The 60,948-nt window shown below is 42.3% G+C and overlaps 1 protein-coding gene across 1 annotated transcript; it reads right to left on the minus strand.

The window, feature by feature from the left end:
- Nucleotides 1–19,198: 19,198 nt before the first annotated feature.
- SEPSECS (Sep (O-phosphoserine) tRNA:Sec (selenocysteine) tRNA synthase) lies at nucleotides 19,199–55,974 on the minus strand. Its single transcript, XM_055326628.1, has 11 exons — nucleotides 55,797–55,974; nucleotides 54,579–54,733; nucleotides 52,161–52,279; nucleotides 51,682–51,840; nucleotides 49,011–49,164; nucleotides 45,177–45,279; nucleotides 38,404–38,533; nucleotides 38,182–38,273; nucleotides 26,963–27,056; nucleotides 25,052–25,142; nucleotides 19,199–23,422 (listed from the first exon to the last, which is right to left on the minus strand). The coding sequence occupies exons 1-11, from the start codon at nucleotides 55,908–55,910 to the stop codon at nucleotides 23,119–23,121; spliced, it is 1,515 nt and encodes a 504-aa protein (XP_055182603.1). The 5' UTR covers nucleotides 55,911–55,974; the 3' UTR covers nucleotides 19,199–23,118.
- Nucleotides 55,975–60,948: the final 4,974 nt, after the last annotated feature.

The raw sequence follows: 60,948 nt of genomic DNA on the forward strand, positions 1-60,948 counted from the left end.
CAGGAATGGATTACAGGTGTGTAGAGAAGTAACATGCAATATTGCAATCCACAGAGCAGACCAAGGCGTTGCACCCGGCTTGAAAGTGTTCTTTCTTGTCCCTTTCCAGCTCCCTGATCCCTGTGCTCTAACCTCTCTCTCTGCCCCATTACAGTTAACAGCCCAGGTTCCAGGGAGGCTGAGCCTGAAGGCCGCGCCCTGCTGGGCAGCACAGGGAAGGGCGGGAAGATGGATCCTGGTGCCTCGGAACACGGCCTCAGGGCATGGAGGAGGCTTCCGTGGGACAGATGCTGGAGGTCTACAAGCCTCTGGCGATGCCTGAAAACCCTGATGGGAATATGAGCAATGGGGATGCCTGGGGGGCTCAGCAGTTGAGCATCTGCCTTGGGCTCAGGGCGTGACCCCGGGGTCCTGAGATCAGTCCCTCATCAGGCTCTCTGCAGGGATCCTGCTTCTCCCTCTGCCTGTGTCTCTGCCTCTCTTTCTGTGTCTCTCGTGGATAAGTTTAAAAAGAGAAGAAGAAGAAGAAGAAGAAGAAGAAGAAGAAGAAGAAGAAGAAGAAGAAGAAGAAGAAGAAGAAGAAGAAGAAGGAGAAAGAGAAGAAGAAAGAAGAACGAGCAACAACTGTGTATTGAACACTTGGTGCCCGCCAAACATGGACAGATTCCGCCGTATGGTCGTTGCTGTCACCCCCCATTTTATCCCTGAGGAAACAGCCTCCAGAATTTAAGGAACCTCCTCAAGGATCCCCCCATCAAAACAGAACAGGAACATCCAGTCTCAAACCCAGATCTCCCTGGTGTAAACCCCAAGCTCTTGCCACCTCAGTGGTTCAGAAACACCTGGGGAGAGTCTGAGAAAGTGGGGGAATCCAGGCCCCCGACCCCCCAGACATATGCATCACTTGGCCTGGGGTGGGGGGGGTCCTGGCATCCTTCACTGGCAGCCACTGCCCCAGATCGTGGGGGAAGGAGCGACTCCTGCTGGCCGCTTGCGCAGAAGCATGTGACCCCCTCAGCCCCCCAAACTCCCAGCAGCCCAGGGCGACCCTAACTTAGACAAAACACTGCCGTTTGGATTATGTGACTCCTGCACTACCCCCCCCCACCCCGACTCAGAGAAGTGCCCTGTCATCTAGAGGGTGCAAGTGAGGGGTGGGGGGTGGCCTAGGCCAAAACAGGAGACTGCTCCTTCTCTTTTTACATTTGTCCTGTCGTTTGTAGAAAACACGCTGTACAGTCAAAAGCAGCTGCAGCGGGAAACTCAGGGGTGTGGGCTCCTGGCTTGTCGCAGCTATGATCCACGTTCTGTTCCACTCCACTTACGAGCACAAATGTCCCTGCAATATTCCGGGAACGGTGTACACAGCTGGTCCCACCACACACACACCACCTCCAGGGCCAGGAAAGGGGCTGTTCGAGGCAGGGCATGGGCCTGACTCCACGTCTGGGGTCAATTTGGATTTTTAATTGTTGGGCTGTAGGGATGGGGTGGGGGGTGGTCATATGCGGGAAAGGTTGGGTTATTTGCTTGTTTTCTGGAGTTGGCCAAATGTAATCATTCAGTATTTCTTTTCTGAACATTCTTCTTGCTTTAAAAAAAAAAAATGCCTGGGCTGCATTTTTGCTTTTATGGCCTCTCCCACGAGATCAGCTTTTATTTCAAAAGTAAAACCCCAGCACAAAGGGTAAGGAAGCTTGCAAACCTTTTGAGGATGGCTGTATAGCATGAGCTCTCATTAAAATGCTTCCGTAACTTCTGTGTTATCAGGAAAAGACCTTTGTATTTAGTCTAGAAACTCAGGTTCCTTCTGATTTTTTGACCCTGTGATTCTCTTGTACCCAGCACAGTGCCTGCCACATGGTACTAAGCAATTTTTTTTTTCAAAGAACAACGGCAGAAAAGAAGCCTTATTGACCAACTAGCTTTGGTCTTCATCAGCAAGTTGCCTCAGGGACTTCAGTATTATATGAAATGTGAAATTATTACCAAACTGAATTTTAATGAAACATTTCACCATTGGGGGAAATTTTAAGAAGAAAAAAAACCAAAATTTATCCTATGTTTGTGGTTACCATTTTAACATGATTCTATGAACAAACAAAACTTTAAAACGATGTTCAGGGGCCATGGAGCCTGCCGCTCCCTCTGCCTGTGTCTCTGCCTCTCTTTCTCTCTGGGTCTCTCATGAATAAACAAATAAAATCTTAAAATAAAAAAATAAAATCTTAAAAAAATAATAATAAATAAATGAATAAAATAATGTTCAGAGGGGGAAAAAAGAAACAGAAAATAGGAGTAGAGCTGGAGAACATGGTATCTATTTCTAAAATGCAATAAAAAGATGTTTGGATCTAAGACTTAAGACCTTCCTCTCAAACTGGTCATTATTCAACATTCTTTGTCTACAACCGAAGATGAATCAACCCAGCTGGGCTATACAGTCAGACCACATTTCTCCTCTTGCCCAAAAGGCCGTTGTTAGGGTCTCTGATAAACATCTCACAAGATCAAGGCTTACCAAGTCTTCAGCATTTCCCAGATCCACATTAACCCCATCCCCAAAAGACATACAGTGGGTTTGGCATGACTTGTTTATAGTGAACCCACAGGAGTACCAGGTGATCACTTCTTTCTTCCAACCCACGTAAGCCCAAGCTATCTAATATTTTACAGGGGATTGTTATCACCCCAGTCTGGAGTCTCTACAATTTTTCCTTTTCTCCTTAAAAAAAAAAAAAAAGACTAGGAGAACCCTTTCCATCCCTGGCTCTCTCCCACCACTCCCCTACCTCTTGACTCCTCACTGGACGCAGGCAGCAGCTGTATGGCCACTTCAGCAAGTTTTCCAGTGTTCCTGGGGTGTAGTTGAGCTGAGCCTTGGGAGTGGCCCTAAAGTAGCTCCGTATGCTTTCACTCTCTTCCTGGTCTTAAGAATCCGTTCACTCGTTCCCTGAACGATCATTTAAAGGTCAGCCTCTGAGGAAGCTAGGAGCAAACTAAGTGCCATCATGGTCTGTTCTGGGCTTCCACACACGCTCACATTCTGTGTCATGACACCGACATCTGCTGAGGAACATACAGTGTGTTGGACAGTGTCCCCGGGACTTTACTGACGGGCTCCCAAGTGATTCTTCTAACAACTCGGTGAAGAAGGTACAGCTATTAACCTGGTCATGCAGATGAAGGAACTGAAGCCCAGAGCCGGTGAGTAATTTCGCCAAGGTCACACAGCTCAGTGGCAGAGCTGGTGTCCAAACCCATGTCCTGACCACTACGCTACACTGATCTGTCCCTTCTATGTCACCTTTTCTGAACTTAGCTTTATGGTAGGATGGGATCGTGGGAGATGATTCTCTGTTTTCTGTTAAATTTTTTTTCTTTTTAATCTGGTGAGTAGTTTACAAAGCCTGTTCAGGTGGCCCTAGGAGCCCTGAATGGACCCACCTTTGTGGAAGCCTCACCAATGAGGCTCCTCTTCTGCCTCCTGCCTCATTCCCCATCAGTCTCTTCAGGAGCCACAGCCCCAGGCGAAGATGGTGGCAGGACTGAAGTGTCCTCTCTGGAAACATTGGCCACAAGGAAAGACTTGATGTTACAGGTTGAATTGCGTCCCTCTACAATGCATACGTTGAAGTCCCAACCCCAGTGTTGCACAAGGTGACCCACCTTGTTTGGAAACAGGGTCATCGCAGAGGTGATTAGTTAAGACAAGGCCATGCTGGAGGGGGGCAGACGTTCATCCAACATGACCGGTGTGCTTCTAAGGAGAGGAAGTTTGGACACAGACATACACAGGACAAACACCATGAGGGGGCATAAAGGTGAAGACAGGGGTCAGGGTGACATGTCGGAGGCCAAGGAGTGTGAAGGGTTGCCAGCAAAGCACCGGAAGCTGGGAGTGGGGCACGGAACAGGTTCTCCCTCACGGCCTCAGAAGGAACCCACCCAGCCGACACCTGGTCTTGGACTTCCAGCCTCCAGTTGGGAGACGGCACGTTTCTGTTGTGTAAAGGGCCCCCTTTGTGGCACCTGGTTACAGGAGCCCTAGCAAAGTACTACACTGAATGTCAAACAGTAAAGACGGACGATGGCCATCCCAGCCAACAGGATCCTCTGACCCCCCCACTTAGGTACCCCCCTTCTCAGGAAGCCTTCCCCAAGGCCCCGACGATGGTCTACAGAAGAGTCGGGCTGGGGGGTGGGGAGCTTCCTGGCAGAAGAGGAGGCCAGGGGCTGGTGCGGAGTCGGGGCTGCAAAGAGTATCACGCTAGCGTGCGTATTCGTGGTGAGCTCGGGTGCAAGGTGGGGGTGAGTCGGGTAGTGGTAGCTGAATAAAGAGCCAGTCCTCTTATTGCACGGATACTCTCTCTCTTTTATTTAAATTATTTTTTTTTAGGGCTGCCAAGTGATTTTTTTTTCTGAGAATTTTTTTTTTCTGTGAAGATAGGGGTGGGGAATGAAGCACCTACGAGCCTCCCACGTGGGCTCCATCCCCCGCCCCCCAGACTGGGGGAGGTACTCCTCCCCCACGCTCCCATGCACCCCCATACTTGCCTCCTGGCCGAAGTCAGCCCACGCCCGCTCAGTCAGCGGGACCTGCATGACCATGCCTGGCCCAGTGCGGGCCTCTTGGGTGGGTGGGTGTGTGGGTGCTGGTGTGCATGGGAGGGGAGGGGAGGGCCAAAGAACCAGGAAGATGGAAAAGTAGAAAGGGGAGGGAAAGAAGCGACAGGATATTTTGTAAAGGTGGAGGGGAGGGTGGTAAAAAGGAAGGACAAAGAGGGAAGGAGAGAAGGGTCAGAAGAGCGGTGGTCAGCCACTTTTCTGATGGGGATCCACAATTCCATTTCTGATCCTCTTGGGACCAGATGTTTTCCATACTCAGAATTTCGGGGTTTTGAGGAAGATACAATGGCCCTCTCTGCCTTTGGGCCATCTTCTCGGAAACCATGCGAGCCCAGGGGAGGAAGGAGTGGATGCCCAGGCTTGGCGGGGAAGAAGCAAGGGGACGCAGAGTTCCAAGTAAGTCGCTGGCCTGTGTGGCCGTGGAAGCCACAGGCGCGGAAATAAGGAAGGCCAGAGGCCAGGGGCTGCGCGCCTACTTTCTAGAACGTTGATGCAATGGATTGAGGACATCCATCACCATCCGACCGCAATGACCACCTTGGAGAAACCCACCTTGCACGTACCAGAGCAATAGGTCCCTTTGGGTCCTTTTCCCTGGACCTGTGACTTTCAGGAGTAGTTCTGTTTTCATTTGCGGCGACCTGTCACGCCTGTATAATAAATCATGATTCTGCTGTCTTAGCTGAAGAAAAAAAAAAATAAAACAAGATACCAGGGGGCATAGTTCATATGGGGTAGCAGCATCCTGTATGCAAACACATGGATTTCTCCGGAGCGAAAATGGATGAATATTCACATAAAGTGGAATAAATGAAGGCTAAAAAGAGCCCTACATTCAAGTCAGCTTTAAAATATATATAATTTTTTATTTATTTGAGAGAAAGAGAGAGCACAAACAAGGGGAGGGGCAGAGGGAGAGGGAGAAGCAGGCTCCCCGCTGAGCAGGGAACCCCGATGTGGGGCCAATCCCAAGACCCAGGGATCATGACCTGAGCCAAAGGCACACGCGTAACCCACCGAGCCACCCAGGTGCCCCAAGTCAGATTTTCTTAAACTTCAGATTTTCTTAAATTTCAGATTTTCACAGGATTCGGCCCTGGGATGATGTTCACAGAGTGTGGCTCTGTAAAAGAACAAAAGCCAAGCCGAGATACAAATCTCTGCTCACACTTCTCATTTCCAAGAAGCGGGGAGTCCTCGGGCAGAGAGAGCGCTCCCCTGTCTCTGTGTTCTAAGGTCACGGGCTACGTGTGCTTGGGGCGGGCTTTCCGGGGAACCTATCGAACAAACCATTTGTTCAAAGTATATAAAAAGGCAGAGCTTTGTTCTCAATCCAAAGAAAAGAGGCAGGGACAGAAGTCTTCTCAATGAAACTCAAATCTTTCCTTTAGTTCCAGACTCCTCCCCCGTCCTCCCCTCCCTAATAAACCATATTTCCCTGGGAAAACATCCTACAGACGTCTTCCCAGGGCCCAGCTGTCCCAAGCTGGATGGTCTACAGCGTCTGAGCCCCCAGGGCAACTCCGAGGACCTACTAAGCGTGGAGAAGGCCCCCTTCCTACAGGATTTGCCCTTGAGCCTGGCTGGGCTCATTCTCGCCCCGTTGAGGCAGCTGCCCACATAGCTCTGCTGTCGCTCAAGGCTCGCAAAGCCGATCCAGGCTCATCCCTCCACCTCTTCAAGGGGTGAGGGTTAGGATGGGGCAAGAGGGAGGAGAATAAAGTTCAGGGCCAGGCAGGTTTGGCTTTCAGTCTTGTCCTTGCCACCTGCTTTGCGACCTTAGGCTTTGTGACTTAATCTTTCTGGATTTCAGTATCCCCCTGCGTAGAAAAGGGAATAAGGATTTCTCTTGTAGGATTGCGGCAGAGATGAAGCCAGATGGCGCATGATCATACATGAAAAGCCGAGGTCCTCAGTATAGAGCAACCACTCCTGCGTCTGCTGCTCCGTGAACCACCCAGTGATATTCTTGGAGCCGGGGGCCCACTGTTGCCTAGGCGGTAGGTCGGAGGTGGGGTGATGGGGGGTGGCGGGCTTGGAAGACGTCTGGAGCAAGGCCCCAAGCTTCTCCCGCATGGGTCCACACTCCCCACACCTCGGGCAATTCCACAGTTTCGGGGGGACCCTCCAGGGACTGTCCTTAGAAGGTTATCCTGGGTCTAGGGCTGGTCCCTGTAGAGGTAGGTTGATCTCAGAACCACTTCCTCCAAGCGTCCTCGGCCTTCCCACCAGCCTATCCATGAGTGATCTCGCCTCCCTGGGGCTGGTAGACCGCGACAACTGGCCCTGCCTGGGGCGGACAACCCGCGACCGGGGCACATCTGTGCAGGCTGCAGCCCGTCTATTCTTATCAAGCTAGCCGGTGTGATGATTGGCAGTTCACAGGTCCTTCAGGGAGGGGACCCAGCCAACACGGGGTGCGGGGATTGATGCCCAGGGTGGCACCAAGGCCTTCTCAGCTTCTAGTCCATGTCAGGTCAGGTTCTGGAAAGACTGGCTACACACATCCCTATAGTCTGTGCCGTGATCTTCGCTCCTGGTGTCTCCCTGCGGAGCCCTCATGGTCCAAGTTGGTTGCGTGAGCTCCAGCCGTCACATCTGTGCTCTGCTCACTTCCCAGGGCTCTGCCCCCCCAACCCCACCCCCGCCCCCACCAGCCGGTGTGACCATTCCTGGTGCTCACCTTACTGACCCATGGGGTGGTTTCAAGCACGTCTACATGTTCCCTGACACTCCCACGGGGAAAGGCGGAGGTCCGTGCCCCCTCCCTGCATCTGGGCCAGCATCTGTGACTCACTTGCCACCTCTAGAGTGCAATGGGAGACAGACAGGTAGTGCAGATTAGAAAGGACGTGCCGACTCCACCTGGGGCTCTGGGGGTGCTGGCCCGGGGTTGGGGGAACCTCCTCTTCAGAAGTCTCATGCCCCAGAACCAGCAGGCTGAAAAGGCTGCACCTGACGAGGGACGACATTGGTATCAGGACCAGCTGAGCGGCAGTTCCCAAGCCACACGTTCTCCCAAGAGCCTGTTAGGGGACAGCAGGGTGCAGCGTTGGGGTGCGGGCTCGGAGGCCGATCGCCAGGGTCCGCGTGCCACTTCATCCACTCGCTGGCCGTGTGTCTTATGCAGGCAATTTTATCTTCTTATCATGCCTCTGATTCCCGCACCTCTTAGATGGGGATTATAATGGTCCCTTCTTCACAGAATTGACACGAAAATTAAATCGGTGACCACATGGGACCAGCTTAGAACTGGGCCACACTCAATATTACCTTGTCCTCTTTGCTTCGTGGCACCCATTATTTCCTGGGATTATTGTGTTTCCTCATTTACAGGCCTCTCTCTGCTAGGATGTGAGGGCACAGGGCGTGTGCCACGTGTACGATCCTCGCTGCTGGGTCACCCCCACCCACCCAGAAAAGGGTCTGGCATTGGGGGAGCACTCGTGTCCGTTTAGATCGGGTTTGGCTAGGTAGCAAGTGATCATGACAGTAGTCGTTTCCGAAGGGAGCCGTTTATCCGCCTCTTACAAAAAATGCCTGGAAGGGTGTGGCCCAGGGAGAGTTTTGTGACGCTGTCGTCGTCGTCACAGGCCCAGACTCCTACCCAGCTACTCCACCAGGCTTGGCCACTTCGTGGCTCAGGATGGTTGCTTGAGCTCCAGCCGTCACATCTGAATTCTGTGTTAGGAATAAGGAAGCACAAAAACGGGAATTGCTTCCCTTTTGTGGAAACAGTCCCACGCGATAACTGCGCTGACTGCTCACTGGCCTGACCTTTCTGTGTGTGGTTACACCTCCTGACACCAAAGCAGGCTGGGAGCTCAATTCATTGGAAGGGTGCCACTCTTCCCAGGTAAAGCTGAGGTTCTAAGGGAGAGGGGGAAAGAAGCTAGCAGTCCCCAGCCAGTGCTCAATCTTAGACAGATAGATACGGGGGTGGGGGCTCTTGCATCCATGCCCGGCGGAACCCCTGGGGCTGGAGGCCAGTGGACCTATAATTTGTGAAGACCGGGCTATGAGCAGTGACTGAGTCAGAGTCAGAAGGGAGGACGCAGGCTCGGGGAGAGGGCTGAGCAGGGCAGAGGCAGCCAGCATTCGGGCTGTGGCATCCCCCCTCCTTCCCATAAGTGAGGTCCCCCCAAATCACTGCCAGGGCAATCCCTGGGCGCAGGAGAGGTGACACTGAGGCTGTGGGGTGGTGTGGGCATGGCCGCGAGCCGACCTTCCCCATTGGCCCTTCAGCCCAGCCCTCATCTACTTGGTGACCGAGGGCTCTCCCCAACTGCTGGCACGGAGGCAAAGCTGGCATCTGCAGCGTGGTTGGCGGGAGCGCCAGGGGGCCTGTGGGCACGGGCGGGTGGACATCCTGCTGACGAACGGGGAGCCCCGGGGCCAGGAGTGCACACACTCCACTTGGTCTCCTGGGTCCCCAGAGCTCTGCTCTCACCTCTGGGCCTTGCGTCATCCCTGGGTCACCTGACAAGGCTGGTCTCTAGAGGATTCCAGAAACAGGTGCTGAGCCACAAGCATCTGCTTCTGAAAGGGGAGGGCCGGGAGCCACACTAGGGCCATCCCAGGCCATCTTGGGCCATCCTGGACCATCCCAGACTTATCTCGGGCCATCCCAGGCCATCCTGAGCCATCCTAGGCCATCCCAGACTCATCCTGGGCCATCCCAACTCATCCCGGGCCATCCCAGACTCATCCCGGGCTGTCTCCGGCCATCCTTTGTCAACCCAGACAAACTCAGACTCATCTCAGTCCATCCCCGGCCATCCTGGGCCATCCCAGGCTCATCCCAGCCCACTCTGGGCCATCCCAGGATCATCCCAGGCCATCCCAGTCTCATTCCAGGCCATCCCAGACTCATCCTGGGCAGCCTGGGCCATCCCAGGCCATTCTGGGCTCATCCCAGCTCATCCTGGGCTATCCTGGGCCATCCCAGGCTTATTATATAGGACCATCCCAGGCCATCACAGGCTCATCCTAGCCCCTGGGCCATCCTGGGCTCATCCCGGATCATCCTGGGCCATCCCAGGCCATCTTGGGCCATCCCAGGCTCATCTTGGGCTATCCGGGGGGTATCCTGGACCATCCCAGACTCATTCTGGGCCATCCCCAGCCATCCTGGGCCATCCCGGCTCATCCCGGTCCATCTTAGACTCATCTCGGGCCAACCCCGGCCATCCCAATCTCATTCTGGGCCATCCCAGGCTCATCCTAGGCCATCCCAAGCCATCCCAGACTCATCCCAGGCCATCCCGGGCCATCCTAGGCTGAGCACACAGGCCCAGGGCCTTTTCCCGGACTCAGCCTCTCAGTAGCTCACTGAGCTCCCAGGCGCCTTCTGGCCTCCACCCCCAGTCTCATCGGTGACACCAGAGCCCTAGGGACGTGCCCCCTGGCCTGGGTCTGAATTCTCCGGGTGACAGGCTCAGAGGGCTGTTTCCAAAGTTCTGGCCATCTCTGTCCTCAGGGACCAGGGGTGCATATTTGGCTAACAGACAACCCCCCCCCACCACCACCCAACCACCGTCCACACCAACACTGGCCTCTTCAGAGCCTGGCTTGGAGGTGGGCACTGACGAGGGACGGGGCAGGGAGTTCATCTGCTCTGGAAGAGCGCTCACCCCAAGCAGAGCACCAGCCTGTGCCCCGCACACCTATTATCCTACTTGATCTCCATCCTACGAGGTGGAGACTATTGCTATTACCCCATTTTACAGATGAGGAAATTAAGGCCAGAACACAGAAACTGCTTATCCTGATTTCGGGGCGGGACACCCAATGGGCAGCCTGTACTCATTTCGTTTGAGCCTTTTTTTTTTTTCCATCAGTGATGAGATTATTTTTAAGGGCATATCTGTGGTTTTAAAAAAAAAAGTATTTCTGCCCTGTGGGCATGTCTGGATTTGTCTTCAATGCACAATTTTTCATCAGCACCAGGTGCAGAAAAGGCTGAGGTGGTTTGAAAGAGCCCAGAACATTCAGGCAGGATGAACTACTCCCCAGAACGTAGCAGCACCGTGGAGGGCACCCACCTCCCGTCTACCAAGGGCGGACTCCTAGCAAGCGTGACCCCGAATGCTTCACAGTCCTTAGATCTCGTCACTCCGTCCCTGCGGGGAGGTGTCGTCACCTTCCCCACCTTGTAGTTGATGCTGAGGCTTGTCGAGATCGCCTGCCCCAAATGACACGCGTCTCGCGAACCGGCTCTCGACGCGCATCGGCCCACCACGGCCCAGAGCGAGATCCGAGCGGCCCCCTTGGGTTTTGTACAGCTCACAAGCTAAGAATAGGTCTTACACTTTTAAGTGACTGGTGGGGGGGGAATCCAAAGAAGACCGATATTTCACAACTCGTGAAAATTATCTGAAATTCAAATTTCAGTGTCCATAAATAAAGTGTTATTGGAACACAGCCAGGCCCGTCATTTACATATTGTCTGTGGCTGCTTTCGAGTAATTACGGCAGGGGCCGTATGGCCTGCAAAGCCTAAAATATTTACTACCCGGTTCTTGACAGGAGAAGAGCGCCGGCCCCTGTCGCGTGATTCTGTCTGAAACCCTTATTGCCAAGTTTCCAGGAAAGCTCTGAGGCCGGGCCCACAGCCCTGGGTTTCGAAGGCCCTACCCTCGGAATGAGGCCAGACGAGACACCTGAGTCGTCAAACTTCTCTTGGGCTTCACGGCAAAATAAGGGTCATCCCGGGGCGCCGGGGTGGGTGGCTCAGTCGGTTAGGCGTGCGCCTCTCGATTTCGGCTCAGGTCATGATCTCAGGGTGGTGAGAGCGAATCCTGGTCGGGCTCTGAGCTGGGCGAGGAGTCTGCTCGACTCTTTTCCCTCTCCCTCTGCCCCTCTTCTCACCCTCTCTCTCTCAAAAAATAAAAATAAAAAATAAATAAGGATCATCACGACGCCCTGCCTGGCTCTGAAGACCGTCAGAAGATGAAAATACAATAATGGATGTGAACGCATTCCTGTAATCTGGAAAGCACTCTGTAGAAATGAGAGGGATCACTGCAGCATTTGATTCAGAGGAAGGAGGTTGGTAGGAGGGAAATAAGCCGGTGGGGCGGAGGGGCAGGGGCTGGAGGGAAATTCGACTTTGCTTCTGCACACGATTCATCAATAATTAAATCCAAGCCTGCACGAAATGGCCTTTGTCATCAACCCCGTGCCCCTGGCTCACGCCCTGGTTTGTGTGGCCTGGCACTCGAATCCACCCGGCAGCGTTCACGTCGGAGGCCGGTGCCCCTGCCCCGGCCTGGCCGTCGTCCCAAGATGTGGGCTTCCTGCCCAGGGCATCTCCACCCCAAACTCGCCCTGGTCTTTCTGCTCCCTGGGTCGCCACGCGGGGCAGGAATCCACGTGGGTCTTCATTCCAAACTCGTTAAAACGAGTATCCCTAGAGGAGCCCAACAGTAAACCGTGTTGCCTATTTCTACAGCGCGAGCAAGTTCGTGGGTCATTGGTTCACCCCGTACCTGCCGAGGCCCCCCCACGTGCCGAGGGCATGGAGGGAAGTTTGATGCATCAAGGCCCCCCCTCCTCCGGCAGAAAGGAGGCGATCCGAGGGGCCCGCAGGGAGAAGTGGGATCTGATGCCACCAGCCCTGGGCCGAATCGACCCCATTTTTCCAAGGTGTCTAAGCGAGTGAAAGGTGGGGAAGAAAGTGCAGCAGGAGTCTCAGCACGTCTCTTGGGTTCGGGTGGTTCCGCGGTACAGAAGGCGAGGCCCTGAGTCACACGTTGAAGGGGTATTCGGAGCCGCTGCCGGCTAACTCCGGGGTCGGGTCCAGGGAGGCCCCGGGGTGGGGTCCACGGCTGCCGTGAGCCCCCCCTTTACAGGAACCCTGCTGTCCTGCAGCCTCTCAACACAAAGGCCAGGCTGGAGCCCAACAGCAGCCCTGCTCGGCCGGCCTCCCCCGCGCCCCCCGGCCCCATGCCCAGCCCCCAGGTCCCCCAGCCGCTGGCACTGTGCACGCCTGACACTCGGCCGATCTTTTAAAACCGAGAGGCAGACAAAACCGTGCGTAGAATTGGAGGTTTATTTCCACCATCTGCGTGGCAATCCAAGTTCAAGTTATAAAGGCGTCCGCTCTCCATCAGTATTAGGGGCCGTTCAAACAGCCACAGCCATTTACTGATTATAAACACACGCTGGGGAAAAAAAAAAAGGGCGGCAAGTGGCATGTGGCCCCGCACCTGCTGCCTTTCCGTGCGTCAGTCAATTTCACGCCTAGGAAGCGCCGGGCTCCGTGGGGACGGCTATAGAAGCAGTCTGGTGGGTTGTCAGTTTTCCTTTTTTTCCCCCCTCTCCTTTTTTTTTTTCCTGGGGAACAGCATAAACCAAGTATCGGCCCCGATATACTCTTATGTCAAATAGATGGGAATAAATGGGAAATAGCGAACATAAATGCAACCCCCCCCAAAAAAAATCCCACCAAAACCCAAAATGCTGAATTTCCTAATGTTGAAAGGTCTGTGTGCTTATAATTGGTAGATTGAAATCAGAGAGTATTTTTACTGGTCTTCGGAAAGTTCCGGGGTCGCTGTGCCAAAGGTTCCTGCCCCCCCCCCACCCCCCTGTCCCCCCACACCCGGGAAGGTTGGAGTCACTGGCGAACGGGACATACAGTGGACATGGTGGGAGCAGCCAGGGGAAGCTGAAGAAACAGACCTCCGTGCATTTTACAGGGAAATGAAGGTTTACCCGAAAGCTGCGAAAATGTTCTCCGAATCCACTTTTTACCTTGCAAAGGGTTTGCTCTCCACGCGCTGCAGCCCTGGCCCTGCCCCGGGGGCGGCTGTCCGCGGGCGATCCGCGGGCCAGTGCGACTCTCTGCTCAGTGGGGGGCGGCGGGGCTGGGGGGCTCCGTCACGTCTCCAGGTTAACCTCTCCAAGCAGAGGGGGGCTCGGGGGCTTGGTTCCGCTGTTTGGGGCCCCCCGCCCGGCTTCCTAGCTGAAAGTCCTCTCTGCCTGTGTGGTGTGAGGGACCCGTTTGGGGTCGGGGAGAGCAGAAGCGCCCCTCTCAGCGTCTCGTCCGCTCCAGCCCTCCAAGGCCCCCCAAGGCCCGTGTGTGTCTCTCAGGAAGGAATAAATAAAATCTTTTTAAGAAAAGAAAAGCTGTTAGAAAACACCGTCTCGAGCGTTTCGCATCTCCTCTCTGCACTGACTGCACTTTCACTGGCATCTCGAGCTGCTTCTCACCTCTTTGCCTTTTTCCACTAAAATCTATCCTTAGGAAATCTCTTTTTTTTTTTAGATTTTTATTTATTCAGAGAGAGAGAGAGAGGCAGAGACACAAGCAGAAGGAGGAGCAGGCCCCCTGCAGGGAGCCCAATGTGGGACTCGATCCCAGGACCCCGGGATCACACCCTGAGCCAAAGGCAGATGCTCAACCGCTGAGCCACCCAGGCGTCCCTACCCCTAGGAAACCTTATTTGGATCCTGACTCAAGTGTAAAAAGAAAGGTAATTAGAAAAATGGGCACCGACAGCATATTTGATGATATCAAGATATTACAAGTTTTTAAAAACTGTGATAATGGTGTATCGTGACTTCTTTTTTTAAAGAGTCCTTTACTTTGGAGATACATATCGAAATGAGATGTCCATGAAGTGATGCCTGAGATTTGATTAAAATAAGGTGGTGTTGGGGACACAAAATGAGACGCAAGTTGTTAAGTGTCAAAGCTGAGTGATAGATACAGGCTTCATTCTCTCTGCTCTTATACATACTTAAAATTTTCTATAATAAAACTTTTTTTTTTGTCTTTGTTTTAAATAACCTGCTCCGGGGGCTTCTGGGTGGCTCAGTCAATCAAGAGTCTGTCTTCAGCTCAGGCATGATCTCAGGGTCCTGGGATCGAGCCCCACATGGGCCTCCCTGCTCAGCGGGGAGCCTGCTTCTCCCTTTCCCTCTGCCTGCCGCTCCCTCTGCTTGTGCTCTCTCTCTCTCCCAAGTAAATAAATAAAGTCTTTAAAAAATAAATTAACCCACTCCTAGGGAAACAAGTGATAAACTCATCTACACCAAGATGATGCTAACTGACAAGAATAAATAGCAGCTGTCAACTTCTTGATGTATCTGTATTTTACTTTCCGTTTAAGATTTTATTTATTTTGAGAGCGCGCGTGCACATGCAGTGGGAGGAGCAGAGGGAGAGGGAGAGAGAATCTCAAGCAGGCTCCATGCTTAGTGCAGAGCTGATGTGGGGCTCCTTCCCCCCGCCCCCGCCCAAGATCAGGACCTGAGCAGAATCAAGAGTCAGACGCCTAACTGACGGAGCCACCCGGGCGCCCCGATGTATCTGCATTTTATTTTAAGATTTTTATTTATTTATTCATGAGAGACAGAGAGAGAGAGAGAGAGAGAGGCAGAGACACAGGCAGAGGGAGAAGCAGGCTCCATGCAGGGAGCCCGGTGCGGGACTCGATCCTGGGTCCCCAGGATCAGGCCCTGGGCTGAAGGCGGCACTAAACCGCTGAGCCCCCCACGGGCTGCCCTGTATCTGCATTTTAACAGGAGAAAACAGACAAGAGCCACGACTCCAACAGCGGCAAGTTGGGCGGAAGCAAAAAGCAAGGAAGGAAGTGGGCAAAGCACAACAAAGAGGCCGCTTGAACCGAGACTCTGAGCGCAGTTCTGGTCTCAGTGTTCTTTTTCTTCATCTGACCTAATAGGGCTTCATAAAGATTGGGCCGATTGACACAGCTGTATTTTACGATGACTGGTTTTGGTGCTACTTTATGGAAGATACTTCGCATTTTTTTTGAGAACCACCATGTAAAAATAGCTACTATCAGAGCACTTGCTGTTCGTCATTCTCTTGGCTAGGTGATTCATATCCATGATTTAATGCGATCTTTATTAACCCCTTTCGATATTTTTGTCCCCATTTCACAGAGGAGTCAAAAGTGACTTGTGCGAGGCCGCGAGGCCCAGGTGAAGTCTGCCTTTTACTTACTTCAGAGCCACGACACGCCTCAAAGAAACTCTTCCTGAAAGTTGGCTGGTGGGTGATTTAGGTCTCTCGCAGAATACGGACCACTCATGGAAGCTGTGCCAAATTATGACGTCTTGCCACACCCTCAGAAACATTAAATCAGTATTTTAAGTCATGACACAGCTAACAGACGATGCCAGACTAAGACAACGTAAGAATCTGTGACGGCCAACAAAAGAAAGAGCAATTAGCCTAACGAACTATACTATGCATCGGTATTATTTAAATAGTAGTAAGTAGATGCCTTTGGGATTCGGCCGGTCTCTTTAGAGCAAGGGAGAAGGCGCGCGGGAGAGGCAGCAGGTGGGAAAGGTAGGCAGGCGAGTAGGGCCCACCCTGGAGGCCACAGGTGGCCACAGGTGGCGTAAGCTGGATTCTCTGGGAAGCAGCCACGTGCCTCCCTCTGTACCTAAGAGTACCGGAGGCTTACGGGGAGGAACGCCTGTAAAGACGTGCGGGGAGGCAGGCTGGGGCAGGGGGAGCCGTCGGACTGCGATGCCGACCCCAAGTCGAGCCAGCCCCGTGAGGGGCTCTGAAGCAGAGACAGCCCGTTCGAGGGATCCTTCAGGCCCTGGTACCAGGCCTGGCACCACGCTGCCTTGCTCGGAAATTGACCAAGGGGGTGACTTTGGCTCAAAAACTGAGGTTTGAGCTAAACTTGAAGGAGCTCAGGGCAGGGAGGCGGTCAGCGAAGCACATGCTCCCTGCAGCTGGGTAGCAAGTCCTCTCTGGAAGGGGGGTCCGAGCGGTACCTCTGTGTCTGCCATAACTAATAGGAATTTGGGAGCTCTGTTCTAAAACTGGTGGAAAACTGCAGAATAGCTCCAATCAGACATGATGGGATTTCATATATATAAATATTTAGCAGTGCCCACGGAATCATTCCTACAACAAATATTTGAGCGTCTGTCACGTGCCAGGGGCTCTCGAGGTGCTTGGGATACATGAGTGGACAAAACAAAGATCCTGCTCTAGTGGAGCCCACGCTCTAGCCAGAGGGAGAGAGACAAACAGGAGGACACAATAAATATGTGAACTTCGTAGTGTGCCGGACCTCTGCTCCTTGTGTGTGGCCCGAGGGATCAGTATCACGTCGGGGTTTGCTAGAAATGCTGGCTTCACCCCAGACCTACTGATTTCAAATCTGCATTTTAACAAGAACCTCAGGAGATTAAGTACGGTAAAACTGAGGCTTTGTTCTTGGTTTTAAGACGATATTTAGATGCTGTTACAGTGGCGGAGATAACCAGGATATTAAAAAGGAATAGTGTAGGGGCATCTGCCTTTGGCTTAGGTCATGATCTCAGGGTCCTGCGATCCAGCCCCAGGTTGGGCTCCCTGCTCAGGGAGGAGTCTGCTTCTCCCTCTCCCTCCGCCCCACCCCCTGCTGCTCATGTGTGTGCTCTCTACTCAAAGTCTTTTTTAAAAATAAATAAAAATTTTAAAGAATTAAAAGGATAATCTAGGTAGACATCACTGAAAAGGAAAATTTTGATTAAAAACACGAAGCCGGGGAGGCATTTAGCCAAGGATCTGGGCTGGGGTGTTCCCGGGCGGGTGGACGGGGCATAGATGTCTGGAACCAAGGCTCTGAGGCAACGCGCACCCATAGCGTTTGAGGAACAGCAAGACGGCCAGTTAGGCCGGAGCAGAGGGTGGAGACAAAGGTAAAGAGTAAGAAGAAGGGCCAGAAAAGTAAGGGAGGCAGGGGTCGGTTGGCCACATGCTGTTGAACTTTGGAGACAGCAAGGACTTTGGCTTATGCCCACTAGCATGAGTATACTGGGTGTACTCACACTGCAAGAGTCTGAGCAGACAGCTGATAGGATCCATGCCTTAAAAGGATCCCCCTGGATATTATATTCCCAATAGATTACAAAGGGGCATGGATAGAAGACAGGTGGCGTACTGCCCCCCTCTTTGATGGCAGGAGGACACAGAGAGGGGGCGTACTGCAATAATCCAGACGGGAAACACTGACAGTTCAGGTGGGGCTGCTAGCAGAGGAGAAGGTGAGTAGTGGTTTGATTCTGGATAATTTTTTAAAGGTAGATCCGATATGATTTTTTGATGGGTAAGACACAGAATGTTAGAAAGAGAGGAACAGAAGATAACTCCACGGTTTTTGAACTAAGTAATTGAAAGAAACAGTAATTGAAAGAAACATATTCAACTGAGTAGGGGAAGGCTGCGGGTAGCCTCAGACCTGTGCATAGTCACAGGTTTTCTGGGGAAAAGACATATTCACAGGTTTTCTGGGGAAAAGATCAAGGGATCGCCCTCGGCATGAGGAAGATCAATGTTCAACAGACGGACACCCAAGAAGTGATCGACGGTTTCTTACAATTGCGGAGTTGAGGGAAGAGGTCTACTAAAAGATGTAAATTTGGGAGTCATTAGTCATTCTACTGAATGTGTAGAGTCATCTAAGAATAGGGCTGAATATGATCAACTGCTCTGCTCACTGGTCTGCTGGCTACACCAAAAACTTTGGTCCGATAATACAACCAATGTGAAGTCACTGTGCCAGGAACTATTTCTGTACGACTCTCCTGAGCTGTGATCTGAGTTCGGGTGCATAAAATAGTAAATCATCTTTACTGTTTCTTAAAAACAATTCTCAAGTGTAAAGGCAAAACAAAAAGGAACTCATAGAAACCAAAATAGAAAAATTCTGAAAGTAAAAAAAAAGATCTAAAATCAACTACACACTCGACGGGATGAGCACTGGGTGTTATTCTGTATGTTGGCAAATTGAACACCAATAAAAAATAAATTTATTATTAAAAAAAAGATTTAAAAAACAAAAAAATAAATAAATAAAAAATACATAAATAAAATTAAATCAACTACATACTTTTTAATTTCCACTGGAGAATGGACAAAATTCATTGACGATTCCCCCTCAAAAAAGTTCTACTAAACTAACTAGAAAATGAGTATCTTTCCATTTAAATCTAGTACAAATGAGCTTCATGTACAGCATCATAGCAGTTATTAACAGGAAGTTCTATACCAGGCACTGATTAAATCTTTACATATATTATCATCTCATTCAATCCTCAATCCTGTAAGATTGTACCCATTTCACATATGACGGGGCCGATACTCAGAGGTTAAATATGTGAGCTCACACGGTTATTAATAAGTTCCCGTGCAGAGATCCAGTTCCAAATCAAATGAGAACTACCTGCAAAATTCAAACAGCACAATTTAAAAATAAAATCTGAAGAAGGCAGTAATACTATTTTATTTTCAAATAAACAATAAAGTGTTTTAGAAAAGATTAAATAATTCTATGCATCCAACTTTCTATAGTCAATAGATCCCTTGCAAAAGGTTGTTGGAATGTCATCTCCTTCCTTTTTAAAAAAAACAGCAACAAACTAGCCCCCAACCCCATGACTCATGATTTCCATGGTAAATAGGACTTCTCTTGCTGATTGGTACTGATGACTGAATCAAAAAATGAGCAATAATTTGACGTTCATTATCTGTACTTTCAGATTTTTATCTGCAGCAATGATTAGGTAAAATAATGTAATGCACTGTCAATGATTTATTAAAAATTTATTTCATGTAATAAATTATATAATTCACTTTTATTTTTAAACAGTCTACACCAAAAAATATTTTTTTGAAACATCTTTTTCTTTTGGTAAACGTACAGGGTAGCAGGCTGACATGAGCTTCAATTCTAGTAGGTAAAGTCCCCTCACAATTGTTACAGTGAAATATAGCTTGTCTTCACATTTCTCTAAAAGTTCCAAGTTGACATCACTTGATAAAAACAAGACCGTATAAACACTTTGAGATTTTGCCTCAGGCCTTAGATTGAACTGAGTATTAGGTGGGATGTTATAAAGATCTATTCATTAGCCCTGAACTCATCACCTGACATGTGTACACACCATATGGCTGAAAGGAGAAGGAAAGCAAGAAGAAAGGTACAAGACTCAGTGGGGAGGTCTCAGACCTGTACATTAAGAGTGGCCATAAGGAATATATAATCAACACAATGTCACAGAAAGGCAAAGCTGCTTACAGGAATTTCTTTCTTAAGTGCTAATAGCATATTCACAGTTTTTACCAAATTATTCAGAGGGCACCACACTTCTGAAATGACCAAGCTTCTATGTACACAAGCTGGATTATTTCCTAGTTCCAAAATAAAGTCAACTTCATGAATGCAAGACATAACACAACCATCTAAGGGCTTGGGAGAAATTAGCACATCTTAGGAAATGGGAAGAAAAAACTCAAGTTTTAGGTGTACCAAACGTACATGCGTGCAAAATCTTTCTCTGAGTGCTACACGAATGAGACTCACCAGTTTGCTGCTATTACTGTCAACTGTCGGCTGTTCTCCTCTTTGAAGGGACACAAGAATTTTACTCTCGCAATGAGCTATTTCAAGATTTTTTTTTTTGAGCTATTTCAAGATTGAAGTAATCTCACCGGTTTAAAAAAAAAAAAAACAAACTGTCTTTATTTCATTTAAATTTTCCTAAAGCCTCTCCTAAGCACATAGTCTACAAATGAAAACACAGCCTATAGCTTCGGCCTCGACAGAGTCATGATTTGGTGCTTACAGAAACAGAACCACAGGAAAGTTATGTGCTGGGGAGAAATATCAGTAGAAACTTAATTTATATTTAAATTTACCATCCTGTGTATCAAGTGCCTATTGGATGAACAGAACTGTATTCAACAATTCACATTCTATAACTTCATTCAACTAATACTTAAAGCTAAATAGAAAGATTTATAGTTGAACACTGGGCTCTTAAGGCTGGTATCACATATCATTCCCTGATAGAGAATTCATCAGCAGAGGACATAAGAGCCACATTGAGAGCTGGATTTTAAAACACCTTTCCCTGCTGAGCGAATAAGTGACACATTGTGTAGTGACCTAAAGAATATTTTGTGTTATTCAATTTTCTTTTCTGGGAAGACTACCACAGTCCAATGACTTTAAAAACCAAACTCCAAAACTCTGCCTGAGAACTTTAATAAGGGCAGTCAGATCATAAAGATAGGTCATCTTAGTCCTGATCAGAAAAGGCATCAGGCCGTTGCTCCCCAGCCACTGTCGAAGAGTAACGAAGGCCAATTATGAGGTTTACTGGTTGGTACTAACAATTTAAAATAAATAATTGTACATACTTATTTATAGTTACATGTGGAAATGGGTAAGAGTGAGCAAAAAAGAGACTGGGGTAGGAGCGAAGGCAAGCCTGAATATACAGGACCTATGGCACCTCTTCAAAAGCTCTTGTGAATTCTAGGACCTCAAGGTCAAATATAAACCAGCAGGAATAGAGCTGTTATTCCAAAACCTCTGAAAAGAAAGAACTAATAATAAAAACTGCAGCTGATTTTATGCACCAGGAATGAAATGTTACAACACATCTATCATTCACATGTGGGTTCATGTAATTTATCTTCAATTAGAATTATTATCTATTCAGCAGCTGAAGCCCAAGAACTGCTGATACACTGCAGATGAGAAAACATTTGCTGGTCTCTCGGCTCCGGCCTTCTCAAGCTAAATGATGATCACACAGTATAGATCACTTGTTCTAGAAAACCATCTTGGCTCATGTGTACAGTAAGCTGTGCCACCAGCACTTAACATTTCCAACATCGCTTCATTTCCTCTCGTAGACTCCAGAGGTATGGCTGGGACTCTTCGGCTTTATTGGTTCTACAACTCAGTCCCAAATTCATATAAAAAAACCTCACATAACCTTTTAATCCAGGATTTACACCTCTGAAATGTGTTACTATAGCTATTAAAAAAAGATATCTAAAATATCGGAGCCCCAAAGATTTAATAATTTCAGAGTAACCTTTACAATATTTATAATTAAGTACTTTATCCGAACAGTCTTGACTTCCAAAGTTGTCAGGTTAGTGTCAGTATTTTAACTTACACACTGATAGGAGTGGTATCTGTCGGAGCTCATGTTTAAGATGGTTTACATTACTAAATCAACAAAGAAAAACACAACCCAGAAACTGAGGTGGCATTCTCAACTGCAGCGTTTTCAAAAGCATGTTCAGTGGGATGTCAGTAAGTATTTAATTGGAAAAAAAGGGTTCCACCTTTGGTTAAGGCCATATTTAAGCTGGTTTCCAAGGTATCTCAGAGCCTTTAACATGCTGATAGGCAGGTTTACAAAGGCCCAAAATTATCTGCCTATGAAACACTTTATCCCCGGGAGCATCTCATAGGAATACTGCTCCACCAAGGAGGTATGGAGAAATAGGACTTTGGCATTTTGGTGTGCTCAAAAGCTTCACTAATTCCTCAGGCTTTGAGACATTAGTATATTTCTCAAAAATAAACAACAAAAATTGTTATAGCCAGTAAGTCTGGAATATCAGACTAAGAATGTGAGCATGGGGATGGGGGAAGGGGTGGGCAGAGGGAAATACACCTGTTTATCCCACTACATCATTTTCACCTCCCTAGCAAAAATATGTTCAAAAATACCCAGGTTAACCACTCTTGATAATGGCTATGTACAACACCTGAACAAAATGTCCAATATGCAAAGCCTGCTTCAAACAAAAACAGTGGAATAAAGCTTTCACCTGCCCAAAGGGAAAAACGCACAAATGCCCTAAGATCTCATGTTTAGAACTGGTAATCCTGGTTATCACTTAAGAATCTAACGCTATATAGTTTGATAACATTTGTAGAGCTTTCTTCTTTGAAGCACTACTGAACAACTAAAGTTGCCGTGGAAAACTTTACTTGGGAAGTTTGTTTAGAGTAGTATGCCTCGACCTCAGTATTACTGAGATTTGGGGCTCTGCTCTGGGAAGTTTTCTGGTCCACTGCAGGATATTGAGCAGTAGTACCCCTGGCCTCCACCCCTAGATGTCAACAGCATTCCACAGGTTGTGACAACTAAAAATGTCCCTCCACGTTGCTTAGATATAAGCAAATCATCCCCAGTTGAGAACCACTGCTACTGAGTGAAAAATGAAGCTTATGCCTGGACTCTGCTTCCCTGGGGAAGTGTCCATTTCACAGGCAGACCATGACTTACACATATCGACATCTTGTAAATAGTAGCATTGGATCATTCTAAATTCTCTGTGACCAGAAACATAAGTAATTTGCGAATGGTATTGTTAGGAGAAAGCATTTCAAAAAGAATTAGAAGTAATTTGACTGTCACATTAGTAAGAATTATCTGAATCATGTTTAATTGACAAATATTCTAACAATTAGAAAAAATCCTAATTGTATTTTATCTGTTAAGGGTCATAATGATTGAGGCAGTCTAAGAGTAAAAGAACCTAACAGTCCTCAATGGCTCGCTCAGCCCACATTCTATCCTTGACCCATTCTCCATGAAATTCTCAATTCCGAAACCTCAAGTCTTATCTTTAAACTGCTTATTTGCACTGCAGCCTCATCGCTTTTTTCAAATGATAAAAAAGAAACCTTTCAAATGTCAGGAAGAATTCTGGTACGTGTCAAAAAGCACATTATCTAGTTTTAAAGCCATTTCTTCTATATCCACATCTTCAGTTTTGTCATAATTGTCAACTCCAGATACGTTACTCTCCTTATTTTGTTCTTTTCTTACTGTCTTTAAACACTTGTCAAGTCTCTTGATGAACAAGTCCACATCCTGTGTCTTCATTCCAATGGCTGATGCAGCATTGAGGTAAGCGCAAGGGTAATTATTTGCATGTGACATAAAGCCTCGGAAAGTGTGGCCACTCACGGTTTGCACAGACCCAAGAGGCACAACCCTGAAAGGGAAAAGATTTAGCAATTTCATATGTCTGATGATGTTAACAGAATATCATGGATATCTGTGTTACTAAGCTTTATTTCTTCTGATTAAGAAGCTTAAAAACAGCCATAAATCATGACCTATGAAAACAGACTGTGGCAGCTTAAAATAAAATGATACAATACACTACTATTCTACATAGAGGAGTACTGCCCAGAGATTACCATTTACTTATCTAACATTAAAGAGCTGTAACTTCCAGGAATCATAAATATCTTTGTACCTTCTTGAAAGAGAAAAAAAGAAAATTATTTCTGTTTTTGTACTAAGTATGGAATCTGACCTTCACATATACATGCTTTAATGGAATACTGAAATTTCTTTTTTTTTTTATTTTTTTTTTTTATGATAGTCACAGAGAGAGAGAGAGAGAGAGAGAGAGAGAGAGAGAGAGAGAGGCAGAGACACAGGCAGAGGGAGAAGCAGGCTCCATGCACCGGGAGCCCGATGTGGGATTCGAACCCGGGTCTCCAGGATTGCGCCCCGGGCCAAAGGCAGGCGCCAAACCGCTGCGCCACCCAGGGGTCCCAGGAATACTGAAATTTCTAAGTCAAACCACCACCTTGACTAATTGCCGTGTATCACCTCAAATAACCAACAAACTGGAATTACACCTATCTGATCAGTGTGGTACAATGGAGGGTTTTAGAGCAAGGACCCAGGAAAAAATATCCCGTAACTGCTTACAGCAGGGTGGTGGTTAGCAATCAGTGATATTCGGCAGTGGTAGTGGTACATGCATTTTTTAAGTTTGATTTCATTGGTATACTTGATCATAAGCAGATTTCTAACAGTACTTTAAAAAAAAAAGTCAATTAAGATCAACCTTAACAAAAAGACAAATAGTGGCAACGCTACAAGCAAGGCCAAGAAAACCATTTTTGGAGCATCAAAACTATGCTGTATATGGATACAGTTCATCAAGGTAAAAGCTGAACTAATCTAAGCTTTTTTCTTTTAAAAAGTTGTCCTTTGATGTAAAATCTCTAATCTCTGGTAGTCAGAGAGAAAGTCTTTAATAAAGGCATGTAAAGAAGAGTACTTAGAGCAGGATATTTCTTTTCAAGTCATTTTTCTCTGACCTCATCAAATATAAAATGAAAAATGAAATTCATTTTTAAGCCATGTACATATAGGAGCAAAGAGTACATTTTTCAAAGGCAGTACTTAGACAATAATTGCATAACCTTTTTGGTTCAGGAAATGGGCTTTTCCTTAGAAATGTTTTCATCCAAATTTAGTAATGAAGATGACTTATTTCCAACCCCACAATGTGACACCACTAAAGATTATCTAACAAAGGAAAATAAGGATAAGAATGCATATGGAGAGGTGCTGAAATTCTGTCTGCAGGTCCTCTAACAACAGACAGGAGTCCCACCCTCCTGAGATGGTTTCCAGTGCAGGCCTTGCACAGGTGGGCCAGCACGGCCTCACAAACTCTCCACCTCACCCCTTCTTCACCCGTGACCGATTCTCACATGGAGCTCAGCAGATATTTGGGGGACAACTGTTTGGGAAAAGTACTTTATTACAGTTACCTTGGAAAAGCCCCGTAAATCCAACCTATTTTAGACAGACTTACCTGGCTCCAGAAACCTGTCTGGTAAAAAGCATCGAGCCGAGCTGAGTGATAGCTTTGTCCTGGTGTTCACCTCGTGTCTTAAGTGTCATAGCTGAAAAAGAAAAAAAGGATCCCAATGTACCTTGGTTCACCAACACAAAATCACTCAAAAAAAAAAAAAAAAACCCACCAAACACTTACTGATGGAGACTCTACTTTTGTGTGTGTTAAAATACACATAACATAAAATTTTACCATCTTAACCACTTTTAGGTGTACAGTCCATGATTAAACACATTCACACTGTTGTGCAACCATCGCCACTGTCCATCCCCATAACTCTTTCCATCTCACAAGATAAAAAGACTGTACCTATTCAACAATACCTCTCCATTCTTGCCCCCATGCCCGGGCTCCCCACAGTCACCATTCTCTGTCTCTGTGGTTCTCACTACACTAAGTACCCCACACAAAAGGAATCATATATTTTTTGTAACTGGCTGGGGAAGTTACTTTTTATTCACTGTCAAATGGCATGATTTCATTTTAATGCACTTAATAAATTATAGTAAGCATCTGTTTGCATATCAGACAAAAATATGTTAATACAAACAAACATACTAAGAGTCAGAACAGACTTTCCATTTCACCCTTATGGAGAGTGAACTTTCCAATTAAATAGAACAATGACACAATCAATACGGTAGTTTATTCAAATTCAATATTTGAATATTGCAAATATTCAATATTTCAAATATTCAGGAATATTTTCAGTATATACCTAAGACTAAGTAAGATCACCTTCTGCATATGCAAACAAAAATCTTACTGAGGTTATGTGGGTAAGCCATGTTCTCACCACCAATATTAGCTACCATTTCCTGAGGACTGATTTACCATACTAAGTACTTTATAATCTCAACCATTCTTTTTTTTTTTTAAGATTTTATTTATTGAGAGGGGAGCAGGAACAGAGGGAGAGAGGGACAAGCAGACTCTCTGTGCGGAGAGGAGCTCAGAGTCCAATGTGGGGCTTGAACCCATGACCCTGAGATCACGACCTCAGCCAAAATCAAGAGTCAAATGCTTAACCGACTGAGCCACTCAGGTGCCCCTCAACCATTCTTTAACAATTGTGTATGAGGAATCATTCTCTCTATTTTATAGATAGGGGAATGGGGGTCAGAGGTTAGTACATTGCAGAATTGGGATTTAAATCATACCATATCATTTTCTACAACATCTACATAGTTTATATACCAGCAAAGTACTAAGTGGGATGGGTTTTATTATACATCGGTGGCAAATGGTTTTCCATGGAAGCAGGCTTCAGTTACAAATGATTGATTCTTTAGTTTCCTCAGATATACATAACAAATGAAACATGTTATTCTATGACTAGTCACAAAAGGGATAATTATGAAACCTAAAAGTTAAATGTATAAAAGTCAACATTCATATTATCTTGTTTAGTAGTCCTTATACTACATGACAAAAATATATAGTCCTTGTACAAAGGAAATTATCATAAATACAGATTTCTCTATTATAAAGATGCTCAGGAAAACAATCATAGCATTAAAAATAATACAGATTTAATTTCTAACCTTATGATGTTGTGTTAACTGGTAGAAATTTTAAAAAATTTTTATAGAGTTCTTCTTGTGACTAAATGATTTTGGTTAGAAAGAATTAAAGTATCATTTTCTGTATATGCATTATAAAAACTTAAGAGTGATTTAGATTCTTTTCAGTGTATACTTTTTATCTCAGAAATACTAGGCTTTTTCGATTTTCAAATTAATACTGTATTCAACTTAGAAATATCATTTTAACCAGAAAGAATTCATACTCTTTCTAGAAATAACCAAGTCCCTGCTAGGAAAGGTTAAGCAGCACTGATTTTTATTTTTCTTAAGAAAACTATATTACCTAAAGATATGGGATTGTGAGGTGTATGCAACAGTCTTTCATTGTAGCTTTCTGACAGCTTCTTCAGTTGGCTGGACAAATATGAAAACATTTCCTGCAACAACAAAATGTTACATTTAAAGAAAATCAAATAAATGCTTATTGCAACTTACCAGATTAAATGAGACAAAAATCTGTTTAGTGCAATGTCTATGCTATAAATTAACTCATCTATGTGCCCTAGGAGCAATTCTTTCCTTTGACACAATATAGTGGGATTCAAAGCCACCACAATTATTAGAAACCACAGGCTTTAGGTAAAGAAGGCAAAGGACCAGCATATTTCCTTCTTTGGGACTATTATGTATCTATCACAAATCTATCCTCTTTTTAGAACCTCCAGGGCCTCCACTCTAATCCAAGTGGCCATCAATCTGTTCCCTGGACCACAGCAATAGAATCTAAATGACTTCTCTGTCAACTTTCCTTGCCCCTCTATAGTCTGTTCTACATGCAGAGGCCATGAGTAGTCTTTGAAAAGCATAAATCAGATCATGTCCCTCCCAACGACGGACTCTCTTCTGTAAGTATTACAAAACCAAACTCTTACCTATAAGGCCCAAATGAACTAGCCCAGCCAAAGCCAACTGCGCAACAGTCATTCCCCCCACTTAGTATAGTGCCAGCCACATCAGCCTCCTTTCCAACCACTGAACATGTCAAGCTCCTTCCAGTGTCAGAACCTTCATGCCTGCTTCCCCAAACTCAGTTCTCCCAGAATATTCCATGGGACCTACCGTTATGACTTCCCTATTAATGAACTCCTAATCTCCCTCCAACAACCACTCCCTAATTTTGGTTTCTTCACTATATGATATGTATCAGAATCTGAAATTATCTCATTTACTTGCTTAAATGAATACTCCCTATAACCATCTACTCAAATGGGAAAACCTGAAAGCACGGACTTTGTGTTCTTCATTACTGTTTTCCAAACACCAAGAAAAATATGCCAGACTTTTAGCATGTAAATGACTTAGGAAAAGTAGTTTAAAATGCATTTCCTTTAAATTGCACAAATTCAAAATTAACAATTCCAACTCAAAAGAATATAAGCAACTAAAAATGAAAAACTGTATTCTTGGTCTTACTCTGGAAAATAATATAAATCTAATAATAGAAAATAAAAAATATTTTAGAAGTACAAAATTTCACATGTACATGTAAGTAGTTTAACAAAGTTTTAACAGAATACTGTAAATAAATATTAAATTGGAAACCGTTTGATAAAGTTATACTTTCTTCTAGTAAGCCCTTTATAAAGTGTTAAAATAAAAATCTGCCCAAATAAGTCTTTCTGAAGAAGTGCATCTGTACTGACATCCTCCAGTCATAGTCAAAACACACAAACTCTAAGGATACACCATAGAGCCAAGGGCCAACAGAGTACCCAAGTAGAGACAGCAGGAAACAATACTTCTACTTCAAAGGCCCCAAGAACTGCTTCAGTTTCTCTAAGGTAAAGGCTGGATAGTCTGATCCCACTAAATCTGTCTTTTATTAAATAAAGATTAAGAAGAGGAAAGTCCTACCAAGTTTGTTCATTATTAATGAGTCTACTCTTAAGATCCCAAGTATTTTTGCCCTTGTCAATATGGTATATTTTATACTCTGCTCTAAAAAATTTTAAACTAATAGTCATTCTTAAATTTTTAGGCTATTTTATAAGATCAATTCTCTCAGGAAGTCAGAATCATGAAATCTTAGATCACTAAAATAAACCAATTTTTTTTATTTTTTTTTTAATTTATTTATTTATTTATGATAGTCACACACACAGAGAGAGAGAGAGAGGCAGAGACACAGGCAGAGGGAGAAGCAGGCTCCATGCACCGGGAGCCCGACGTGGGATTCGATCCCGGGTCTCCAGGATCGCGCCCTGGGCCAAAGGCAGGCGCTAAACTGCTGCGCCACCCAGGGATCCCAATTTTTTTTTTTATATTAGAAAAGTTAACATCCACATTTGCCACATCTAATGAAGCCACAAGGAAATGTTACTATTAGACGTAATTAGCCTTTCTCTTTCATTAAAAAAAAAAAATAGAAATATTTAAGGAGGCAAATGTTACCATTTGCAAATTGTAAAAAGCTATGTAGGCAAAAAAAATAAAAAATAAAAAAGCTATGTAGGCATCTGTTCTTAGACAAGTAGATTTCTTGGCCCCCCTCTCTTCAACTAATATTCTGATATTCACAGTATATCAGAAACAGTAAGATAATCAAGTGGAATGTAGAAATGAAGAGTTTTTTTCTGGCAACTAGAACAATCTGTTATCTTTTAGTACTATATACCAGTGTTAATGAACAGTAAAATTTCTGGGTTTCATTTATATATTTTCAACTACTATAAAGTAACTAGATCACTAATTTAAATGCTCTGTATTGATTAAAAAAAAGAAAAAGGCAGTAGCATGTTTTAACTTAGAGATTAACTGCCGATTTTTCATCATCTGTTACACACCAAAGTCTTAATCTGCGTCTGTCTAGTTCTCTTAGTCTCAAATTCAACTTTTCATAAGCAGAAACAAATCTGATAGACAGAAAATGCCTTATATGGATTCATCCGTTTTCCACCGTAACGGTTATAGCAAAATACTTCTTTAAGCAGCAAGGACAAATTTAAAATGTTATTCTATTGAGTGCGGCTGCCACGGTCATCACTGATGTGGTCACACCTGGAAACTAAGAGAAGCCTGATGAGTAATTAATATGTACTTAATTTGTAGTTAGCTATTTCCCAAAAAAAGAGGAAATATTTCCTTAGTAACACCCCTAGAGGGTGCTTTTAAACTTATTGATGCACACATGGCTATTAAAAAACTCAGATTTTCCTAATACTCCATTTCTAATACTTTAACGAATCAGTTTTAACTGGTTCTACCAATCACTTCTTAATGCCACTAGAATTCAGCTTTAACTGCAGTCAAAATCTTTAGACTACAAACATTATACTAAGGTAACTGAATCTTACAGATCACTAGCATGGGAGTAGTAAGACAAAAAAGAAAACATTTGTGAGTCAAGTTCACAGCCATCCGCAAATACTCAGTGTAAAGGGCTATGATACGTAATCCAATCAGCAAAGAAGCTGAAATGTCTTAATGCACAATATATGAATCCTACAATATCTGACAGCATAAGGTCCTAAATGCTCTCCCGTTAATATCACTACATTTAAAATATATCGTTTAGGAGACTGAACCACTATTTCCCACATACTACTTAGCTAAGCAGTTTTTTTCCTGATATATTAAAGGTACTACAAAACCTGCACTATTTTTTTGCCACAGTTAAATCTATAACTGACATTTATTATAAAATACTTCTGTAAAGGGAGAAATTTATAAGCACCCAAAGCAAATGTATATAGAAAGATCTTACTTAAAAGAAATGAAATATTATTGATTTTTCATGTCTTTTGTGCTATATTTAACTTAATTTTAAAAGACTCTTCACTAGAGATAAACTGAACTGCATACCTGAATGCTAATGTCAGCTATATTTCTAGAATAAAAATACAAAACTTTACACCATAGTTCAAGATGTTAATGGAAGGGAAGTTAAATTATATTAAGCATTATCTTTCACATGGCCTTTCACAAATTGATTTGCAGTCGTAGAGCCCAACATTTAGCCTATCCCTCCCCATAACCCCCAAATGTGCATAATTCACTACATTTTAAGGGACAATGTCTTCTGTAATCATGCTTTTTGAAACATACTGTTTCACGTTACAAGAGAAGATGAAAATAGAACTTCACAAATTATTATGTCTTACAGAGCTGGTAATAAATCAAAAGGGAAATATAACAAGTGCTCTAACGCCTCCATAATACCATGAAAGGGCAGATGGACAACAGACTGTAGGTACAGATCCATGCACAGAGGTCCATATGTGCAGATACCAGTACTAACTGCAATATGCTGCTCTGACTGTGGCCAGCTGAAAGGACCCGGGCATACTCAGCAGGCCATGCATCTCAGGCTAAAGCACTGCTTTCAACAACTCTTCTGTCGAGGCCATTGCCAGGTCTGAAATGCAACACTTTTGAGATTCAACAACTCCTCTTTTAGGGCTGCAAATCTACTCATGTTTCCAAACCTAGCTTTGTTATAGGACAGTGTTTGAAGTCGTATGTCTGATGTTCTTCTAGAACTTAGCTGATCTTCCGAAGCCTCAGCTAACAAACGCTAGCCATTGAAGCAACCACCCACTGCCCTTGCTCTTCCGCACTTGTCCAATTCAGGAGATACCTGCAACAGTGAGTGATTATCTGCTTGCTCGGTTCAGCAAAGCACTCTTCTAAAAGGAAAGCTAAGCAGAATGATGGCCTTCTCTGGAAGCAAAAAGAAGTGGGGAGAAACTTCTAAGACTGATCTTTCTTTTTTGCAGAGAGAAACTCACAGAAATAATGTCTTAAATGTTAACCCCTTTTCTTAAAGGCCTCTTCAGTTAAATTCCTGGTCATCTGTCCCCTCAGTGAAGCACATGCGTGGATCGGGAAGGGGCTGAGGGCAGGGGTTCAATGCACACACACAGTCCCACTCTCTCTGATCCTTTCACCCTTCAAAAAAGAAGGCTTGAGAAGTAATGGCTTCAAGCTGAGTTCTTGTCTGCCTCTACTGTGAAAAGATAAAGCCCTTTCTGAAGAGATATACTAGATGAAATAACCTCTAAAAATATCATTGTGGTGAATAAGGGCACGGAATAAAAAAAAAAATCCTAAGTTTTCTTTTAACACTCCTTTTTTAGTACGCAATAACACCGATAACATAAAAAGGAGCCCTCAGTGATGGTATATAAATAGCTCTGGCTGAAGCAAAATAGCTTTACCTCAGCTTCTCGAGAACTGAACTGATAAACTATCACGATTAAATTTTCACAGTTCAAAAGCAAGTCCATTTAAACAAAAGAGGCCCTTACTTCTGCAACAAATCCAATAAAAAAACAATATTTATGCTACATATATGCAATTATGGCTTATGGCAGACATCCACATTTTTCAATGAAAAGATTTGCCTGTTGAATGAAGTTGTTAAAGAGCAAACTTTTATTCACTTAAAATGACAGAGTTCTCAAAGGAGCATTTTAATACTTTGAAGATTACTACTTCAGGTAGTCTCTGTTCTAAGTACATTCTATACAAAGAATTTTAAATAAAACCTATTAATATATTAGAGCCTTTGGGGTTTTACATACCTCCAGTAGCTAAGAATAAAGGGTCACAAGATCATCATTTTTATGGGTCCAATGCCTGGTACAGAGCGGGAAACCACTCCGTCAATGCTGGATGAGTGATTGGAAGCAGTAAGAGAGTGGTTAAGACATAAAGCACAGAGGCTTTAGAATCACACAGATCTGGGTTTCAGTAGCAGTTCTGGCACTTTTTTGTGCTCTTTGAATAAGTACTTAACTTCTCTCTGAGCCTCAATTTCATCTATAAAATGGGGATAATATCTTCCTCACAAACTTGCTTTAAGTAGTACATGAAATAATGAATAAGTAAACCTAACAGAGTTCTTGGCACACAGTAAACATTCATAAAAATGCTAAAACTTTCCACCCATCTACTTTTCCCTCCTAAAATAATTTTCAGGTTAAAATAGCTAACATTAGTGGGACACCTGTGTGGCACGTTCAGTTGAGCATCCAACTCTTGGTTTTGGCTCAGGTCATGATCTTGGGGTCATGAGAGCAAGCTCTATGTAGGGCTCTGCACTCAGTGTTGAAGTCTGTCAAGATTCTCCCTCCTACTTCCTCTGCTCTTCCACCCCACATTCGTGTTTTCTCTCTCTTAAATAAATATTTACCAAAAAAAAAAAATAACTAAAAAATAATAATATAAGTAACATTAGCTGACAGGACTCTTTACAGACACATGCTAATACCCTGTAGCTATATCCCATTCTTGTCCTGTCCCTGTGTATTCCACTCTACTCCATCTAGATCAAAGGAAATGAACAAAGTTCTGAATGTTACAAAGAGAAGTAACCTCCTGACATCTGAGATAGAGTCATTCAATTCACAGATATCACTAGAACTTAAAATGCCCTATAAGATATTTATATAATGACTAACAAAGAACAAAGTCCCAATGAGAAGTAGAGCTGGGCTACCTGCTGGATCTATTTACCAGTTAAGCTACATATTCCTATAGGTCATTCTCAAAGCTGGTAGATTTTCTTTTTCATGCAAAATGTACACATGTATGAGTGTTTGGAATTATCTTGAAGTAGCTGAAAATTTTAAAGTCAAACCATAAATGTCAAAAGTCAGAAGAACCATGGCATCGCAGAAATTCTTAAATTCCAAAAAGATGACAGAGTACCCCTACAATCAACAATTCCAAAATCCTAAGATTAAGAAATTAATTTGAAAGTGGAGTACCTGCTAAAGAGGAAGACCTATTCCCAGAAATACAGGACCTGTTACACATAACAGGTCATCACCATTTTAACTCACTCCTTTTCACAAATTTGCAACTATATCCATATAGAGAAATACTTCCATGAGAACACCTAATTATAATGTCAAAAAGTTAATTTGCAGGACACCTGCGTGGCTCTGTGGTTGAGCGTCTGATTTCGGCTCAGGTGGTGACCCTGGGGTCCTGGGATCAAGTCCCTCATCAGGCTCCACACAGCGAGCCTGCTTCTCCTTCTGCCTATGCCTCTCTGTGTCTCTCACGAATAAATAAATAAAATCTTTTAAAAAATTAATTTACTTTCTAATTTTCCAGAAAGATACTTATTCTGTGTAAAACATGAGATGATTAAACAAAACTAAACCTAGGTGTTCCCAAATCCCTTCCATTGATTCATTCAACAAACATCTGATGAGCACCTAATATATCAAGCAAAGGATACAAAGAACAGAGAGGGATGAATGTAAACTCCGAGGGAGACATGAGTCTCCCAAACTACCTATAATCAAAGACCAAGTTTCAATTTAGACACTTGATGGGGATTTGGGGCAGGGGCGGGGGGGAATGCACTCAGATCAGTTTAATTATTAGTTATCATATACAGTTTCAATTCAAGAACAGAAACAGGAAATATGAAATAGTACATTTACTTGATACAACAACAGCATAAAAAAGTTTTAAAGTTTCTATCTACATTATAAAGAGTAATCTTTAAATGTCTAACTTAAAACTTTATGTAATAATTTTATCAGAGCTATTATAAATTCCAAAAATGAATTTTTAGCCAAATCTGCAGAGGAATCATTATAAGGTAAAGAGCAACAATATAAGAAAAGACTACAACTAGGATAACTGAAAAGATCAGAAATAAAGAGATAACTAACAAGTTATATCATTAAGTTTTGATATTTGGGATGCTCATACAGTCCATCCCAAACTCCATTTTATCTACCTATGAATTAAAATGCTAGGACATTGTTGTGTTTCTTCTCCAAATTTCTATTATAGATACAAGTGACCTGTGTGCCCCCCGAACAATGGGTTTCAAACTAGGATGTGCATCAGATTCATCAGGGAAGTTTGTTAAAAATGCAGTTGTTTGAGCCCCATTCCAGACTTACTGAATCTGAATTTATCCTAAAGGAAAGCCAATTTTATGAAGTGATCCAGAACAAACTCTCCAATAACTGGCACAATACTTTGCTTTCCAGGCTCAGTCTAAAGTACCCTTTAAGAGTTTTTACAGTTATTTTAGTTATCCACTCTAGTTTATGATGACACCATAGATGTCTAATAAATGTACGAGTTGTACTTTTGTAGAACAGATGTCTCTTCCTCAGGGAGGCCTTCCCCAACCCTGCCAGAACTGGGTTAGGTGCCCCAGCTGGTTTAGGTGACACATGCTCTCATACCTTCTGCTTGTCCTTTCATAATGCCAGACAGATTTATAATAGTGTATTTAATATCTAGATTTCCCCCGACTATAATTTCCATGATGGTAAAGACTATGTAAGTCTCATTTGTGAATGAGGGCCTATGCATAAATATCTCTTTGCCCGAATAAATGAATGAGCAGGGTCCAATACAGACTATAAAGAATCGTGATGACAGGCTAAGGAATATGGACTTTGTCTTGCAGGCAACCAGAACCAGAACCCAAAGCAGAATAACCTGAAGAACTTTAAAATATTAGTCTGGTACTAGGAATGAACATGGCAAATTAGAGAAGAGTAAAATTGAGGATCAGGAGAAGACCTGGTAAATGACCGTAACGATCCAGGTGTGATGTGGTAAGAGCTTGAGCTAAGGGGTTGTGGCAGTGGAAGTGGAAAGGAGGAATTGAATGCTGGTAAACATTATGAAGGACTCAAAGGTATAAGAGGAATCAAAAAGCATCAGTGTTAGAAATCTAATTTAAAACAGAAAAGGGGGCAGTACGGGTGGCTCAGTGGTTTAGCGCCGCCTTCAGCCCAGGGCCTGATCCTGGGAACCCGAGATGGAGTCCCACGTTGGGCTCCCTGCACGGAGCCTGCTTCTCCCTCTGCCTGTGTCTCTGCCTCTCTCTCTCTCTCTGTCTCTCATGAATAAATAAATAAAATCTTTAAAAAAATAAATAAATAAAACAGAAAAGGGAATTTGTTGGTTCATCTCACAGCCAAGTCTACAAGCAGGCACGGCTGGATCCAGAGACACAAATGACTCTTAGTTTCATTTTCCCTCTCATATTGTCAATTCCCAAGAAGACTCTAGGCATGGCTAGAAACATGGTAGCTGAGTATTAAAATTATCTCCTTACAGTTTACTATCTGCAAAACAGCAAACCCTCTCTCTCTCTCTCTAAAGGATCTATCACACCTGCTGGAAGGAATCTACTGTCACATGCCCACCTGTGAACCACATAAGCCAGATCATATGCCCACCACTCTGAAAAGACAGTAAGAAGGGACGCTGTGATTGACAGTCTCAGTAGGATTGCCTGGTGTCAGGAAGGGGCAGTTCTCAACCAACAGATTCCACACAAGTAAACACCTTATATCCTTTCTAAGATATAACTGAGTTTTGGTCAGAATCACCAAATTCACTCATTGTTTCTGCCTCCTCTGGACATTAGTAGACCTAAGTCTTCATATTGATGGCTATATAAGACAACTACATAGCTACCAGGCTAGACTATTTATCCATGTAAGAAAAGAGCAGTAGAGTTTAAGGTTAAGATAGAGGATCAAAGGCCCAATTGCCTAGCTTTAAACCCATGTCCCACAATTTACCTCACACGTGTTACTTTTCTGTCCTTCCATTTCCTGTAAAAATGAGGATAATGGGAACACCTCACAAAAAAATCTGTGAGTTCAAACATCTTTTCCATAGTGAAACAACCAGTTACAGGAGAGTTAAGGCCCACGGACATCTAACATAACTAAACTCTCATATAAACAATATAAACATAAGAGTTTTGCTCATCTACAAACAGGCTTCCTCTGTCATATGGAAAGGGTTACTTGGAAGATTTATTGAGGCCTTCTCTTAGCTAAAACAATCTATGACCATGATGATTACTTCTGGGAGTTTATGAAACTGGCGTTTTATTCTAGTCATTTGAAAATCTTTGTTAGGTTTATTGAGGTATAATTTCAGAGGCCTAGTTTTTAGGGGTCCACTTCTATGGGTTTGGACAAACATACACAGCTACAAAACCACCCCCACTATCAGGATACAAACCATTTCCTATCCCATGAGCCCCCTCCCTCAACTCATAACTCTGACAACTTCTCTCTGTCTTATGCTTTGCCTTTTCCAGAATAGCATATATATGAAACCATATAATATGTAGCCCTTAGAGTCTGGCTTATTTCATTTAGTATAATGCATTTGAGAGCCATTATTTTGTTGCTTATATCAGTCATTTGTTCCTTTTTATTGCTGAGTATGTATGTACCACAGTTTGTTTATACACCAGATGATGGACATTTGAGTTGTTTCCAGGGTTTGGCAATTATGAATAAAATCTCTATAAACATTCATGTATAGGTTTTTGAGGGACATAAATTTTCATTTCCCTTGAGTAAATAGCTAGGAGCAGGATGGCTAGTTTATACGGTGAGCATATGCTTAACTTTCTAAAAAACTGCAAAAGTGTTTTTCCAAAGTTACTGTACCATTTGTGTTCTTGCCAGTCATGTCTGAGAGTTCTCTACTTGCTTGAGATCTTTGCCAGCATTTAGTCTGATCAGTTTTCTTTATATTTGCCCTTCTACTAGGCGTGAAGTGGTATCTCGCTGGTTTTCACATGCATTTCCTAAAGACTGATGTTGGGTCTCTTTTCCTGCATCATGTAAATCTTAAGAGATGTCCCCATAATACTAAGTAAACAATTATCTTCCTATGGACTAAACTGGTGAGGGGAGAGAGGTGGCTAGAGGAAAATAGGGAACAAAATTTTTCAACTTCTATTGCATATGCATAAGGCTATTGAGAGGCTCTATCAGATAATACATATAACATATCTTAAAATACGGAAAGTACTATTATAAATCTAAAGGACTATTCATTTGCTACTGAATGTTAGAAACCTACATAGATGCAAAAACTGTAACAGCAGCCTCTGGCTCTCCCAGATGGGAGATGAATAAAACATTTTAGTTTGACCCAGACCCACCCTGCCAACACTGTCTCTGTCTACAGTTTTGGAGTTGTCCCGAATTAATTAAGCCACTTTCAGTGCTGCAGATGAAGTCCAGTTTTCAAGCAAAAATGTCACTTTTCTTTCACAGCCAACATAACCAATGCATTCAGCATTCCAGTAATGGCAAGGGATGAATTATCTTAGAATGAGAAGCTGGCCAGATTCTGACCTGGTTCTTCTCCTCTGACTGACATCTCACACCTATACAAGTCTTCAGACATCCGAGAACTAAAAAGAAAAAACTTGTTCATTTGTCTTTCAAAACCCTCTATCTTGAATATCTTGACGTGATAAACTGAATTTTAGTAAACGAATAGGAATCTCTGATGTAGAAATTTTGCAATAAAAAACAAAAGCAAACTCACCTGTCCAAGATCCCTCACAACATCTGAACGCACATGAAACAACGATCACCTGAAAACCACCTGGCACAGGATTCCATTCAAAGTAGATCCCATAGGACCACACTAGCTAGCTATATTATCAAAGTGACAAGCCAAAAAGCAAAAACACCAATAATTTGGAATAAATTTAGTCAAGGGTATCATTTAACACCTAAAAGGAAAGCTTACCTTTCTTTCTTTCAATAGCTTCTTATAGCCATTTGATCCAAGTGATAATAAAGTAATAAGGACATCTAAAGAAGGTGAAGCTGAAGCTCTTCCTGAAATAAGATAAACAAGTTACATTCAGGAAGGGGGAAAACCCTTTAAGAAATTAAGATTTATTATAGTAGCCTGGGTACAAATGGATTTTTGTTGTTACTTTTTCTGAAGAGCAACTGATTTATTTACCTGGATACATCTTGCTGATTTCCTGAATGAAGGAATCATTAAAGCCAGCAATTATAGCACCACCTACTGGAACCATAAAATTTTTGTCCAAGCTCTGAACGAAAGCATCTATTCGGCCAACCCGAGCCCCCTGGAATGAAATACACAGAGTATTACATATTGGCTTGTAGGAAAAGAAACGACAACTGCTATTAAGAAATAAATACCATTAGACAATGCATGAAAAGTCAAAAATAGAGCAACTATTCTTATTTTCTTTGTAACAGTGCCAACAAAGGATTTTTAAGCATGAAAATGAGTTTTTAATGTTGCTCCTTTTAGGTGAAAGAGCACTTTATAGTCTACAACCTGCTTTCATACAAAAAGAAAAATCATTACATCCTCACAACCACCTTGGGAGGAAGGCAGAGTTTCAGTATTATTCCACGTGGGAACTCAGCTTTTCATCTTAAAGTTGGCTAAGAGTAGAATCCTCCCATACCTCTCATCCTGTCTCATCTGTGATCTTCTATTTACAACAAAGGCCAACAGTGGGTCCTGCAACTATTAAGTAATTTTAAACACACTCTGAGCTCAAGAGTGGCCACCATAATCTAATGTAGTTTACCCATGTTGCCAATGAGTTAACACATTTAAGTACTTCTCTTTGATGCTTAATCTACTACTTGCATGACTACTTTAAGCAACAGCTCTGCTCCTACCACCACTCAGATAACAAAAGAGAAAAAAATTCATTTTTAACAGCAACTAATGGAATTTTTTTTTTGTATACTCTTGGCAATGTTTCTACATAACTCATGTTTCCTAATGTTATAATCTTAGATGATCTCATTCCACTGCAAATGAACTTCAAGTGAAAATCTAATATTCTGGTGAAAAATTGAATACTTACTTCCTAGAAACGTAAAAACTAAGTTCTAGTCCCCATCCAATGTAGTCTGTGACCTTCTATCTAATGTGCTTCAATTTTCTCCTCTTAAAAATAGAGATACTATCTAAATTTCAACTAAGATAGTTTTTTTCTTTATCTGTAGCGACAGATTTTTCAATCTGTATTCACAATCTACATTCCTATTAATATTATAACCACATATGACCTTCATCTTCACACTGTCCCTCCACATCCATATCTCAGGGAGAATAGAAGGAGCAGATAGCCAGCCTAATCTAAGAGACCAGATCCAGGCAATAGGTAGAAACACAAAAGCAGGAAAGGGAAGCAGACTACTTTGGAAGCTACTGCATGATTGTTTAAATCTTAACCTTTCCCTGTTACTCTTCTAATTTCCTCATAAACTATGATAAAAGAAAATCTCACCATATCACAGGAAAACAGAAAGAAGCATATAGAGACTAAGAGAACCATATAAGACTAATAGAATAAATAACTGAACAGCACACAAAGTAGTAGAACATAAAAATAAAGAATACTCAGAGTTGTCTTTTATTAACATCTAAGTACTGTCCAGAGCTTCCTAAGAGAAATGTGAGCCTAAATCAGGAGCAGGAGTATTAAGAGAACAATCACTGCCAGACTTTGCTAGAGCCCCTTCATCACTAACACACAGAAAGTGGGGTGCCTGGGTGGCTCACTCAATTAAGCATCTGCCTTCGGCTCAGGTCATGATCCTGGGGTCCTGGGACTGAGCCCCATGTTGGGCTCCCTGCTCAGCGAGGTCTGGTTCTCCCTCTCCCCACCCCCTGCTTATGTTCTCTCTCGTGCTCTCTCTCTCTCAAATAAATAAAATCTTTAAAAAATAAAAAAATAAAACAATAAAATACAGAAAGCATAAAGAGCAGTACACTACGGCAAGAAAGCAAACAGCCTCACAAAAAACAAACGGTTTTTTTTTTTTAATTTATGATAGTCACACAGAGAGAGAGAGAGAGAGAGAGAGAGAGAGAGAGAGGCAGAGACACAGGCAGAGGGAGAAGCAGGCTCCATGCACCGGGAGCCCGATGTGGGATTCGATCTTGGGTCTCCAGGATCGTGCCCTGGGCCAAAGGCAGGCACCAAACCGCTGTGCCACCCAGGGATCCCGAAAACAAACGGTTTTATCAAAGAAAGAGAATGAATGAGCCCCAATGTAGATCTAAATATTTTTTTTTTTAGATCTAAATATTTTTTAAAAGATAATTGAAGCTTTGCAAATAAATGTGAAAGTATGGGGTTTTTTTCTTTTAATGAAAAAATACTTTTTTGTCAGTTTTATGGAGATATAATTGACATAGTATGTATAAGTTTGAGGTGTATGACATGATGATTTGACATATGCATATATTATGAAATGATTACCATAGGAAGTTTAGCTAATATCTATCACGTATGGCTTAATAAATTACCCGCTTAGCAAAAAAAAAAAAACAAAAAACAAAAAACAAAAAAAACAAAAACAGCAAGCTGGACCCACTCTCAATGAAGTCAGAGGATATCAATGAGAAGGAAAAAAACCCACCAGAATAAGGCTGAAAGGGCTTAAACATAATAGGGAACACACGAGCATCTGCTATGAAGGAAAGGGCTGCCATGTATCAGTTCGTTTGTTTCCTTGTTTATTCACAAAAGAATATCTGGGCACCTATCAGCTGCCAAACACTGCTCAAGGTTCTAGGGACAATGGTAATAAATAAAAGATAATTGTTCACATAAAAATTTCTGCTGGAATTCACTGCGAACTTACTATGCATCAGGCACTATTCTAAGCACTTTACATTCGACCCTCATAATAACCATATGAGGTAGACGCGACTATAATAGCTATTTCACAGATGAGAAAATTAAGGCACGATAGAATTAAAGCGGCCTGCCCAAGGTCAGAAATGTACTTAATAGCACAGCTGGGATTCAAATCCAGGCAGTTAAAGCACCTTACTGAGAGTCACCCAGGTAATCAAAGACACAGCAGGGACTAAACCCTAGCCAGGTAATCTGGAGGAAGAGCCCATGTTTATGAAATAAAATATTATTCCCATGGCATTTCCATTCTTCCAGCTACCCAAGCCAAAGCCCTGGAGTCGCTGAATTCTCATTTCCTCATACCTCACATGTGATTCATCAGCACACCCTGTAAGATCCACTCTCAAAATACATCTGAATCCAACCACATCTTAACACCTTAACGGCTACCTGCTTGGCCCGAGCCACCAACATATATTTCATGTGGGCTCCACAACAGCCTTCCATTCTTGCCTCCCTATCGTCTATTAACCCCACAGTAGCCAGAATGAGGCTGAAAAATGTAAATTACATGTCACTCTTCTGCTCAAAACCTTCCCATGGTTGACAACCATATCAAGGATAAAATCCCAAGTCCTTAGCACACCTCAATCTCTTTACTACTGTCGTTGTCCTCATTTGTCCAGATCCAGCCACCCTGGCATCCTTGCTGCTCCTCACATCACATACTCCAAGCACACTCCTGCCTCAGAGTGTTGGCACTTGCTAGTTACCTTCTGTCTGGACTCTAGAGCGCGGCAGGGCTCATGCCTTCCTATCACTAAGGGCTCTGCTCAAATGTTACTTCTTGGAGAGGACCTCCTGGATCACTCCATCTAATCTGACACCCCCTCCCCAATCCAGAGCATTTATCAAGACCTGTCATACTTATTGTTTACTGTCTGCTTCTGCTTCATGAAGATAAGGATTTTGTTGTATTCACTACTGTATCCCCACGGCCTAACCTGATGCCCGGCACCTGTAAATATTTGTTGAATGAATGGACGACTAGGTCTGTGAATAAGCAGTAGGACACCTACTTTTCCCAAATTCTTAATAAGCGAAGCTGCTGCTTCTCACACTCTGGGCATTTTATAATCCATGCTGACTCTAAAATCATTTATCCTATGTATTTCTGTGACTCTATAACATTGCTCTCCATTAATCTGTCCTCCCATCCACATTCCATCAGTCTCCTAAATTAGTCAGTGTAGTATATAAACAGAAGTATAGGTTCCTCAAAGCCACCTTCCTGGGGATGACATGCGTGTGCCAGAATGTTTCATATGCTCTTCATAAATCATTCTGGGGCATCATCTCTAAAATAAAAAAAAATTAAAACAGAACTGAAACATTTTAGTTATAGCCCTTTGATTGATTAGTGCAACACTATCTTCTCAAGGAAGTATTTGCAATTTTAGCACTTTGTTTTTTAGAAGAAAATAGGAGGCTCTGAAGTCACACTGAACTAAATGGGCCATTTTGTAGCTATGGAACCTTGGGCTAGTCACTTAATCCTTCTGAGTCTGTTTCTTCATTTGTAAAAAGGAAATAATAAGTACACCTTAAACCGTTAGGATTAAGTTAATAAACTTTAAAAGTCTAGCAGGATGCCTGACACATGGTGGGTACTCAGTAAATGGCATATATTACTAAGAATTATTGCGATGAATTAAAGCTAACTATAATTTTTTAAATGTCATGAATAGCAACTAGCACTCAATAACACCCAATTTTAGCAAAATCACCTCACAAATGAAGAGAGGTGTTGACAAAGTAGGGCATTTGTGATGTACAACTCCAACAGCACCTTTTACATCATATCCTGGAGCTCACTGTCTCTGTCTTAAGCTCTCCAGCTTTGCTGCCAAATTTTCTGGTATTCAAAATTATACTGTGAGCACCACAACACTAAGGACTTCTAGGTTAAATATATAATATTTGAGTAAATGTTTTGGAGCCATTGAAATGATCGATATGAAGATTTTATAGGGATGTGGAGAATATCAAAATATAACCTGCAAAAATTAAATATATTTTTTGCCCTAAGTTTAAAAAAGGTAACATTTAGTGCACACAATCATTGCCACGATGTAAAAAGCAACCCACATATAAAAAAAGAGAAAAAGTGAACAAATAAATTATTAAGGGTATTTGTTGGGGTATAGGATTATGAGTGACCTTCTATTCCTTCCTCACTTTTCTGACCTTTTAGTAATACTGATGTACTAAACTTTCAAAATAATTGAGGCTGCTAAAAATTAAAAAGGAAAAGAAGAGAGGGGGGAAAGGAAGGAGAAGTAAAATCAAATCACTGAAAGAAAATGTTTTTTAAGATTTCCAGTGTAGAGAATTATGTGACTTTTCTTGGCTATCATTCACACTGGAAATAACCTAGTCTAGAATTATGATAAAGTTCCTCAAAAAGTTAAGGAATAATAGCAAAGGATATGACAGAAATGTTAGTCTTCCTCTGGCATAACAAGCCTACCACCCACTCCACCTCTGGATTTCTTATGCTATGTAAATGCATCTAGTTCCTCATTGGTTAGGCTATTTTGAGTTGGTTTTCTTTTATTTGTAGCCAACTGCATCCTAACTGGTACAACCTTTGAGAAAAGAAGCAAATCGGCTAATAACTATCATATAAACCACATTTATATGAGTTGCTTTTAACACTCCAACAAATTTTTTTTTTTTTTTTTTTTTTTTTTACCAGCAAAGACCTACTGGGCTGAGGAGCATTCACCACTGCACTGAAGAAGGCCACAGATAATCTGTGAATAAGTCCCCACATAACATAAACCACATGTGTGTCAAAACCAAGTATGTGATCAACACCATTATGCACACAAATCATACACTTCATACCATACATGAATAGTATCTATCCACATCTTCATAGAGTATAAATAATCATTGTAAGTAGATAATGCTTTCAGTAACCAGTTACTGAGTATCAATTATGTACACCAGATTGTAACATGTGGGAAAATGTATCCCTTAAAACAAATGAGTATGGCATAAAATAGGAAAAGGGACACAGAAAACACAGGCAAGGAAAAGGAACCAGTAATTTCAGATCGGGTGTTTGACAAAGGTTAAGAAGCCATTCAAGTCTCTGGAAGAGGAATCTAGTGAGGGGAAGGGACGAGCACAAAACCAGGGCAGTGGGCACACCTGTGGCACACTGGAGGAACAGAAGGAAGGCAGGTGTGCAGGAGACAGCAGGTGAGACAGAGCACAGCAGGAAACGCAACTGAGAAGCTACAGAGGCCTGAATACAGAAAGCCTTGCAGGCCATGGCTCTAATTCTTAGCCTGAGCAGGATGGGATGCCCAGGCATATTTTCAAAAAAGATCTAAACCAGGGGCGCCTGGGTAGCATCATCAGTTAAGCGTCTGACTCTTGGTTTCGGGTCATGATCTCAGGGTGGTGGGATAGAGCCCTGAATCGCGCTCAGCACAGAGTCTGCTGGAGATGTTCTCTCCATCTCCCTCTGCCCCCTCTTTCCCACACATGCGTGTGCTCACTCTCTCTAAAATAAACAAACAAATCTTTAAAAAAAAAAATGTAAAACAGATGACCAGGATCTCATCCTGTTTGATATTTATAAGAACAAAATCATAACATTATTTTAAAACCTGCAACTACATAGCTATACACTAAAATGTTATAAAGTGAAGCCATTTTCCAGCATAGGATAATAAAAGTGATTCCTTAAATATGAAATAAATCATCAATATAGTTTTTAAAATACAATAACCCAGTATATTAGAAAAGTGAGAATGCTGGTAATGAAACAATCTCAGAAAGTTAAAAAAAAATGAGCTACTGAAGTATTTCTCTGTTGGTCCTGACCAAAACTATTAGTCCAACTACCAGCAAAGAAGAGTGACTTTTACTGTATGGATATTAGATGCCAATTTCTAATGCTGCATGAAGTTGAGGATGCCAAATGGTTGATTTTACTATATTAAGTAGTAAGAAAAACAAAGGAAGAATCTTGTAATATGTTAAAATAGTTTTTTCTTGACACATCTTTTTAAACTCTTACCTGCTGGATGAGGTGCATACACTTTGAAGACTGCACTCCATAAGCATTGTTGACTATATGTGGAATGCCAGAATTAGCACAAATCACAGCCAGTTCTTCTAATCTACAAACATAAATATTCAACAGAAAGACATATTCCTACTGTGCTTTTATAAATTACAGTGTGAGAACTTTTTTTAATTCAATAGTTATTCTTAATGTACACTATGAAAAAAATGGGAAAACTGAAATTTCTACAGCAGTATTTTAGCATAAAATTCAGCAGCAGGCACTTTAGGATAAACCTAAAAAAGCTTTTAAATTAATGTTACCAATAAATGAGAAAACTGGTATTTATAAAAATCCGTATACATGGGAGCTTTTAAATCACTTTAAAATTTCCTATATAAAAAAGCGAGAAGATTATAATGACCCCTTAACAGGGTGGTATGCTCATTTTTAAATGCTTTTGGTTGCTTATCATACTAAAGCTAATAGTTGCAAAATAATTAGCATGTCTTAAAATCTTAAGAAATCTTACATTTAACATCTCATAAAGTAAAAAATACATTTTCAAGTAGACTTTAATGTATTAAAAAATACAGAACATTAAAATGTTTCAGTACCAAAATAACATTTTCCAACAACTTGCAAACTAAAGAATCTTTTAAATAGCTGCTGGTTTTAAATTCACTCTTACTTTTTCATTTGACACTCCTTATATTAAAACAAGTTGAGAGTCAAGCTCTATGCAAAATAAGGTAATAAATTTCAATTAGTGTGTAATGAATGGTGTTCCTCTGCAAATCCAAATACTACTTGTGACTGAGGCCATCTCTAACAAATATCTTCACATGCTATGAAACTAAGACTAAATCCTATGTTTTAATAAAGTTTCTTAAAAATTTCTTAAAAATGTTCTTTCTATAATATAAAGGATTTGGAAGCAAAGCATTTTTATTCAATAAAAGTTCTTTCCCATAAGGATGTATTTCAAATATATATTACATAGTTATTTATTTTTGCAAAATACATTTTTTAGATGTACATTGTTTTTTTTTTTTAAGATTTTATTTATTTATTCATGAGAGACACACACAGAGAGAGGGAGGCAGAGACACAGGTAGAGGGAGAAGCAGGCTCCATGTAGGGAGCCCGACATGGGACTCGATCCCGGATCTCCATGATCACGCCCTGGGCTGAAGGTGGTACTAAACTCCTGAGCCACCCGAGCTGCCCGCATTATGTTTTTAAAGTACAGACAGAAAAAAAAAAAAAAAGTACAGACAGGAATCCCATTTTTCTGTCAGAAGTTTTCAATTTACTTCCTTAAGGTATTATGAGTTAAAGTCATTTTATCATTCATTTTCATAAACCTCACAAATTGAGAGGAACCTTTCATTACTCAAATTAATCAGATACTTGTTTTTAACAAAATAGACCTTCTGGGATGCACACAAGTATTTTCTTCATAAAAGGCACTTCGACATGTTTGTGTTCTAATGAAAGCATTCCTTATTAACAAAGTTCCTTGAGAGTAAGATGCTATAATAACATAAAGTACTATTTTAAAATGGAACAAAATATCATTTGAGTTGTTTTAAATATTCAGAATTGATCAAATCTGCTAATATTGTATAAAGATATTTAATGAAAGGCAAGGACAGATAAAAAATACTTTCCATGTAGATCAAATTGTATTGCAACTTAGCAGCCAATTGAGATGTTATTCAGATAGAAGAAATGATACCCTTATTTTTTTATATTTCCTTTGACTGATTTTGCCTACAATACTCTGTCCAATTAATTAACTAATAAAGATAACATACATATGCTTATTTAAGTTAAGACGATAAAGGAATAATCTTAATGCAAAGAAATCAAAATACATCTTAAATTTAATAAAATTAGAAATTCGAACATACTACTAATAACTGTGCTTCACCATTTTCCTAAAGTTCACTCTTATCAGGAACATTCATTATATAACAGAACTAGAAAGTGTCATTTGAGAATTCTGCTGATAAAAAAAATTTGTAATTTTTTTTTCCAAAAGAGATAATACATGTAAAATACTTAACCCTACACCAAGCACACTGTAAACATCTTTAAAAAAAAAAAAATCGGGGATCCCTGGGTGGCGCAGCGGTTTGGCGCCTGCCTTTGGCCCAGGGCGCGATCCTGGAGACCCGGGATCGAATCCCACGTCGGGCTCCCGGTGCATGGAGCCTGCTTCTCCCTCTGCCTGTGTCTCTGCCTCTCTCTCTCTCTGTGACTATCATAAATAAAATTAAAAAAAAATAAAAATAAAAAAAAAATAAAAAAAAAATCAAAATGAAACAAAACTATCCTAAAGTATAAACAATCTAACACATACCCATGTGCTGTTTTTGGGAAATGCGATTTATTTCTATCACATTAAAATATTTCTAGGTAGCAAAATCATCAATGAAGAAAGTACAGAGATCCTTATTTATATTTCAATATAAATTTAAAAACTGTTAAGTAATGAATAAACAAGGAAATGATATGTAATATTATCTTAAAATAGAATTCAGAGTCACAAATAAAACAAGGTAAATTTTCAAGATCATGGTCTTAAAACTGTCTCTTAAAACATGCCTAATAAAAAAGTAACATACATTCATTACTGCCAAATTGTGTGATTCCGTGAATAAAACTAAAGTTTAACTTGATCTTAAAAAATAGTCCAAAGTCGGGATCCCTGGGTGGCGCAGCGGTTTGGTGCCTGCCTTTGGCCCAGGGCGCGATCCTGGAGACCCGGGATCGAATCCCACGTCAGGCTCCCGGTGCATGGAGCCTGCTTCTCCCCTCTGCCTGTGTCTCTGCCTCTCTCTCTCTCTCTCTCTGTATGACTATCGTAAATTAAAAAAAAAAAAAAAAAAAAAATTAAAAAAAAAAAAGTCCAAAGTCAATATAGTTCTGACAAATTATTAACACTTCTGTTCAACATGATAGAATGAAACAGAGAGTGCCATCAAAACTAGAAATTTGTATTACTATACCCAAGCCTGTTATATTTTCAGAATAAAATTTGTGGACATCCTTTAGAAAAAAAAATTGCTTTTTTTTCTTTTTGCTTTTCTCTTAAATATATGCAGTTTTCTCTAAATGCAAAGACAATCACCATGTACACTCAAGTATACACGAGTTCATCTTCCAATTAAGAAATTCAGAAGGGGGGGATCCCTGGGTGGTTCAGCGATTAGCACCTGCCTTTGGCCCGGGATGTGGTCCTGGAGACCTGGGATCGAGTCCCATGTTGGGCTCCCTGCATGGAGCCTGCTTCTGCCTCTGCCTGTGTCTCTGCCCCTCTCTCTCTCTCTCTCTGTCTCTCATGAATGAATAAAATCTTAAAAAAAAAAAAAAAGAAGAAGAAGAAGAGGAGGAGAAAAAGAAAAGAAATTCAGAAGTAATAAATAATCCTAAATTTTCTACTTAAAAATCTGTTGATACTGGTAGTTCTGATATAAGAAAACTAACTGTAAAATCAAAGAAGTGGAGCAATGAAAACAACTAAATCCAACATTATGCTTAGAAACTTCTATTAAATAATGAGGCAAAGATGCAAAGAGATCAGAAACAGACAAAAACAGGAAGACAGATGCTCTGTGTCTACTCAGGTGATAAAGGGATCTCCATTTGGTATTAGTTGTTTTTCTTCTTCTGTATCAAATTTTTATTTCTCCAAACCACTGTGTTGTTTCTCCACTAGTCCATTCACCTATTTCCTGCCAAATGTTACTTAATAAGCATCTCTGACAGTCCGTCTATCTGCATTTCATTTAAAAGACCAATGGACGCCTAAAAGACAATTATTTGGAAATGATTTACCTATCAGGCACCCTTGGAGCGAAACAGGATGTAGTAGAATGAACACACAGAATGTTATCAGGCCCAAGTTCCTGGACTTTAGCCTCCACTGCTTTCAGGTCTGTGCGCAGCTCGTCACCTTCTAACACGTTCTCTATCACCACAGGATCAAAACCTAACCAAGCCAATCAGAAATCAAAATGTTAGATAAACTAAAATAAGGGAAGATCCTAGAACTCTAGGAAGCAGTGCTATTCTACACAGGAACTCTAAATTTGGTCAGTGAGCCCTTGCCTCGTAATAAAGACCTGGCTCAATCTTGGCATGAATCAAAAGCAGGTCAAAACAACGTGAAGGACGAGTAGACCACAATTAGGACCGCAAAATCTATTTAATACTTAGATATGACTAGGAAGACTTGTTCTGGGAAGGAAAACAAAGGTCAAATAGATACCTATAAAAATAAGGATCCTTCACTATGATTCCATTCAGACTGAGGAAAAGTAAATCCATTCTCTGGCAGCATTTCATTTTTAAGTTGGCTTTATTTCAGAGATGGACAAGAATAATAATATAATTCGAGTACTAAAACAAATCACAATCATCAACTTTATATTTTAGTCCTAAAGTAAAAGTAATGAATTTTACCAGCCTAATGATCACTGACCATCCCATAGTTTACAAGGACCTTCTGTACTTTAAATATAAAAACTATTTCTCAATTTTCAATTGAATTAGTACACTTAACTAGCACATGATCAAATGTCTGACCAAATAATGTGTAATCTTATATGGTGAATATTAAGGTATCCATAAACTTTAAGAGTTGTATGTGCAATATATACAGTAAGCAATGTACAAAGCACTTAGATAACTAAATATGTTGTAACACTAGTAAGTACTTAGGGTAAAAGTAAAATCAAAGTGCTTAAGTCTTACAAATTGGATAGAAAATAAACTAGGGAAATTTTACACGTAAAGTTATTACATAGTCACATTTTCAGTCTTCCCAAATAGCAAATTTACAGCAGGCTGGACTCATGTATTAGAGGCTATAAGAGATTTAGAAACCATTTAGCTCAACTCGCTCATTTCATAGACAAGGGAGCCAAAACACAGAAAATTAAAGCAGTTAGGAGGAAGTAGTTTTCTTCTGTGTTTTATAATCCATATTAAGTTGTCTGCATTCTATCTACAGAAATATAAAAACCTGGCCACCCTAAAATCATCAATCCGATTATGTTGGTTCAGAGATGTCATGTTTTATATCTATACTTTCACAGCTATTAAAACAAAACCTAAATAGTGCTTCCTAATGACACCTAATTTTCTATTCTTTCTCAAATTTTTTAGACCTAACCCTACTTTCGCTTTCAACATTAAAAATGTTTTTTTTTTGAGAATACAACTATCTTGTCTCCTAAGAATATAGACTATCCTAAGAAAGGATAAACCGTAAATTGTAGTACAAATCCTAACATCTTTTGGAAAAGTTTCCAATTCTTCAATATGGCCATCTTTCCTGTAAGTTTGGTTATTAGTTCTTTGGTTAATAGGATATAAATAAACAGACTTCTTGACAACTTCATACCACTTAAAATAAATCAGTATATCTCTTAAAAGTCTATCAGTTTCTGCTCTATGTCCATATTATGAATCCCTTTTCATGAGTTTCTTTAGGATTATTTATATGGTTTAGTTATAGGCCAATACAGTTCATTTCATACAACAGACTGAGATTATTCAAAATTAACCTTAAATTCTCAGATTTGCCTTGATTTAAGCAAGCCAAATACTAAAATACCAACGTAAAGTTTTTATCTCGTCTATACATAACAATGCCTGTATCCTTACACTTTGATTTATGACAACAATTTATGTGTTTTCCACATATGTATATACAACAACAACCATTCCTGAAGCCCTTAGCACCCTTCGTGCTCAGGGATTACTGTTGGGCATTTCCTATGTCATCCTGCTTAATACTCAAACAATCTTGTGAGATAAGTATTTGTAACTCCATTTTAAAGAATGGACATATGATACAGCCATTCCACTTCATGGCATATACCCCAAAGAATTCAAAGGAGGACTCAAATGGGTATTTGTGCACCCATATTCACAGCAGCATTATTCACCAGAGCCAAAAAGTGAGAACAACCCAGGTGTCCATCAACAAATGAATGAATGAGTAAACAACGTTGAGAAAGATAAATACAGTGATGTATTAGCCTTAAAAGAGGAAAGAAATTCTAATACATGCTGCAACACGAACTTTAAAGATATTGTGCTATGCGAAATAAGCCAGTCTCAAAAGGACAAATACTCTGTAACTCCACTTATATAAAAGGACCCAGAGCAGTCAATTTCAGAGACAGAAAGAATAGTGATTGTGAGGAGGTCGTGGGGGGTCGTGGGGAAGGAGGAGTTATTATTTTAGTGGGTACAGAGTCAGTTGAGGTGAAAAAGTTCTGGAGATTATACGTTACACAATGGCTGTATGACAATGTGAATGTATATAATGTTACAGAACCATACATTTAAAAATGATTAAAATGGTAAATCTTATTATGTATACTTTCTTACAATAAGAAGGGAGAACAGGAACACATTTAGTTTCTTCTTCATTCATCTTTCTCTATACAAAAAGTTTGAATTTCCTACATTATATATGCCACTTCTCTTCTTTTACCTGCAGTGATCATGGATTTAAAGCAAGACTTCTGGTCTATTCTCGGCCATATAATATACTTTGCCTTTGGTCTTTTGTGTCGTAACGTTAAGAAACACAAGGTTAGACTCATACCAGTCGCCATGGGAACTACAAAGCAGCTGGTCACTGCAGGGACACCTAAAAATAAAAAGTAAGAGAAATTAATTATTCCGCTAAAAACTAGCATCCTTCTTGAAGAAATTCTGTAGTTCTTCAATCAAACAGTAGGAGTTATAGACTTAGTGCTTCCTCTCTACTTGGTCTCAGGAAGCTCACTGCCAAATTCAACCTCCAGGCTTATGGCTCTGGTTTTCCATCTTTTTCTAAAGGGTTTTTAAAAATACATATCTTTCAAAAGCCATTTATAACCTGTTTGGAAAGAGGCGTTCATAAAAGATAGGAGGCAAAGGCGTATGTGGCTGGCCAGCCGAAAGTATTATGATTAACACAGTACATACCAGCCAACTTTATGATGTCCAGGACCAAAGAATTGGTAATTTTGTTCAAAAGGCTAGAACCTGCAGCTTTTGGTTGCACAGCAGAAATATCACCCGATCGTCCAATTCCATGAATGAACCTAAGCAAAAAATGGGCCAACAACTGGACAAAAATATTCAGTGTTCTAAGTAATCCACTGTATAAGTATACAGATACAATAACCCCCCCCCAAAAAAAAACCCACACCAGAAACCACACTTGACTATTGCAGACATATTTCATAAACTTAATGTAATAATTAATAATGTAAAAATATCCTGGTTAAATTGAAACAAATTTATCAATTACATTGTAGGGCTAGTCTCCAAAGATGGCCACCATCAATTCCTCTTCTCCCAATGCCCATACACTATTGCCAACACCAAGAAATGGAATCAAATTCCTCTCCACTTGAATCTGTGCTGGCCTTAGTGACTTGCTTGGCCAGGAAGAATCTAATGGAGGTGATGTTCTGGAATTTCTGATCTAGATCCAAGAAGCCTTACAGCTTCACCTGACCTCTTGAAGAACTGCTCTTGCAGGAGCTCCCTCCTATTATCCAGATGCCATGCTGGGAGAGGCCCAAGCCACCCGGGGAGGCCATCTGAGCTCCCGGCCACCTAAGTGAGTCAACTTGGATAAATTGCCCAGTTGAACCTAGTAACTAAAACTCTCAGCCAACATCTGACTACAACTGCATGACACGCTGGAAGCAATAATCAACTTGTTGAGCCCAGTTAACCCACAGAACTGTGAGAGATAATAATAAGCTATCGTTTTAAGCTACTAAGTTTTGAGGTGGTTTGCTAGCAGCAAAAGAAAACCAGAATATATGCAACATTAGATTCTCTTATTTCTTTCCACTTCCTTAACGAGAGCAGTGGACTAAGTTCCCATGGGGATGAGCTGCAAGTTCAAATATTGCCTTAATTTAAAAAATACTACACTTAACCCTTGAATCGGGGGTGGGTCGGTGGGGGGGCGTTAGGAGAGGCCTGCATAGTCAAAAATTTATGTATAACTACTTTGATTCCCCCAAAAACTTCATTACTATTTGCCTATTGTTGACCGGAAGCCATACCAATAACATAAACAGTCAATTAACACATATTTTATATGCTATATTATATCCTGTTTTCTTACAATAAAGTTAGAGAAAAGAAAATCTTACTAAGGAAATCATAAGGAAGAACGAAAGTACAGTTTTCATCGAAAAAAAGTCCACATGTAAGTGGACCTGCACAGTTCAAATCAAGGGTCATCTGTATACATTCCTTGAAAATTAGTGTCCAAATCCACTCATGTTAAATTAGATGACATTATACACATGAATGATACCTCTGAATATTCTTCAAAATCATATCTGTTTGTACTTTATAGTTAGATTAGAAATCTGTCACACTGGGATTATCACAGAACACCAGTGTCATACATCATCACCACTGAAACCTAATGTACAAAGCATTTTTTTTTGCAAATATCATAAATCATGTTATTAGCCTATGTTAACCATGAATTTTTCATCCAAGTTATAGATTATCATTAGTTCTCACTGCAATGATTTTGAGTGAAATAAAATTCTACTATCCCCAGGAAAACTTCACCACTGAACATTTCAAGACAGGAGTTTTTAAAAGTTTACCTATATTTCGCAGAAAAGTGGAAGAGCAGAGAAATGATCATATTTGGAAACACTACCAATTACATGGTTAACAGAATTGATGAAAAAGCTTTCTAAAATATCACAAAAGGAAAAAGTGACTTAATTTAAAATCAAGTGTAGCGTACCTTTCCTGCACCTATTTCAGCAAAGCAAGGGATTTATAAAATAGGATTCGGTTCAGATCCAGATGAACGTTTTAAAGTTCTACCTACTAATCATTCTCTTAAAAAACCTGCAACGTTAGGAAAGAAATATAGCAAACTATAAACAACTTCAACATATTTTAAATTCTAACAACCAAATAGGTTCATTCACATTAAATGTACAGGCAGTAGAGTTAAACACCCAGAACCCGACAGGATAACTAGAACTTTCACCCTACTGTCCTGAAAAGCAACTACTCAGGCAAATTGTTTCCATCTCCCTGTTGCATCTGGTTCATGCGCCCATCTGAATAGGGAAGAAGTAGGTTACCAATAGATGTTTTATTGGTATTACCACCATAGTCTTTAACAACAAAAATCTTTAAAAAAAAGGGGGGGGGATGCCTGGGTAGCTCAGCAATTTAGTGCCTGCCTTCGGCTCAGGGCCTGGTCCCGGGTCAGGGGATGGAGTCCCACATGGGGCTCCCTGCAGGGAGCCTGCTTCTCCCCCTGCCTGTGTCTCTGCCTTGCTCTCTCATAAATAAACAAAATATTTTTTTTAAAAAAAAGATGTTTCTATTTTAAAAATATACCTGTAATGACGTCGAGCAACTAATGCAGATGCGACTCTCCCTTCCCTTTCTCCCACACCACAATTGCCCAGGAAATTGTTGCTATCCATGATGGCAAGTTCATGCAAAAAAAGTTCAAGTGTACTTTCATCCCAACCATCCTCTGGACACTTCCCCTAAAAAAGATAAAAATGAAAATAAAAGTAAATTCTTTAAAAAGCTTATATTTCAGCCCTAGAATCTTCCTTCAATGATTTTTTTTTTTGAAACTTCGCCATGTGTATTTTGCCATCCTCCTTGCTTTCTAAACTTTAGACATAAATTGGGCCCAAGGCAAGAAAAACCTTGAGGAGGCCAAACATTTGTTACACGGCGTTGCCATCAGCTCTGGATTGCGGGGGGAGGTGGGGGCGGTAATAAATGACTACGAGGAGATCCGCTCGGGTCTCAAGCCGCAGGAAGCACAGGTTAACGGAAAACCAATAATAAATCTTATTATCTTCAAATGACGATTCTCCAACCGAGGCCGTGAAAACGAGGACTTGTCAAAGTGGAGTGCAATTAAAATTCGGGTGAGAGGCATTAGAGGGAAAGGAGAGGAACTGAGTGGGAAACCTCAGAGAGGGAGGGAGACAGAGCAGGAGACTCCGGACTCTGGGAAAGGGACAAGGGGCGGTGGCAGGGGGTGGGCGGGGGCGGGGGGGGGGGGCGGGCACGGAGCCGGGCGCTGGGCGGGAGGAGCACCGGGCGGTATGCTACATGCCGGCGAGTCGACCTCCACAATTAAAAAAATATATACATACATACATAAAATAAAAGCACACACACACAAAAAAAATCCTGGAGCCTGGCGGGAACCAGACTCGTGAGGCTCCCGCAGCTCCCCCCGAGCCGGGCACAGGGCCCTCGGGGTCCCTGGCAATGGTCAAAGCTGAAGGGATGCGAACTTTGCCCTTTCTGCAAACAAAACAGTAAGGCAACCACTGGCCCGGAGGTGGGCAAAAAAGCAAACCAAACAGGACTCCACCTGCTGACCCCACGAGCTCCGCAACACCGCGCTCGGCTCTGGCTGCAGAGGGAGAGGGAGGGGCGGAGGGCGGGCGTGCACCGCGGGCTGCAGCGGGGGGCCGCGGGGGGGGCCGCGAGGGCCGCGGGGGGGGGGGCGGGGGTCCGCCAGGGAGGGGGGGTCCGCGAGGGCCGCGGGGCGCGGCGGCCGGGGCCGGCCCGACAGCCCCGTACCTTCTCCAGCAGCAGCCGTATGAGGTGCTCGTGCGAGCGGCGGGCCTCACAGCCCTGCCGCACGTAAGCCGGCGACACCAGCCGCTCGCCCGCCGCGAAGCTGTCGCGGTTCATCTCGGCGGCGGCCCCGGCGGCGCGCGGGGCACCGCCGCTGAAGCAGGAAGGCCGCCCGCCGCCCGCCGCCCGCCCGCCGCCCGGACGGTACGGCAAGGCCTTGGGACAAACATCCTGAGTCGTTTTGCACATGCGCGCAACTGGCCGAGCGGCGCTCCCGGCCTGCGGGCTTGGGCATGCGCAGCGGCGCCGGCGCCGGCGCCGAGCCCGACCTGGAGGCGGAGCGCTGCACCTGTGCGCTGCGGCTGCGGCGGGGAGGGAGGCGGCGCGGCCTTCTCGGCGCTCCAGCCCGTCGAATGGCGAGATTTGCGCAGTCTGTGCTTCAGGCTTCCGGCCCCGTGTCTCTCTAGTCCCAGAACCTTTCCTCCGCACTTTCCTGAGCCTCAGCATGTGCTAGGCTAGGACACAGCAGCGCCCCATTCCCTTCGTCCTCGGCACTACAGAATTTTGGGCCTCAACACTTACCACCCATCACCAGATTTTACTTTTTTTTTTTTTTTTTTTGGTACACCCCGCACCCACACACCTGTGGATGTAAACTGCCTAAAGGTACGCACCTGGTTCCCGCTGCTGTACCCCCCCCCAAGCGCCTAGAACAGTGCCCGGAATATAGCAAGGGCATGCATGCATGCATGAATAAAAATAAAAATGAATAAAATTAAATAAATAAAACGAAATAAAATAAAAAATAAAAATAGATAAAAAATAAAATAAAAAATTCCTGTTGAATTAATGAATTGCTTTGACCATTCAACAACCTAGCACTAGGGATGAGACGTACAGAAATGAAAAGGTAGGATCCCTGCCTTCGGTTACCTTGCACTCTCCTCCTTAGGTGAGCCCACAGCCATTCCTGACCTTGGTTGCTCTTGTTCCGCCTGTGCTGGAGTCCACTTGAACTGGTCCAAACTCGCTTTGCTAAATGTTCAGGATCCTTGCGAGCTGGTTTGTAAATGCAGTTGCTTTTTAAATAATGAATTGTGTGGCTTTGCAGTAAAGTTAACTCTCTGAAAAGCAAAAGTAGATACACAAACTTAACCACTTCCTACTTATTTTTACATTTTACCGTTATCTGTGCTTTTGAGATTATTTACATCTATTGTATCTGTAGGGTGGAAATCCAGCATAGCGGTGTACTGCTACTGTATTATCTCTTTCTGGCTCCCTCTTTAGTGGCGTCAGGTTAGGAGTTTGAAAATGGCCATGAGTGGGAGTATTTGCTCCATGGAAATCAACAAATGCTGCAAATAGGGCTCTGGCCTCCCGGCCACTCCCCAGGAATAAGTTGTCCAGCGTGTACCAAGTCACCACTGCTTCTACTATACCTTACTAGGGTATCCTATAATGTATCAGCTTCGTACTTGTCAAACTGCATTTCAGTTGTTAATTTTCTGTTTTCCTCAACTAGACTGTGAGCTCCTGTTTGACAAAGGCGATATTTGATATGTGTTCAAAGCACAGAACTAAACACAGAATAGATGTTTGACAAATATTTATTAAATGATAGACCATTTGAGAACTTTGTAAAACTACACAGAAAGATGAGCGGCAAAAATAATGAGAATTTAGCTTATTTTTTTAAGTGAGCATCAACTTTAAACTTTTGAGGAGTTGAGTTCTTATTCCCCAAATATAACTATGCTTCCAACTTCTCTGAGAAAGCCTTCAAAGCCGTTTTGTCAATCACAGGCAAATGTGCAAAGATCACAAGATCCGTCTCATTACTGAGCAGACACACTAGGTTTCTGAGCTAGCAGTTTCTCTCACCTTATTTCCTGGTCTTAATTTGGAAAAATATTTGTTTCTAGAAACTAAGTCCATCATCAAGCTATGCCTTCATAGAAGTTACTCAAAACAAATACAGGCTCTGGAGGCAGTTGCAAAAGAAGTGTTCTGAAATTATTTTCACCCGTTCTCTCACCCAAGGAATACTTATTGAGCATCTAATATTTTTAATAGGGCAACATCAGAATAATTTCATTGTCCTTACAAGATGTAACATAGTTAAAAAGTATATAACCAAGTTAATAGGTCTGAAGTTTGCTTGTGTCACTGGTTGTATGACTTTGGATACATTACTCATATTCTCTGAGCTTTGCTTCCCTCACTTGTAAAATAGAGACATGGAGGAGCCCGTTATGATGATTAGATGAGATGTAATTGCTTAACGCTGTCTTCACTCTGATAAACTGGACAAGGACTAGACCCTGTCTGATAGGATAAGAACCTCAATCCATAATCTCTACAGCAAGTAGCCCAGGGAGCCAAACCAAAACCCCGGCAGCAATCTTGCCAGAACCCTTAGGACTCAGCCAATGACTGCCAGCTTCCCAATTTTTTCACTTGCTTCCAACTCAGGACTAACCAGAGAAAGCCAAATATGCTCCCTAAACCAATGATATAAGATGTTCTTTTCTAGCTAGCCTTCCTCCATCTTCCTCTTACCAACAATCAGAGTACACATGAACCCTTCCCATTTTTTTCACTATAAAGCTTTTCCGCTTCCCTGGCTGCCCTTGAGTCTGCCAAATGCAAGTGATGGAGACTAATTCCCTTGCTCTAGCCAGCTCTGAATGACTAGTTTCTGCCCATTATTCGAGTGGTCTTTGTTTCTTGCCACAGCTTTCCTAGAGACCCCACTGAGGCACGATCTGCAGTGTCCATCACCATGGACCCTAACCTTTGACCAGATGTGGTCCCCACAAAGGACTCTTGTGCCTTGCTGCGTGTGGCTTGTCAAGTCTGTGCCAGCATTGTCAGTGCTGGGTCTGAACTCTGCTATCTTTGCATTGAGTTCCTCAGCTACTTATTCTACTCATGCTATCTTTGATGGAATCAGGCTATTCCTTTTCCTCTTTTTTTTTTTTTGGCTCTCTTTTGTACTTTTATTTTGTATTGTGTTATCTGAAAGTACTATTTGTCATAAGAAGGAGAGTCATAGGGTAAGACACAGCCGCAGGCCCTATAAGCCTGTTGTTCAGGCCAGCCTCATAAACCAATGAGTTTGCAGTTCTCACCAGATGGGCATCCATTTGGACAAACTTTACTGCGGGTCACCAATAAAATTGGATAAGGCACTCCTTCCACCTTGACTTTTTGTCCTGAGAATTTACCTTTAATTTAGAGAGAGGGCTCACTCTACCTGCCAGCGGGCACAGACTGTCAGGTCAGTGATTGGAGGGGGCCAACCCGCAGGTTGGGAGTCTGACACACAAATAGTGCAAACATCACTTTCAACCAACCTTTGCCAGCTTTCCTGGGGTTGTCTAAGCCTAAATCTGCTCCTCCTCCAGGAAAAGCTGCTGCTACTTATGTGTGTTCTCATTACAATCCCAACTCTGGTGGCCGTCTCTCTAAATAGCATCACATCAGCTCTGAGGATTTGCGCCTTCAGTGGCCACTCTGTGGAACATTTGACTTGAATAAACTTTGTATTTAATAGGTACCCTAGAAAAGGAGGGGAATTAAGATTTCTTAGGTCAATGGGCTCCAGTTTTTAATTGGTATACAGAAGCCTCCAAAAGAAGTTCCAGTTTAAAAATTATTTCATTAAAAGATTCTTTGGTCAAAGCTGGTGAGCAATTTGACAAACCTAAGCAACAAGAAACTAGACTCATTTCTGAGTAAATCCTCCCTCTCCGGGTCCTCTACTTGCTACCCTATATCCAATATCCCTCTTCCTCTTTATCCTTCTCATCTCTGTCTTTCCTCACTTCTGTCAACTACGTGTGTCTCTTCCTCTTGAGCAGACCTTCTGTGTTTTCCCAACAACCTCCTGCCACCATAAAATGTCAGTTGCTTCTAAACATCCATCTGTCTTATGAACCAGGTATGCAGGCAACTGTAGAATTTAAACATTGGACCCAAGATGAATTAAGAGCTATAGGTAAGGACCTCCCTACAAGGCCCCCAAGAAGACCAGCAACTATTCCTGGAAGAATTTACAATTCTTTTGGGTGCATATGATTCAGGGTTGCCTAACCTACATCATTGTGTACATATCGTAGTCAGGACCTCAGATGCTAAATATTGAATAGCAAAGGCTGATTGGATTAACCCAGAAAGGGTTACAGGATCTCTTTTTCCATAATAAAGCTAGGGTCCAAAAAAAAAAAAAGGCCTGAAGTGTAGGGCAAATCTCTTAGGAGTTGTATCCCCTAAACATTTCCAGTAAAAATTGATTGGACTGTAATTTAATCATGAAAACATAAAAAAAGGTAAAAATATAAGAGATTTTTGTGCTAGATGAGAAAATACTTCTAACAACATTTGGGAGTTTACAAAGGTGTCAGTGTAAAAACACCCCTTTCATCTCAATCTCTCAGTGGAGCTGAACTTGAAGCTGAAGCCTGATTCAAAAATAGAAATTAGGATAGGAGAAATAGCATCTTTGCCTGAACACTTGTTGGAACATTTTAAGAAGGATTTAGAATAAATGAGTGATGGGTATCAAGGAGGGCACTTATTGTGAGGAGCACTGGGTGTTTTATGTAAGTGGTGAATCACAAAATTCTACTCCAGAAACCAATATTATACTATACGTTAACTAACTAGGATTTAAATAAAGATTTAGGGGGAAAAAAAAAAGAAGGGTTTAGAATAAAAATGTGACAATCTAAAATAAACGATGATCTTGTAGATCAAACAGCTAGGTGGCACACCTCCCAAGCAACCATTTTTGACAAGGACATTGTGGATGTTGTAAACAGAAGGGACACTGGCAAAAAGAATGTCCCATCTTATAAAAGAAAAACAGACACAGAGAAAAACCCTCACTTGTGATCAAAGAGGGCACTCTGAAGAAAGAAACAGTTCCCAATACCCTGTCTTAACCCTTAATGTGGGCGACCACGAACTAGCTGGAGTAACTGAACCAAACCAGGCCCGGACTTGCGTCCCTCATTCACTCAAAAGGCTCGAGAGCCTAAAGGGTGAATAGTTGGTAGACGCTTGAGAAAGGGCTTGAGCAATGGTTCTCAGGGCTCGCTTGTACGTGATCGTCCGCATAACACAATAGATAAAACTTATTCTGACCTGG

This window comes from Nyctereutes procyonoides, unplaced genomic scaffold (genome assembly GCF_905146905.1).
Source record: "Nyctereutes procyonoides isolate TBG_1078 unplaced genomic scaffold, NYPRO_anot_genome, whole genome shotgun sequence".
Lineage (NCBI taxonomy): Eukaryota > Metazoa > Chordata > Mammalia > Carnivora > Canidae > Nyctereutes > Nyctereutes procyonoides.

What these genes read in the sequence shown, in the direction of transcription:
- SEPSECS (XM_055326628.1), bottom strand. Translation starts at nt 55,910, where the DNA reads ATGAACCGCGACAGCTTCGCGGCGGGCGAGCGGCTGGTGTCGCCGGCT. An exon ending in GGACATCATAAAGTTGGCTG is followed by an intron (nt 51,841 to 52,160) that starts GTATGTACTGTG and finishes TTTTATTTTTAG; the next exon opens with GTGTCCCTGCAGTGACCAGC. An exon ending in GCTCCAAGGGTGCCTGATAG is followed by an intron (nt 45,280 to 49,010) that starts GTAAATCATTTC and finishes TTATGTTTGTAG; the next exon opens with ATTAGAAGAACTGGCTGTGA.